This window comes from Rhodamnia argentea, chromosome 10, assembly GCF_020921035.1.
Source record: "Rhodamnia argentea isolate NSW1041297 chromosome 10, ASM2092103v1, whole genome shotgun sequence".
NCBI lineage: Eukaryota > Viridiplantae > Streptophyta > Magnoliopsida > Myrtales > Myrtaceae > Rhodamnia > Rhodamnia argentea.
Window position 1 is genome coordinate 2,487,936 of NC_063159.1, and position 71,833 is coordinate 2,559,768.

The 71,833-nt window shown below is 39.4% G+C and overlaps 4 protein-coding genes across 7 annotated transcripts; 2 read left to right on the top strand and 2 right to left on the bottom strand.

The window, feature by feature from the left end:
* Positions 1-2,924: 2,924 nt before the first annotated feature.
* Positions 2,925-3,927, top strand: LOC115739855 (metallothionein-like protein 2). 2 transcript variants are annotated; one of them, XM_030673143.2, is made up of 3 exons: positions 2,925-3,072; positions 3,207-3,291; positions 3,427-3,927. In XM_030673143.2, the coding sequence occupies exons 1-3, from the start codon at positions 3,008-3,010 to the stop codon at positions 3,511-3,513; spliced, it is 237 nt and encodes a 78-aa protein (XP_030529003.1). In that variant the 5' UTR covers positions 2,925-3,007; the 3' UTR covers positions 3,514-3,927. The 2 variants fall into 2 exon arrangements, with proteins under 2 accessions (XP_030529003.1, XP_030529002.1); XM_030673142.2 differs by having other exon boundaries at positions 2,926-3,072; positions 3,207-3,287; positions 3,423-3,927.
* Positions 3,928-4,508: 581 nt separating this feature from the next.
* On the bottom strand, positions 4,509-8,687 carry LOC115739853 (kinesin-like protein KIN-10C). The gene is made up of 13 exons (XM_030673140.2): positions 8,376-8,687; positions 8,061-8,229; positions 7,074-7,467; positions 6,785-6,990; positions 6,420-6,700; positions 6,280-6,343; positions 5,893-5,980; positions 5,421-5,800; positions 5,283-5,329; positions 5,175-5,196; positions 5,022-5,084; positions 4,874-4,912; positions 4,509-4,775 (listed from the first exon to the last, which is right to left on the bottom strand). Exons 1-13 carry the CDS (start codon positions 8,552-8,554, stop codon positions 4,731-4,733), a joined length of 1,977 nt encoding a protein of 658 aa, XP_030529000.1. The 5' UTR covers positions 8,555-8,687; the 3' UTR covers positions 4,509-4,730.
* Positions 8,688-10,451: 1,764 nt separating this feature from the next.
* On the top strand, positions 10,452-13,547 carry LOC115739854 (mitochondrial import inner membrane translocase subunit Tim9-like). The gene is made up of 2 exons (XM_030673141.2): positions 10,452-10,697; positions 13,069-13,547. The coding sequence occupies exons 1-2, from the start codon at positions 10,603-10,605 to the stop codon at positions 13,259-13,261; spliced, it is 288 nt and encodes a 95-aa protein (XP_030529001.1). The 5' UTR covers positions 10,452-10,602; the 3' UTR covers positions 13,262-13,547.
* Positions 13,548-15,623: 2,076 nt separating this feature from the next.
* On the bottom strand, positions 15,624-45,398 carry LOC115739840 (E3 ubiquitin-protein ligase PRT6). Of its 3 annotated transcripts, none has more exons than XM_048271696.1 (19): positions 45,207-45,398; positions 43,384-44,493; positions 38,859-40,063; positions 38,574-38,714; positions 35,111-35,354; positions 34,308-35,030; positions 33,693-33,878; positions 32,921-33,606; positions 30,914-30,965; positions 28,291-28,924; positions 24,164-24,372; positions 23,497-24,020; positions 23,290-23,394; positions 23,103-23,169; positions 22,898-22,975; positions 21,277-21,345; positions 20,967-21,063; positions 20,792-20,884; positions 15,624-15,845 (listed from the first exon to the last, which is right to left on the bottom strand). In XM_048271696.1, the coding sequence occupies exons 1-17, from the start codon at positions 45,270-45,272 to the stop codon at positions 20,992-20,994; spliced, it is 6,171 nt and encodes a 2,056-aa protein (XP_048127653.1). In that variant the 5' UTR covers positions 45,273-45,398; the 3' UTR covers positions 15,624-15,845; positions 20,792-20,884; positions 20,967-20,991. The 3 variants fall into 3 exon arrangements, with proteins under 3 accessions (XP_048127653.1, XP_030528980.2, XP_048127654.1); XM_030673120.2 differs by having other exon boundaries at positions 20,745-20,884; XM_048271697.1 differs by lacking the exon at positions 43,384-44,493 and having other exon boundaries at positions 20,745-20,884.
* Between the last annotated feature and the right edge of the window lie 26,435 nt (positions 45,399-71,833).

The window sequence follows — 71,833 nt, forward strand, 5'->3', positions numbered from 1 at the left end:
ATAAAAATAAAAATAAAAAAGAAGATAAGAAAAGGAATAACGGAAAAAGAAAATGATACCGATAAAATATTCACATAAACATTATAAAACTAGAATAAATTATATGTCCACGTCGGTGACTTTTCGTCGAATGGCCGAACGAACTTAATTGGCAAAAGGTTACTGATTCAATGTGTACAATAAAAAAAGTTTAAAATTGAATTGATAAAAATGTAATAATCTCATGATTTTATCTCTAATTTTCAAGGTCAGAACAACGATTTCTTTTTTTTTTTTTTACGAAACGTCGTAGTCGAAGCTACTAAGTCACCACCCTGTTTAAGTAAATCTTTTTTTCACCGGCCTCGTATATGGAGTCCGAGAGGTAAGAAGTCATTGTCAACCACCCCGAAGTCAATCGTACACATCGATGAACATAAGATGTCCATTTCATCACACCTTGCTTACTTTCATCTTCTTCCTTAAAGTCGGACGGGGTGAAGTTTCCAAAGGCCTGATCCAAAAAGGGCACCAAAAAAAAAGAAGAGGGGGGGATTCCAAAGGGACCACGGTTTCACAAATCACATTCTTAACCTTTTCTTTCATTTTCACCCCTCTTCCAAATCCATGTCTCCTGAGTTGACGTGCCCGTCGCATTTGTTTGTCCGGCTAATTGAAGGCAGGTATCGTTCCGGTCGAGTTTTTCATCTCAGGCGAAATTTTTTTTAAAAAAATTATCTTTACATTTAGACTCTTTTTATTTCTCGAAAAATAAATGAATTGAAAAATATTTTGCTAAAATCGATATGTTATGATGCCTATGAAAATGAATGCACGAAAAAGATTTTCATCATCCGAGAAAATGTCAAGATATAAATTTTTGTCGATGATTGAAATACTTTCCATTGACAAATTATCTCAAACGATCTAAACGAATATTTTTATGAAAATATTTTTCAAATCATTCATTTTTAATGAAATAAACAGAGCCCTAAAGTAAGTCAAATTTTTGTAGTAAGTCAAATTTTTGTACAAAGCTTTGCATGTTCCGCTTCCCACGCTACAAGCCTAGAGCTTAAACTACTTTTACTTTCACTAATTTGTTATTTTAATAGTTGAGGTTCTCGATATAGAATAATAGCCCTATCTTTAGTAAGGGGTGTAAAAACTAAACTGAAAATTCGAACCATCGCTAATCGAACTAAACCGAACCGAATCTAAAATTTAATGCATTTCAATTCGGTTAGATTTTTTTGTTCAGGTTATTAAAAAATTACCATTTTTTTTCTAGTTCAATTATTTCGGTTCGGTTCGGTTAATCAACCCGAAATCTCCAAAATAACCATTTTTTATTTTCTTTTTTTTTTCTTTTTTCCTTTTATGGTGAAAAGGGCCAGCGAGGGTCGCATCCCCTTGTTGGCCAGATCTGGCATCGTGATCCCTCGATGACACCGGATATGGCGAAGTAATCAAGGGCAGGCGAGGGCGACAATGCCCTCGTCGGCCTCGGGGAGGGACCGCAACCCCTTGCCCACGGCTGGTGGCCCTCCCCCAAGTGTTGGGGACCCCTGTTGGCCCTAGCCTAGGGGTTGGCGACCCCTACCGACCCTCAGCTAGTGGCCGGCAGTTTCACCAGCTCCGAACCAAAAAAATAAAAATGAAAAGAAAAGAAAAATCGAAAATCGAACCGAATCGAACAGGATTTTTAGTTTGGTTCAAGTTTATACCCTAATGGTTCGGTTCGTTTTAAAAAAAAAATTAAATTAAATCGAACCGAACCATCTACACCCCTAATTCTTTAGAGCCTCGTAGGCTGATAGATAATTTTTTTTATCCTAATGGAGTCATGCAATAATTTTCATAATTTTCTAAAGCGAAATTAATATTTTCCGTTTTAATTATTTATTTAGATGAAAAAGTCAGTAAGAGCATTTTCATTTTCGTAATTTTTGTTTTTTCGGATGTTGAAACCAACTGCGGCAGTTTATGGAATATATTCCAACGAACAACGACTAAAGTTTTCTGAAGAAGTTCAAAAAGTTTTCACCTTCTGTGGCCAACGTCGGAACGACCACACGAGGATTATCGGATCGAAGCGAAAGACGATAGAGAGACGCACATGCACGACCATTATTACCGGGGCCCTTACTAGCCCAGAGAATTCGTCGCTTGATACTCACTCGAAGGACCGAAGTACTCTCCTCATAGCGTAGAAATCGATCGGGAGATTAATTATGGAGAGAAATTCGCCGTAATAGCGAGAATTTCTTCTGCGATGGCGGGATCGACTGTTGCTGAGCTCTAAGTATTTTGAAAAGGTGCCTATCGAGCCGAGTATTGATGAATTCGATATCGCTTCCGATGAGCTTTGGGTCCGTCCCACACTAAAACATAAATGCGAGTCTGGCTTTTAAGTAAAGAAGAGATTGAATTGAATGTTCTGAGGGTCCGAAACCGTTCCCGCTTACTTCGGCCCGGGTGGGGGGCATATTGCTAACAAATCGAGACCGTCCAATTATCCGAACGTCTCATCCAACGGATGCCCCGTGGAAAATGTATTATTTACCCAACCGTGGGGACTAGGAGGGCCCACACGACGAAGGGCAATGCGCGGAAGTAAAAAATTTCAGCTGCGTAAAAGTCCCGGGTAAAATGCATCAAAGAGGGTTACGACCAAAAAAAAAAAAAAAAAAAGATGCATCAAAGAGGGTGGGTCCCACGCAATACTCATTGTTTGACGGCTGAGATGAGATGAGATCACGTGAGATCGGGCGTACGCTATGGTGGGAAGAGGGTGGGGTCCCGGCTGCACGGTTTCGTTTTTCGGAGCGACGCGCATGGAGGGGGCGGCATGAAGCGTCGGGACACGTGGACGGTGTATGCGCCCCCGAGATCCTCCCCTTCCGCGCTATAAATTCGGGCCGAGCATCGTCCCTTAAAACTCGTTCAACGCCGAGGAGAAAGTTCAGAACCAACTTCTAAATCATCTTCTTTACCAAGCTTTTACCTTTCGACCCCTAACCTGAGAATGTCGTGCTGCGGAGGAAACTGTGGCTGCGGGTCTGGCTGCAAGTGCGGCGACGGCTGCGGAGGGTACGTCTTGGTCCTCTCCCTTCGTTCGATTTCCTCCGTCGCAGAACGATCGATGAACGTCGTTTGGAATTATTGTTTCATTTTTCCGTAATTACTGTTCGCTTTGTGTGATGACGATGGCGATGGCGATGCAGATGCAAGATGCATGCGGACCTGAGCTACACCGAGAGCGCCGCCACCGAGACCCTCGTCATGGGCGTCGCCCCCGAGAAATCGTTCGTCTCTTCTTCTTCCCATAAAAATCGGAGCTTCATCGGAGACGTCTCGACGCGAAAAGAAGAAAAAAAATTTCTTCCCTTTTGCGTTTGTGGCTTTAGGATTTAATATATGCTGTGTTTTCGAACGTGCAGACACTTCGAGGGGTCGGAGATGGAGGCCGGAGCCGAGAACGGATGCAAGTGCGGCTCGAGCTGCACCTGCGACCCGTGCAACTGTAAATGAAGCGAGTCGCGACCTTGAATTCGACACCCGCCCGAGACCGAAAGAGATGGGTCGGAATCCTTTTAGTATATGGCAATGTTCGTGTCTTCTGTATGTCCTTCCGCCATGTGGGTGTCTTTTTGCCCTTTTGTGGGTCAGAATAAAGCCAGCCATGGCTGGATGTGGGCGACTGATCCTGAACTCTCTCTCTCTCTGGTTCAGAGTCCTTCCATGTGGTGGCCGGCTTGGTGTTTTCCGCTGTCTTTTTGTTTTTTTTCTCTTTCTGTCTTTGTATGAAGGTCGTGTCCGATCGGGGTGGCTGTCTCTGCTCTGGGTGGGGTTTGGATTCATGTTGGGCTCAGATCATGAAATGATATGGCGATTGAAAAGCTCTGTTCTTGCGGTCAAAAAGTTAGGCACTCTCTCTGTTTTTAACTCGTTGCCCATTTCTTGTCTGGTATCATGAAAACCTTCTCCTTTTTCTCAATTTAAAAAAAAATAAAAAGAAAAAAAAATCAATGTGGGGTATAGGAAGATGGGATTTGAGAAATGACGTGTTTCCTGTTGATTTGAGGGAAGAGGGAGGTGAATTATTTTGGGGGAAGAGAAGAGGAGGGCCACTTCCATCCATTCATTGGTGGATCGAAACGGGTGCCTAACTTTGTCCATGAAGAACAGTCATCTAAGTTGGACTTTGTGTCGTCTTTATGCAATTGCTGACCCCAAGATGACTCACGGTGCGTGCATCTTCAAATGGGGTGCGCTGCTGCTTACATCAAAATTCGTTGGTTCACTACATTAAAGTCCCGGAAAAAAACAAAAACACCAAATTGAAAGTTCAGTAGAAATTCATTTTCGCTCCGGCCATCGATCGGTCGCCGTTCAACTGTCGATGGCCGAATGGGGTAATCAAGCCCATCAATATGTAACACAACATCGAGGTTCTAGTATGAATATGATCGAGGTTCTAGTCAGCCGTAGCCATCTTTTAGAGCCGGTAGGATAAGGACGAGATATTAAAAAAAGAAGAAGAAGCTTATCAGCACACATGGTCTGCGTAATGGATGAGCGCAACAACGAGAGATCATATGTTAAAGAATAGGATTGAGTTTGTGATATTACATCCCTTCTATCTCATAATCCATAGGTTTCAACCAGGACAGGTACAAGACTATGAGACAACGTATGAGTACTTCAAACAGCAACGCTCAACAACAGGCTGTTGCCAGTCTTCCAAATCACTCGAAAACAATTGTTGCAACTCTACTAAACATGTTATGAACCTGCGGGGCGGCGACAAAAAAAAAAGAAAAAAACCAGGGTCAGGTGGAGTCAGATGAAATAGATTAGCTCCATGTATCTAGAAAAAAACCAAGTGTACCTGCTTAGAGGAGAGGCCGATCTTTTCCAAGTCATCCAACTGTATTATCAACACAATCGTAATGACAAAGTGAGCTAAGAAAGAATCTGACTTTCATTGCTATAATCTCCCGCTTTCATAAACCAAAAACCAAAGACAGCAACCGTACCGATTTCAGAGGACTAGAGTCTCTGAGTTCAAGGATATAGTCTGCTCTCTGCGGTCCAATGCCCTATACATCATGATCCAAGAGAAAACATCAAGCAGTGATCAAACACGAAATGTTCATTTTGAAAGCGCCTAATTCCCGCTACATGCGTACCTTAAGCTCAAGAAGCTCCTCTCTGCAATTGCAACAACCATGAGAAACGTTCAGTACTCACAGACAAGAAAAATGACAAGCTCCAAATGCTACATATGATCGCATTACCTGCTGGCGATATTCAAGACGTCGATGAATTCTTTAATAAGACAGGTCTGCAGATCAGATACCGAGCGTTAGTTCCACCTCGACAGTACTAACATGTTGGCAGTAAAAGCAAATTGTTTCCGGGTTGTTACTACTTGCCTTCAAGTGAGAGCTGCACTCATTAAATTTATCAAGAGGAGTGACGAAATTCTGGTGCTTGCTTGTGCAGCAGCTCTTGGAAGATGTTACTGGGGTCTGTGGCTCGAATGGCTCGGAGCATGTTACCATAGCCCTTTGTCCGGCATTTACATCTACCGGGGAAAGCGCGATTCTTAGCGGGTTCTGCCTTTCACTTTTCGTATCGGTAACTTGACATGACTCGGTGAAGTCGATTGATGTTTTGGCACTCTCTACTGGGGAGAGCACTTTCCTTTGTGGGCTCTGCCTTTCACTTTTCATATGGGGGACTCGGTATGACTCAGTGAAGTCGATTGATGTTTTGGCACTCGTGCGGTCGTCATCCTTTTCCAATGGCTCACCTACATATAGTTATAGCCACTTCAGATAGATGCAAGTTCAGTTTATCTAAATTGACTATGAATAGAAGAATCCTTGAAGACTAACAGAGTACCTCCGAGGTCCATTCCTGATTCCAAAGTAACAGCATCGAGAGCAGCTTTCACCTTATAGTCTGTGTGCTGAGGAATGAACTGCAGGTTCTGAAATGAACATTGTTAAACTGTTAGACAAGCGTGTGCATCTATTTGTAGAGAAGTCTAGGCATTGGTCATATGAGATGCTTCAGATCATGACACGGAACCAACTGTAACCATTGTATGATAACATTAAAAAGTACACAAAGATTAAGTGACAAGTAGAAGCCATGAACACATCAAAGTGCTAAAGAATAGCGGCATTTATAAGGAGGTCATGTAGTTTTAGGTTCTCATTGCTGGATGGAATTTCATTTTAAGGGACAAAATGTCGTGTACGAAAGAGCCTCTTAAACATGACATACCTCCGCATCCGTTTCCTCCAAATCCCCATTTTTGAATAAATTTCTGGAGGGAACTGGCAAGATCCTGCATTGATGTGACCATCAGATAAAATTGAAGGAATAGCATGTCGTACCACTTTCATCAGCCATCCTGACATTACCTTCGGGAGACAGAATTGCCCTGTCTAGAGCCGCCCTTCGTTTTAACAGAAGTATGACGCTCAGCAGTTTTCTTGACAGAAACTGGTGTCTTCAATGCTCCAACTCGGTTTGCGCTCTTCGTTTTGCCTCTTGATTCGAGCCAAGCACGCAGTTTTGCCTCCATGTCAACTTTCAACTTAGGAGTCTCTTGCTTTTGAGCTGAAGGAATGAAGTTAGTGATGTGGCGTGACCGAGCTGCCAAGCTCACAGTATGAACAGATTCTTGGTACTCTCCAGGATTCTATTAGTGGAACACCGAACAGAAATTATATTTTTCAAAGATAGATTCGCAACTTGTTAAGGAAGTTCAACACTTGAGTCTTACCAAACAAGCAACCATGACGGCACGGCTTGTTCCACCAAGAGAGTCCTGCAGTATTCTAGTCAGCTTGCTCTCTCGGTAGGGCACGCGAGGCTTGTTGTTGTTCAGAGCATAAATCACGTTGGACAATGCGAACAGCGATTGGTTTATCTTGCCACTCTCCTGCATACGGATTCCCTCATTGCAGGTCCTCCTGTTATCTTCATTCCCTGATGAGCAACAATTATATAAAAACCTGTGGGCAAAAATGAGCCTCAGCGAACAACTTAACGGCAAGAAAATTAGAAAGTACCGGCTAGATCTATGAGGTTCAACTTTCCGGTGACTACAGCATCAGAACCAGCACCACAAGGCGTGGTGACAGCGATAACGAGCGCGCCATGGCTCCTGCTGGAGATGTCATTTAGACCAGTGTGTGCCACTCTGCGCTTCTGGATTCCACTAGCAAACACCTCGCTAAACTCGGACATTGATCGCACATGGACCCACGAGAGTCCCTTCAGGTGGATTTGCCCATCCTTGTCGTCCAGAATCACGATTTCCTTCGGTTTCTCTTGCAAAAGGTCGTAGCATCTCTCCATGTAGACCTCGTAGTATGAGATCTCCGCAGTGCTTCCCGTGGTCTCGCACATGGACAGGATTGTGGACATGGCCAATGGCATCAGGCCCGGCAGTTCATCGGTACCCTAAATCATTCATCATTTGGTCATATTTCTTTCAGGCGAAGCGTAATTAGCACTATTCAAGCCCAGGAAACAAATTTAATCACCGCTAAAGTCCAAATCCTTTGACCAAAAAAAAAGAAGTCCAAATCCAACAAGAAGAAGAGATTTGAAAACGAAAAATCCACCCCCCAAAACATGCTTTTTCATGGCGACACTCTACTAGTATTTCAATCAACAGGCATTCATCGTGAGGAACATAGAATTCTCTAGCTCTCCGAATTCTGTTCACTGCAGAAAACTTTCCTCCTTCCTTCTTAAAAATTCTCCTGAAACCCGATCTGAGACTAATTACATACAAAGCCAAACAGAATCGAACAACCAAATGATGATCATCGGGACGGTTTCTTTTTTTTTCTCTTAAAACCTCAAAGCTGCATATAAATATGAGCCCAGTATTCAATTCAGCTTCCCCTAATCAGCTTCAAAAGCACCCAGACTAACTTGGGAACTCAATACTTCCTTCTGTTTTTCTGAAATAATAATATGATAAAGCCGTCTAAGTCAGCAATCAAAACTCAAAAGCTAAAATTTTTCTCAAGAATTACAGAACCAACCTGCATCGCGTAGGTTTTACCGCTGCCGGTGGCGCCGTAGGCGAATACCGTACCATTGCATCCATGAAAAACGCCAGCAATCAGGGGCTTCACTTCTCTGTCGAATATCTCTCTCACATTGTCGTCCTCCTGGCCGAAGAAAGAGTCCAACTTGTAGCACTCATTCCGACTGCGCACGCAGAAAACCAAAAAAAAAAAAATTTACCCAAAAAAAAAAAAAAAAAGAGAAACAAAAGCCAAATCAAAACCTACACCGAACAAATCAATCTCCAAGAAACAGAAATCGAACGATCGAAAAGGAACTTTTCCACTGACCTAGTGGCCTGGTCCTTGAGATGGACGGTGACTTCGTCCTCGGGCGCGCTCGCTCGATGGAGGACGGAAACGCACGGGACGGGCTCGCCCTGCCTCGCGGCCGCCTCGCGAGGGAGGAAAGGGCGGACCCGCGCGACCACCCGGACTCTGGAGGGTAAATCCGCAGACGACGCGTCCATTGGAAGGCGAATACTCTGGAAAATTTGAAGAAATCGCGAACCAAGAGAAGAAAGGAGATTTGGGGGCACAGGGGATGAAGCAGGGCAGTTGGTGTTCGACCGTTGGAGCACGAAAGAGATTCGAATTTAACACTGATACTGCTCCGGGGCTTGGGCCCTTTTGTCTGGGTCCAGCACTCTTGCATTTTGAACTGCGGCGCTAGACCAAGTGCCACGTGGACCCCAAACTATATTTTATTTTTTATTAAATTTTCTCAACTTATATTCATTGTGAACGTTAGTTTTCTTTCTAATTTTCAGTGTGATAAATATCTTTGGAAAATAGGTTTAAATATGTAGTCAACTATAATTGTGACCCCGTTCTTTTTTTAATAAATTGAGGTGATTTGAATGTACAAATTTTCACGGGACATCTAATAATCCGGATAAACGGCACTTTCGAATTCAATTTCCTAAATAACAATATTTCCGTACGCAATGTTGACAAGTCCTTAATTAATTTATTCACTTTTCAGGAGCAACTCCAATCCTTCTCCTATTGTCGCTTCGAAATTATTGCGCTGTATTCAATGAGCTTCAAAGTAGGGGTGTCAATGGTTCAGTTTTCAGCTTAGTTTTTCAAGAAAACTAAACTATTAGGTGTAAACTTGAATTGAACCGAATCCCGTTCTGAACCAAATGTGAATTGAAAAAAAAATCCAATTCGATTTGAATTTCGATTTTTATTTTCTTTTCTAGTTTTTATTTATTTTTTTCATTCTTTTTTGGTTGAAATCCGGTGGAGCCGCCGGCCACCGATTCGCGCGGCCCCTTGTTGAGGCGGGTGAGGGCGTCGTGGCCCTCACCCACCGTCACCAAGGCCCGATGATGCCGGATCCCAGATCGATGAGGGCCGGCAACGGTGAGGGCCGGCAACCCCCGCCAGTTGTGGGCGAGAGGCCACAAGTGACTAGGGACCACGGTAGCCCTTTGCCCCGAAAAATAAAAATAAAATAAGGATAAAAAAAAAAGAATGATTATTTGAAGATTTTTAGTGCGTTTTGGTTAACCGAACCAAAATAACCGAACCGAAAAAAAGAAGAATGGTTATTTTTCAATTGCCTAAACATAAAATCAAATCGAACCATAGTGCACGAAATTTTCAATTCGATTCGGTTTTCAATTCGGTTTTGATAGCCCTACCTCAAAGTACCAATCAAATTAAAAATTTCATAAATTTATCAAAAGAAAATTAAAAAAAAAAAAAGAGAATAAAATTAGTAAGTAAAACAAAGACGGAGAAGGGAAATTTGGAAATGTATGACTCTTTGCTCATTCGGCCTTTTAAAGAAAAGAATAACCATGTTATACTCACACGATCGTTCAATTATTGTCAAGTGCCACGCTTGCATTCCATGATTTACCTACGTGGCTATTAGTTATTAATATATTTAAAATCAAACAAAATCAAGTTAATAATTCCATAAATTTATCAAAAGAAAACTCGAAAAGAAGAAGAAGTGAAATTAGTAAGTAAAGCAAAGGCGGAGAAGGGAAGGGGGGAAGTCGTAAGGCCGATGCCGCCCAAGCACGACGATGGTGTGGCATCCCGCTCTTCGGCGGCCTGCGAACCCTAACTCTTAGACACGTAGACACGCATGCGGGGCCCACGACCGAGGGTAGAGAGAGAGAGAGAGTTTTCATCTTAACGCAAAGAATCACTCCACTTGTTATAGAACCCGTTATCACATTAAACACGCCTTTGTGCTCATGATTCATCGCTTAATAAGCATAAAATCGATATAACTCAAGACTCAAAATGAAAGGAAAAAAAAGCATTTTTGTGAGTAAATTTATTTTTATAAAATATATTTTTTTCAAATTAATCATTTTTTGGAGCAATTTCTAACACCCCAAAAGGCACGTGCGATGCTCGTGCTCCCACCACCTTTCTCTCTCTCATTTCAGGGTTTAAGGGAAACGCTCTCATGGCGTCGTTACCGCGCTCCTTAAACCCTAAGTCGTAGTCGCACTCAGGACTCCCCATTTTGAAGCTTGAAGCAGAAACGATGGACAAGACCATTCTCGGAGATCTGGATTCCCTCCCTGAAGAAGATAAGCTCCGGATGAGCGCCTTCGTCGATCGGCTCCAAGCGCGCGACAGGTCAGCCCGCAGTTCCCCGAGCTTACGAATCGAAAATCATTCTCGACTTTGTGCAGATGTATTACTCGCGTCGTCGAATGTGTGGGGCGTGCGGTGATTTGGAATTGCCGCACTGGGTTTTGCGTTATTGCCTGAGAAGAAAGAACGTTTGGACCAGTCTTCTTGTTTTATCTTCTTTCGTGGTTTCTGATGATCTGTGATGTCTGATGCGTGTGGGTGGATGGGTTTGTAGTCTGTCCGATGTCGAGAATTTCAGGAAAAGGAAGACTGGCTGTAAATGTAACAAGTCTTGTTATGCAGAGTCTCTAGTTCTTCGTTGCCAGAATTTTCTCCTGAAGTTTCCATTTCCCAATTTGTTGTTTTACCGTATTGATTCAGTTGCAGTAATGGCGTCTTCTTTTAATCCCAATTGTTAATCCTGTTCTACTCTGATTTTGCGTTTACGTTTGTTTGCGTTCACGTTGGATCAGTCATCTTCTTCTTCTACATTTTTTTTTATGAAGTTTTTGTAGTATGTCATGTCTGGTGTGTGTCAATGGGTAAGTTTCTAGTCTGTTGTCGAGAATTTCAGGTAAAGGAACACTGGCTCAGAATGTAAATGTAACGAGTCTCGCAGAATATTTCCGTTGTTCATGGCCGCAAATTTTCTCCCGAACTTCCAATTTCCTATTCTTTTTCTGCCACAAGAAAGTTAACATGATGCGGCTTCTTTCACAGATCTTAAAATTAAGGGGGAGTAACTCTGGCCTTTTCCCACTGGTTTATCTGCATATGTTGCTTCAAAAGACAGTTACCCGAAACAAGAAATTTTCTCACCATTTTATCTGGGGAAAGGGTCTTTCTCCTATTGTTGAGCAAAATCATGGAGTTGACTGTGCCCAAACTGAAAGTTTCTTGCTATTTCTCCTGTTCTATGCTTTGTTATTTTCTGTTCTTGTTTGAGAGTGGCAATCTGAATTAGTCTCTTAAGTTTTTCTCTCTCTTGCCATGCATGCTGTCAGTTTGGAGCATGTTACATGGTATGTGTGAGACCTCTTAACTGACTTTCTCCTTCACATGGCATTCGCATCTTCTTGCAACTTCTGATGTAACCATCATATTCCACCTTTTGATGTCTGGAGATGACTCACTGAGCTTGAATTGCTTTGATGCCTAGTAGTTTCAGTAAAAAGTTTGCACAAGGAGAGGGAAATTCTTTTTGCTTTTGTTAAGACTAAGAAGTTTATTCAATAAAGAATAAATACAATCCTGTATGGATAAAATAAATAGTACAAATAAAAGAAATCAAGACTCAAACATATGAAGAGGTTTTTGTGACTAAGATATACTGATGCAGCATTCAACTAATCTCTTTATCATGCTTATCAGCATAGATGGTTCCTTGGCCAGGTTGTTCTCCCTCAAATTTCTTCCGTGCCATTCATCCAAATTTTCTGTGTAATGTGTGATTGAGTAGCTCATTACAAATTCTGGTCAAATCTGACCCTCTGTTTTCATCTCCAGTGAGAAGAGACATTTTGTGGCATTACCAGGAGCATTCCATCTTTCCATTAAAAAAGTTCCTGATGTCATATATTGAACATGGATAATAATGTGATCCACGGATGGCTCTCTTCTTGCAAAGGAAGCATGGCTCAACATGGTAATAATACAAAGTTTAGTTTGTATTTTTGTAGAACTTGCTGTGCATTTGAGAAAAGTGGCTCGATGGGCTTTGACCTTCAAAATTTACTGTCTTGAGAAGCAGTTAGGTTTATCTCCACGTGAATTATCATGAGAACTAAGAAGATATCACACCGAACTTGTGTCCTGTTGATATTCCATCATTGCCTTTGTTCAGTTTGACAATTAACTTACTGGTAATAACTTGTCTGAGAACAATACCCAACCGCCCCTCATTGACACCTCTTGTGAACATGGCAATACTAACTAATCAGGATATTAGCTTATTCTAGTTATCCCATTATGGTCCAAAGATTATCAATTTGATATTTGACACTTTCTCTCTTTTCTGCATTCAATGCTTTTTCAACCGACATAACAGAAGATGAGATTTCATCTTCTAATGGAACAGCCTGATTCTTTTTGCCCATTCTTGTTCTTTTTCTTTTTCTGCCCATCCTTATTTATCTTAATCTACGGAAGTTTGCCTGTTCTTTCTCATCAATTATGGCATCACTCCATCCTTTCTTAGACCCCGGTAGACCTCCAGTTAACTCTTCACTCCACTGTGATTCTGTGAATCTTACTAGTTCATTCGGACTTAAATTGCATATGGGCACCTTGTGTATAAATTTCATTTGTGTGAGTGAGGGTTATGCCATGTGTGAGAATCTGATTCCTTTCTCTTGCTTCTGATATTTTATTGCAGTTTAAGGTTGTATAATTCTTTGGTGGAGAGATGCTTTATCGATTGTGTCGATTCTTTCTGGCGCAAGTCTCTTGGCAAACAAGAGGAGAGATGTGTGCTTCACTGTGCTGAAAAATTCCTCAAGGTATCAGCACTTGTTGGAATGAGACTGGCGGACCTCAACCAAGCAGAACAGCAAATAAATCCAAGATGACCCTCGCTGATAGGAACTGTGTTTATTGGTTTTTTTTCCTCCTCCAGAGAAGATCCCCGAGGAATAAGACAGGCAGTTTTCGTGTTGGGAGGTTGATGTACCGACAGATATTCTTGCATAAGAGTGTAAAAGAATAGAGGAACACAATAATCTGATTTCAGATGGAAATTCTTACTGTAAAATGAGGGACGAGAAATTAGATTGAAAGGGTCATGTTTTGATGACTCACCTTAACAGGTTGATCTTTTAAGTAACAGCATTTCTTCTACGCTTCTTTCCGGACGCATTTTAGTGATGTTTCTGTTAGTTTCTTGATACTTTGATGCTCGTTTGCATAGGTTGTTACTCTGAGCATGAGCATCAAGTTCAATGTTTTTCGAACACACACGAAGGAAATGCATTTTCAATTAGGAACTTCCATAATTTGAAATTCTTCCTTCCTGAGACGTGACATTCCTGGATTCACTTGTCATGTTCATGATTCAGAATAAGACAATAGCTACTCAGTTTGATTAAATTATACAGAGTGAAGAAACAAATTGAGGAGGCATAAAGAAGACAAGTTGTTTTAACGGTGTACCTCAACCACTTTTCCCTCCTCTCTCGTCTACAAGTTTAAGGATTCAATTAAACTACACGGGATGCCAACCAATCTATGTTATGTTTCCTTGCCAGTGCAAAATTCATTTCAGTCGAAAGCTTCCAAATAGTTCCTGCAATTAAAGCACTTGATGGGAAGATGTCAGATTCTCCTGGAGTTCCTATGAAACATTGGGGGCATATGGAGACCGTTCATTATGGGTGAGCATGGATTCAAAATAGAATCGGAATCCCGATCCAATTTCCGATTTTGGCAAATTAGAGTCCGGTTCTCGATTCAGCATTTATAGGAACCGTCGGTTCCGGTTCGTGGTATAAGCCCTAGTTGAGGCTTTCTAAATTTCTAATTGGCTGGGTCCTGCATTGAAACGGGATTTTCTTGCTCATTGGATCTTCAATCAATCTTTCTTCTAACTCCGCACTAGCGCTCCTCTTTCGTCGTCGAGCACTGGTTCCTCACAGCTCCTCTCTCTCTCTCTGTGCCGCATATGAGACCCCAAAACTAAATGAGGTTTACGATAAAAGTAAGTTCAACAAAACCTTCCACTGTAGTCAGCACACGCCAAATATTACTGGAAATAAAACTAACCTCCGTCAGTTCAGCTGAAGGAAGTGTAGTAAACTTTTAGAGTCATTTATCAGGAAAAGTACCAAAAAATTATAAACGTATTGCATTAATACCAATTCAATATTAAACCTTTCAATTGGAACAATTTAGTTCTAAACGTTTTTGCATCGGTACCAATTCAGTTCATCCAATCAATTTAGACTGAAAGCCACTGACCCGAACACCGACCGTCCTATGTCGCAGCACTCATGCTAACATGAAATTCTTTTATAAATTTTTAAAATATTTTTTTGAATTATTTTCCTTACTTTTTTTTTTCTCTCGCCTTTTCCTTTTGCCGGTGGCCAATCGACCAAGGCCATGGTCAGGCCATGGTCAGCGAAGCCGACCCTTGCCCAGGCAAGGCTTGCCAGGCCTCTCCATATCTGGCTGGGGGGAGAAGGGGGGAGGGGGGTGCGCCAACCCTAGCCTCCGAAAAAAAAAATAGAGAAAGAAAAAAAAGTAATAAAAAATTCAAAGAAATTATTTAAAGATTACAAAAAATTCATGTCAATGCCGACGTTACCACGTAAAATAGCGGGCATCCACATCACCAGTTTTTGACTTGCTCGGATGGACTTAATTTGTACTAATACAAAAAAAATTAATTAAATTGATCTCATTGAAATATTTAGAACTAAATTGGTACTAAAGCAATTTTTGGTACTTCTCCCGTCATTTACCAGCAAATTACTTTATTACTCTCCAAGTTCACAGATCTAGTCGAATTAACTAGATGCTCCCTTCATTGTTCAGTGCAAGGAAAATGTCATCCATGTCTTGGAAAATAGAACCCCATTGATCACCCTGCTTTGGCTTTTCATAATCCAAATATCTCAGCCAAAAGAATGAAAGGTCTGCTGCCTTCATAAGCAACCAATCATGCACATGGAACTAGGGATAATCGGGGAACCAGGGGTCGCCAAAGTCCTTCATAGGAAAGAGCTTACAAATGAACCAACCACCTTCGTTGGTGCGGCAACTCTCTAACAGCTATGGCTAGATTTTATATGCAACCAAAGTGGTTACCAATATATCATGACAATAACCTAACTGATTGCATACCGCCAGAAACACGAGCTGAACAATGCAGATTTCCCTAGAATTTCTGCTTGAAAGAGTGAATATAGTAATAAAAAGCACAAGAACATGAAGCAAGAGAGATCAAGAGCTTAATCCTATTGCAAGAGAATGAGCAAGCAATCTTGTAGTTAGGTCAAGATCATTCACATTAAGATCCTGGACTTTACACCCTACTCAGAAGACTGATAAAATGCATGTACAGAGAGGAGAGAATGTACAATAGAAGTATCAGCCGCAACGCAAAATTAATATGATGCAAACGAACTCCCATTGATGGCGGAAGAGAAAAATTACCTGTCACAATAAGTTCGACAAGATGAGAGTCAAGCACAAATAACAGCTATAAATAACCAAGTGAACAAAAATAGTCTAAATAGATAGATCACTTCAGACCAAAGAAAAAAAAAAGGATAGATAATTGCTTCATAAAAAGCCGCACTTTCAACCAATTTCATGAAAAGGCAGTTGATATTAATGGGATGTTCATTCTGACAAAGGATAGAGGAAAAGAAGAAACACAGGAAGAGATCTGTCAGGATATTGCTTGAACAAGTATTAGGGGATGTAACGCTAAAATTCGTAACCAAATAAGGAACATTGGAGATAAAAAAAAAAAATAGCTAAGGGCAAATGTTGCATGTTTGGGGAGGCTATGACTGTTGGCTTTGACTTTATAGTCCTAGCTATCATTTATTTAGTCAAATGAGAAAATTGAAACAACATAAAAGGACTTGAAATAAGCAATAATTAATTGAATGGTATATCATAACGCCTTTGAATTGGAATGAGATGTTTTTCAGGTTAAAGTGTGGAAGAAATTGATAATAGCATGCAAAATCACGTGAGTTTACTCAAAAACTCCCCAAGAACTAGTAAAAGAGGAGAGAGAGAGGCCATAATTTTAATTTAGTTGTTGTAACTCATAATTAATCATGAATCCGTGAAATTATCATTTCTTCTAAGTCATCCCCGACTTTTCCCGTGAATTTTCACCTCCCCTTTGCTGAAAAACATATTAACAGCCTCTTTGATTCCCTGTTTCCATTCACGTTCCTTTCTAAATCTAAATCCCCAAAGACCCTAAAAAGGGGGATGAAGAGCACATTCTCATCGCCAACGTTCAACCCAAGCATGAAAAACATATCCTAACATATGAAACGATGTTTTGATAGCTCCACCAGCGCACGTAACTTGACAACTTTTTCCTTGCACTTCTTATAAATCCGTCATTCCCAATTGTATGCTCCCGTCTCCTATCCTATTATCCAAAAGCCCTTATGTTCTTGCTACTTGAACTAATTGAATTAGATAATGCAAATTGCATCTGAACAAGGATCTAACCTACGGTGCGTTTGTACGAACGATTTGAAAATATTTTCCTAAAAGATAATCGCTCGTATCACTTCAAAAATAAATGTAAAAAAATATTTTCATCACACATGAAGATGTTAATATACAAAAAAAATTTTCATCATCCACGAAAACGTTTAAGACCCAAATTATTGCGGATAATAAAATCATTGACAAATTATTTCAAGCAATACAAGTGATCATTTTTAGGAAAATATTTTCGAATCATTCGTTTTCCGCGAAACAAAAGGAACATAAGAGAAACAAGCACAACTGAACACAAGTCAATATGATTTATTTACACAATAAATAAAGCGTAAAAATGGATATTGGAAAAGAGAATCAGCTAGCATGAAGGGAAAACAGACTCAGTAAAATTAAAAATCAATAACAATGGTGGACAAAAAAATATTGAAAGAGCAACAGCACAAGGAAAGTGAAAAGAACCGAAGGAAATCAAAGAAGAGAACCACTTCCGTCGGTCTTACAAAGCAGCTATAAGTTTGCCACATTCGCGAGTCGCTCGGGATAGAGCAGTCATTCTTAGCGACAAACGAGAAAAGATGAAGTTGACTGGAGATACAGAAAAACAAGAAAAAACTTCAGATAGTGTTGTTTAGAAGACTGAAGCTGAAGTTCAACTCTCCATGAACTCCGTCTTTTATATGGATCTTTTGAAGATAAAGTTCACAAGCAATTTTCCTTCCAATTCTGAGCAAAATGGGATCATATTCATGGGTGGTTTGCTATCCTGTGAAATAACATTGATTCTCAGAACGTGCTATCTTCAATTTGATCTGGATCATGGAGCAGTATTTACATCATAGGATAGTACAAACATAATATGGTATTTGATTTGCTTTTTCTGGGGAAAGCCAAAAGTTTTGTTTAAAGGGATGAGAGAAAACAAGCAATAAAATGGGATGATCAGTAAGAAGAGACGGACTTTGACCAAAGTGGTGTATTCATCATGCATGAATGCCTTAAAATTGCAATAGATCAGGAGGAGAATCATAAAAACGATCACTTGGTATGCAAGAGAGCAACATTAGTGTCTTCTTAACAAAAAATAATGGAGTCACGTAGCTTATCAATGTTCAACTAAGATTTGTCATAAAGATAAGGAAACAAAGATGGCGAAGAAGATGCAAAGGAAAACAAGAGCGAGATGATCAAGCAATATGATGTGTGAATGAATTTTCTGATACAGTGATACTAAATAATTCAAAAGAACTGCCATAGAACCTCGATTGACAAGTTTCACAAGGAAAGAAAGCATCAATAATCCTTGAGATCATGGCAAGTTGAAGATAGCGTGGCTGTGCGGTTATATTCCAAAACTCTTGAGTTTTCTCAAATCAAGGAAGACTGATGCTAAACCTGAGAGTACACAAGCTTAGGGTGCTTAGACAGTCAAAACTAACATAGGCATACAATTTGATCCTCTGAACATGTTATTTTCAATTTGATCTGGATCATGGAGCAATATTTACATCATAGGATGGTAAAAACATAATTAATTTGCTTTTTCAGGGGAAAGCCTAAAAGTTTTGTTTAAAGGGATGAGAGAGAACAAGCAATTAAATGGGACGATCAGGAAGAAGAGATGGACGTTGACCAAAGTGGTATATTCATCATGCAAGAATGCCTTAAAATTGCAATAGATGAGGAAGAGAATCATAAAAACGATCACTTAAGCAAGCAACAGATTAGCGTCCTTTTTGCAAAAAAATAATGCAGTCATGTAGCTTCTCAATAGCCAACTAAGATTTGAGATGAAGACAAGGAAACAAACATAGCGAAGAAGATGAAAAGGAAAAGAAGGGCGAGATGAACAAGCAATATGATGTGTGAATGGATTTTGTGATACAGTGATACCAAATAATTCAAAAGGTCTACCATAGAACCTTGATGGACAAGTTTTGCAAGGAAAGCATCAATAATCCTTGAGATCATGGAGAGTTAAAGACAGCGTGGCTGTGCAGTTATATTCCAAAACTTCAATACTCAAGTTTGAGTTAGTTCAAATCAAAGAAGACTGATGCTAACCATAAGAGTACACAAGCTTAGGGTGCTTAGATAGCCCAAACTAACATAGAAATACAAAGAAGTCAAATTTGAAGTTGAAGAAATCAATCGACAATATTATCTATGAGAGCAAAATCGGCAATTCAAAGAATACACTGAAGCTGATGAAATTTCCAATTAGGTTGACTACTTACCCAAGGATCAAATTGCTGTTGTTGAAGAAATTTTTCATTCTAACAGAGTTAGCATTGATTCTGAAAAAGGAGATGAAACAACTAATCAAATAATGTACGAAGAACAATGCTGAGATTTTCTTAATCGGGTCGTGTTAAAAAAGAATAAACAATCTAATCGGTGTCACTGTCGACTTCCACCCACTTAAATGTGCAGTAGCTCCACGACATAGGCTACTGTAGTCAAAGGGCAAAAGCACACTTGAGGCACCAGAACACAGAAAGACAGGAGGCAAGAGATGCAGAGCGCATTTGAGGCACTTTGCACTCATGCACAGTGCACACGTGGTCTCATGAGTTTAAATTAGCCACTAAGAGAGAGAGAGAGAGAGAGAAAGGAGACTAAGCCGGTACTCTGCAGACCTTTTTCTCTGGTGAACAGTGACCTATGTGCAGCTGTCAGCTGCTTTTTCTGCTTCTGATAGTCTAAAAAAGCCGTGCACAGTGGTCAAATATGTCATTTTGAAAGGATAAAACAGTACTTTTATAAGCACAGCAATTTGGGTTTTCCAAAACAACTCAGCGCAAGAGGCACGAAAGGCGTAGGCCTTGCTCATACACATCTCATCGCCCTGCCTCGTGTGAGTGCTTAGGCGCCAGGCGATTGCCTTTGACTACACTAACATAGGTAAATGGAACCTAAGGACCTTTGAACTAGCTGCTGGCACTTCAACAGTCTTGTTCCTCTTAACCAAATTGTTCCATTTTTACTAATCAAAAACACAATATGACATATATTAATCGGAGATAATCCCCTCAAAAGGGGAGGTCCACAGCATATTTTTCCAATGCAATAAAGTTACACTGTGTCTATTTTAGTTAAAAACAAGAGTCATGATTTGTCTGTAGAAACTCCTGGAGAGTGCTCTCATGCTAAAACTCATAAACAGTAAGCAGGACAGTAAAATTAAAGCACTTGAATTTCTAAGACAAGACATGATATATTTTTAACCCTAATGGAATTTCCCAGTCTCACAATCCATATTAAACAAAGAATTAGCAGCCAGCCTATTACAGGTTTGGTATGCCTGCCAAGCCTCTTTTTTTTTTTTTGGTTCCGGATGTCTATGCTCATAAGAAATTGAACTACATAAAATTCTCCATAACTTGATGACAAACAAGGGACAAAAGAGGGATTTGACTAGAAATACATGGATAAGGGCTTGGTAAAAACCAGAAAATAAATGCTGAAAATGTAAATCCTGGATTTTTAGCATCGATACCCTCAGAGTACTAAAAGCAAGCATAGAAATTGTTTGATGACAACTGGGAATGGATTACTAAATGATATAGATTACTTTCCAAGTATGGAGTTGCAATTATCATTGGGAAGTCTAATAATATAATTGGCATATTCTAATTATAATCAATTACTTCATCAAACAAAATAGGTGACCCTTCTTTACTTACTGGATTAAGTGAATTTTTTACTCAATTGAATCTTTTTAAGTTGAAACTAATTATGGTTATCAAACCAGCTTAATTTCTTTAATAACTGAATTTATTTTGTGCAAACACTTAATTAAGGTTATCAATTAGGCCCTAACAGTAGTCAAACAAAGCAAATAATTGAGCAACCTACCATTGTCCCGTACATAATTCATGACCAGTGGACCAGAGAAGCTTAACCGCCATAATTAGTTCATGTCCACATATCGACAACCTTGGGATATGCACAGCCATCTTGCCACCACTCAATATCACCTTCATAATGATAGTCCTCTGATATGATCAAAGATTAGGTGTCAACAGGCTGCCCCTCAAAAGATGGAACAACACCCAAGTGAAGCAAACATGGGCTGACCTGTGCCAAAGTCCTAGCATCCAATCTACCAGAATAAGGCACCAATACTTGTTTGACGAAGAACCTTGGTGCTTTGGTCTAGTCCATGTGAAGCCACCTGACAAAAGATGACATTTGATCAAGAAAGGTGGAACAGAAGTAGGATTCATGCCAACTGAAAAAATATCATGCATAAGATGTGCAGAACATGACCAAACTCAATGCTTTTCCTCATTTTACATCTGACTGTCACTGCGTTAAAGAGAATTATTTCTAAAATTAATGTTATATAGATCTCATTGGAAGAAGCATAACAAGGAAAAACCATCACCATATACGTAAGAGCAGCATAACGTTCTTCGTTTAAGAACAGAGGCTTTCCCCTATTCAAATCAATGTCCTGCAAAGAAATAGCACAAATGATTAACATGTTAATAACTTATAGCTGACATTGACAAGACTGCAAGAACTGAAGCTTTAGAGTCATTGTGCATTGATAAGTCAAGATCTAGACAATGCAAAAATCAAATAACTGCTGAAAGCTAAGACTTTTGCATAGTGGGGCATCGACACACACTGCATCATATAATGAGCAAATGAAGCTCAAACTAGTTGCTCCCTCTCACATTTAGTAAAATACTTCTGTCATCTTTTTTGTAGAATAGCGAGGTAAATTACCAAAAAAGCACCGAGGGAATGCCAAACCATAAGCGTACCAAGCATATTGAAGTTGATTGCCATCTTGACCGTGAGAAGCTTCAGGCTAGAGTTTTGTCTACTAGTTATGTTAGGACCGGTGAACAACTAACTAATGTTTCACCACATCTCTAGGGAGTAGTAGGGTTGAGTATATCTGTAACAAGCTGGGCATGCTTGATATCCATGCTCCAGCTTGAGAGTGAGTGTTAAAAAGTAAAAGGGTAGAATGGTCTTTGGTGGTTTGTGGGTTTTGGGTGTTTACCCTAGTATGTATGTATGTCGTTCTTTTCATCAAATAAAGTTATTGAGTTCCGTTTACATATATATACATATATATAGATATATGTCTATGTATTACATATGAGTCCTCAATGAGCATGCACTTCTCAAGTTGAAGAATTTGTGGCTCATGCACAATGCCATATCCAGAAAACCGAACAATGACTTATTCACCGTCCAGCAGCAATCTCTCAAAAATGAATATAGATCCAATCATTTGCAGAAAAAGAGCAATTGAAACTACATGTATACTATACACTTTACAAAGAGTATTGAAGCCAACAGAAACAGAAGACAGCGTGAGTAATTGCAATTATCAAGTCACTCCAAATCGTATGATATATTATTTTCTTGGCTGTAAGCTGTTTGACACATTTAAAGGACTGGAAACAGCAAAAAGAGAACAATACTCTCAAGCCAAGGTAACATGTTCTTTTGATGAACTGAAGATTGTAGTGTGTTTAAAAACTTCTAAAATTATTGCTTTTCCGCTGAAACAAAGAGAGATAATACCCTCAAGCCAAGGCAACAAATTTGCATGCTCTTTTGATGGAGTGAAAGGATGTAGTGTGATTAAAAGCTCTTAAAAGTTCTCGCTTTTCCACTGGAAACATAGCTTCCCCGCCAAATAAGAAAACGCTAAAATTTAAAAACAAAATGGGAAACACTCCAAAAAGATCCTACATGTCAATGTCCACATGTTTCAAATGGTACAAGAAAAGATTGAACCGAAAGAAGAAAGGCCAAAGCCTCTACAAACACACTGGAAATGATTCTCCGACTAAAAAAAAAAAAATCAACAGTAATATCCTCCCCCTATGATCTTGCAAAGCCACATGGTAGCAAATGACGCGTGATGAAAACTTGCAGATAATAAACCAGTCCCAAAGAAAATTAGCTTAAGTGAAAGCACAAGAAATAAGCTTCATCACAAGAATGAAAAATTCAAACCATATCCAGGTTAAAAATATAACCTCTTCCCCAAATGCGTCTAAGTACGGAGATGGCCAAAGCGCTTGACGTGCAGAGCTTTGGAACAAAATCATTGTCCTCTGCCGCAAGAAAAAGAAAGTCCACAAAGTTAATAAGAGAGAGAGAGAGAGAGAGAGAGAGAGGGAGGGAGGTAGGTAGGTCTTAAATGGGACTTCCTACAAATCCATAAATAGCAAGCAGTCATACCCTGATTAGCAAGAATATTGCAATACCAGCACCACAGGCAAATGCATGACTTTGGCATCCCCTTTTCCTTCAGGAAAAGAATAGACAAGTAAGGCCAATTAAATTCAAGATTAAAACTCATGATTCCATTCCAACAGCATATCTCCATCCAAACACACTACTGCTAACTGGAGTGAATTGGGAAAACCTGCAGCATGGTTTCCATTTTGGCGAGCATAGTCTACCACATAGCAGGCACAATGCGGGTTCCTCGACAACAGTATTGCAGTCGGGGCATTGCTGCTTAATATACCTGTTCATACATTTGAAACATGAATGACGTATACTAGCAGCCAGAAAAGGCGGGACAAAAAGTGTCAGAAAATCCTGAAAGTATTTCACCATCCAAACAAACCTCTGCAGAAGGTCCTGGTATAGGTAGGGTAGTTGCATCAGCTTAAAAGGAACCACAGGGACACAGCGTACAATGCAGGTGACCCTACTAAGCCGAGTCTCATTGCAAAGATGACGAATCCACCTTGAGACAAAAAGGCGGAGCTTTTCATCTTTATATATCTTATCAATCGAGGGGATCTTGAACATCTTCTCGAGCTTTTGAATCTCATTCAGCTCTACAGAACCGTCTGAGATATGGGCAGCATAAAAAAGCCCATCTGACTCGTTACCCCTATCAAAGAGTGGGCTATGGGTAGACGAGTTCAGAAGCTTCCACAGCAATGCACATCTCCGCAAATAAGGTAAGCTCAAATTACGAACCGCATTGTCCATGCCCCATGATGGATCGACATGGTCAGAAACACCATACTTGAAATCACAACCAGACTCATTCATAAATTTGTATATGTCACTGACCAGACCGTTATGAAAACCAAATTCATCCATTTCACCACTATGTTTCCCACAAAATGAAATTATAGCCTGCATATCCATAAAATTAAACCATAAGAAATCCAACCACGTGACAACAACTATATGCCACTGCACCCCCCCCAAAAAAAGGGGAGATCAAACAAATAGAGCTCCAAATGCCGATGTAAAAGAAAAAGGATGCAGTTACAAACCTGAGTGATGGAGACAACATAGAAAAGGTGCACGAGTGATAAAAGGGACTCCTCGCATTGCAGGAAGGGACAAGGGAGACAAAAGAGGACCCACATCAGTGATGAAAAAGGGTCATGTGCAAGGACAGGATCAGCAGCTCGTTTCCAGAAATGAAGATAAGGATGTGGTGATTGCTCCTTGAAATCTTCCGAGATGCACAACATACTGCCTATGAAGTCAAGACCCACGAATTTCAACAGGAAATCAAGTGACGAAATAAAAACTAACGACATGACCCAAGTACTTGTTTTAGCTGCTTGTTCAATGCTATATGAGCAAGATGACTATACAACCAATTCTTACCTCATTTCAAACAAATATAAAAATTATGTCATACAAAATCAACTAAAAAAGGAACAAACTAAAAAGCTCTCTCAAGTCATGGCATCTACCCTAATTCAGGGAATTAGGACAGTCAGCCACCATAATGCCAAAAAAAAAAAAAAAAAGGTGGAAGGCAAACTATCCTCTACCTCACCATCAGAACTTTCCTCATTTTTAAAAGCTCGCCAACTTCTTCCTTTCTAGATGACCCATAAAAAGGAAGCAGTGATGAAAAACAAAAAAGTTTTACAGCAATTCCCACCAAGCTAGGAGTTCCTCCCTAACAGGCCCTGCCACAACCTGACTATTGTGCAAGAGCAACGAACCCATACTCCATATTTTTTGAACCTCTGAGAGAGCTAACTTTACATTAAGCCATTGGTTCCTTACTTCTCCATGTATAAAAGGGTCTTTTGGTCATCTTGAATATGAAAAACACAATAGAATTTTCCCCTTTGGTAGTGCATATTCTACTACCTTGTAAAACTGATAAGTCAACTACTAAATTTCCTAAAGAATTACAGTAAAGCTTCTTAATATTTTCTTTGACTACTTTCTGACAATCGAAGTTCAATGAATTGCAATAGGTAAAGAGATCCAAGAACAGGAAGATGAATCATCGAAACCAACACTACAAGAGAAGGCACAAATAGCAACAACATGAAAAGACTTGCATCACATACAACAATATTAAAGTCATTTAAGAATCTTTTACAGGGAAAAAAAAAACATTTCTATAGGAAAAACGTTCTTTATTTAAATAATTTATTTGCATCCCATGAAAGGACAAACTTGGGAAGAAAAACCTTCCCACCCATGTGAGGGAGAAAAAAGTTGAACTGGATTCTTCTAATAACTTAAAGAAGACATTTCAAGCTAAAACTAATATATGCATATTCAACAATGGTTTAAAGAGACTTTGTTTGCGAGAAGAAGAAAAAAAAAGTCACAATATTAAGAAGTAAAAGCTCACAGTGAGCCTGAGAATGCTCCACCACAGAAGTAATAATATTAGTAAGAGGAACTCCCCCCAAGAAGGCAAGAAGAAAGAAAAAATATAAAAGAAGAGAAATCTGAGATTCTACCAGAGGAGTGCAAAGATTTAAAGCTCCATACAGAGCGAAGAAAGAAGGTGGGTCACTGAGCAGCACATAACGAAAGTAATAGGTAAGAGGAGATTAAAAGATGTTAAGATATATTATGTCCAGTTGTCAGCATACAGTACCTCATTTAGAGGGTAGACAAATATAGAATGAGAAAAGCAAGTCATTTGGTAGGATTAAAGCATAAGATGAGAGAGGATGAGAATGCTGCTACGAAACTGTGTCCAGTCATCCACCTACAAGATAGATAAGCTGCTAATGTGATCAAAATCTTTGCTGAGGATTTACAACAAAATGAACTAACACTAATCTGGATGGAGTGATTAGAACAGATTCAAGAGGAAGAGAAATGAAATAAAAAAAGTAGTTTTTCATTGGTAGGAGGGATGGACATCCAGAGATTTGGAGAGAGGGATTTAGAGAAATTACAATCCCCAATTTCCTTGCTTTTTCCTAGTCTTCTCAAATCACTCAAAATCTGAAGGAATTTAGAGGGATTGTACTCAAGGCACGAATATTTGTCTCTCTTCCATGTATGCCCTTATTGTGATATGGACAATTGTTCTCTTTTAACAGGTAAAACAACTTTTCCTTTTGATTTCCATTTTTTCGAGTATTTTCTTCTTTTAACTTGCCATGTCATAATCCAATAGTATTTCTTATGAACAATGCATCTCTGACATCTTTGTCAAAATTTTAAAGCACTTTCAGACAAGTCACAGCAAACTTCTTCTCCTTTTCATTTATTTGTTTGATCAAGTTTTTTTCCTACAATTATTTAGGTTGTAAACATGACATGCTTCTCCTGCTCTCATGACTTTAGAAGATCAAGGAAAGTAACACGTAATTTAATCATTCAAAGAGCACGATCTTTGTTGGTTTTCTGCTTTAATATTACTGACATTAACCCCTCACCTCATAGCCAAAAAAAATAAAAATAAATAAAGATATATGTGACACAAATGTATTGTTCATTATATTCATTACTTTGAAAAATTTCCATTAGAATTTTCTCAATAAACATGAGAAAAATTAAAAATATAGCATAGGGATGTTTACATAGGTTGATTATGTAATTGTAAATATTAACATAAATATGTGTCCTCCTTTGTTGTCCTTTTTCGTTGAATAATGTGAACTTTTGATGCTACTAATCTTCTTAAATGAGTGTTCTTATAGCATTAGTTACTTTGAGTTCATTTTCAACTATATTAACTATGGAGGAGCAAAACAAAGAATTATAAAAATATAACTAGACTCCCAAATTTTTTTTTCACTTCTTCAACCGAACATGAAATGGTCAAATCCCCTTAATGTCCTTTCTTTTGTTAAGTATCTACACAACAAGAAGTCAAATCCCCTTAAATAAGCAAAGCATATCATTTACTAGAATCAGGCATCAAATAAGGGAGAAGACGAACTAAAACTAGACGAGATTTCCATACTATAATAACATTTATAACTTTTATTCCTGTTATGAGAGAATCGGGTCCAATAAAACTATTGGTTCTTCATCTCCAATCCATTTTTGCATTGATGTATCTACTATCAGAGATGGTACATGTTGCAGTGTTAAAAGGTCACCAAGGAAATTAAGAAAAGATTTTTCCATCAACACTATACACGATATAGGAGCCTGCCTAATTTTCAACTTGAGATTGACTCTTACTTCAACTTATGTTAAGTTACTAATCTATTTTTACTAGGCTATGTCGGATTAAGTACTTTTAAGATTTAACAGCAAATAAATTGATGATTTTGGATTGACAGTTACATTTTTCCAAACAAAACAATAAGACAGATAACCCCAAAATGTCCGTATTTGAATATAAAAACAGCAGTTCACTTATAACCTTATGAGTTTGACTTTACATAACATGTACATTATATTATATAGACATTCCGTTGGATATAAAATATCTCCTAGTCATTGCATAATTAATAGAACATACAATTTTTTCCATGTAAGTTGAGAATGTCATGAATGATTACACTGGAAAAAAGCAAGTTGCTCAGTTTAATCTGATGCAATTAACTTTATTTAGATACACAGCAGTTAATTTAAAACTTAACCCCCTCAGCATAGAAAGATACAAATGACTAAAAAAGATAAAGAATTAGAAGTTAAGCAAATGATATTTCCCCGCATCCTTCAACATAATGAATATACCAAGTGAAAAATAGATTTGACAAACCTGTTGTCATATGGAGAAAAGAAAACAAGGTCGATCCTATAGATATACGACAAGTATCTCCATAAACAGTCAAGGGCCAGGATATAAACGGTTCAAGCTAACAAGACATATAAAGAGGATAAAAAGATCTAATTTGATTCTCTAAGACTTACTAAGTAATGACTAAATCAGCCAAATGTATTTTCTGGACTTCGCACCATTTCCATAGATACGTTCGGAATGTTCTTAAAGATGAGCAGGAAGATAAAACTGACATCTTAAAATAAAATCCATGCATGGTCTCTTTGGCTAGTGACTCAATGCAAACAATAAAGAAACAGAGGTGAAGCATCCCTTACAGAGGATGCATGCATGAATATGATACAGTAAAGGGGGACAGACAAAAAGAAAAAAACGCAACAAATATAACACTTTGATCGTATATAACAAGGTTTTGACCCATATATATATAACACATGGTATTACCTTCTTTGCCATCACAAGAAAATGTGCGATCCGTCGAAATGCCAAAGTAGATTGAATCTGCAAAGAGCCTAACACCTCTAAATCTTTGAAGAACATCTAGGGTATCCTTAGTCCTCATGCTCTGAATGACCCTCAAAAACAATGAGAAAACAAACTTCCCACCAGATGAAATTTCCTTGAACAAGGCACTAAGGCTAAGATTTGGAGTGAGGGATGTCCTTCCGCTACGAGCAGAAATTTCAGTTGATATAAGTGAGTATCGAAGAGTATCCCACATGATAACTGAGCAAGCTGCCTTTGCAGTCCTAGATGATCTCTTCTGTTGGCCCGGAAAATACATCTTAGATAGCAGATCACAGAACAATTGAAGTTTTGATCTTAAGCTTGAGTTACTTTGAAGAGGAAAGGCTTTAAAAAGTTCCCCCTTCTTTACTAAATCAGCTGCAGATTGCAAAAGGCACAAGGCTTCCGGTAAATGAAGGGAAGTTGTGTCACTGCTTGCACCAGGCGAAGGGCATTGCGAAGAATTGAGAAATGTACTCACTGACTGCTTCCACATCATCTGACCAACACCTGGTAGGGCAGGCAAGATGGAATTTGCCAGACGACGGCAAACAGGGCATAGAAATTCACCCTAACATTGGAACGTACATATATCAGTATAGAAGAGAAGCATAAATCAAGACGGACATGTTCAAGGCGTCCACAGTTAATGATATTGATTGTCATAATAAAAGACGGTCAACTGACAGAATAGGTTTAAGTAAGAATAAAATACAGACAAAGTATCAACCAAATTTGGGGAAATTGCCATACAAACTTAACCTATTCCCCCACAACAAAAAGAATATGTAAATAAAGAGTAACTCTTGTGCTCCTTAGACTTTGTAGAACATAACCATGAAAAATTTATATCATCATCAGTGTTTAGGAAAAAAACCAAGTTTTGTTCTAGTCCCGTTTTGCTCCAATTAATATTTTGCCCCATTCAACCTCACCCAAAAAACACCAAATAGAAACAGGAAAACATAACATCCAGACAAAGCTTCTTTACTTAATTTTCTACTAAAAGTATTGACACCACTCGCTTTTTGATCAGAATCATATCTTGCTCACCTGATTTTAAAGTTCTTGACTTCATTTAAATGACCAAGTATGGAATGCCAATTGCTGTCGAAAGATTTGTCAAATTTATCCAAGTTTCAATATGGAAGAGAGTGAACCACTGTAACTTGTAGCCAAAAAGTAGGACAAATGCAATTAAAACTATGTGAAGTTCAGAGAGATAAGGACGCCACAAGTGCCATAACTTTCACACGGCGCTCACTTTAGTGTCGTAACTATATTTTTAACCACTTTAGTGCCAGAACTAAAAAAAAAAAAAAAAAACATTTAAGTTCCATAACTTTCAATCCATCACTTGAGTGCCATAACTTTTTAAATGTTCACTCAAGTGCCGGAAATTCGAAGTGACATGGCACTTTAACATTTTTAAAAATTTATGGCACTCAAGTGATCAATTAAAAAGTTATATAGCACTTAAGCAATCGAAAAAAATAAATTATAGCACTTAAGTGAGTTCCATACATAAATGATGACACTCAAGTGATCGAGAAAAAAAAAAAAATAGCACTCAAGTGAGGGCCATGCAAAAATTATGGCACATGTGATGTCCTTTTCTTGAATTTCAGGGAATATATTCACATAAATAAATTTTACAAGGAATAAGAAGATCAAATTTCAAAGAGCATATGAAATGTGACCTATAATTAATATTTACAATCAGTTCCTACCATTGAGTTTCCTGTTGAAACTATTTCATCCTTATTAGCATTTCTACTAGTAGTCCCAGACCGCCCTGAAAATGCCTTCCTTGACTGTTTTTGCAGAAAATAAAAAGCAGCAAACTAGTTTTCCTGCATCATGTACTAAGCACCTATGATCTCTAAGGCCCAACACATGGTGGACCAGAGTAGAATCTACATTCACATCTCCTGAAGTTTGTATGGTTTCCCTTTAGGTAAAAAAACCATTGGTCCTGTCTAAACAACCCCCCCCAAACCCAAAAAAACCCCCACAAAAAAAAAAAAAAAAAGAAAAGGAAAGGACTCCTTGCAATTTAGATGAAGCTCGTCTATAATAGCATTAGTATCTTTCTCTTGCACAAAAAATTACTGGCAATATCGGCAGGAATACAGAGCTGCCCATGTTGGTTGTGCCGGGGTTAACTTTTTAGGGTTTATTAAACTGAAAATGGTTTCAAAGTCACAGTCTCATCTTAACGCCTACTGGCTGAAGGCAATAAGATTGACGGGAAAGCTTGAAGAAATAAAAATGGACCTCATCTCCTGGTCCAAGAAAAGTCACTCCGACTCTTTGGCTACAATCAAGGGGGTAAAATGCTGCCATGCGAAGACAAAATAAGAGAGGGACTCTCGGGCTATGATTATAGATGATTGACAATGTCCCTTATGATTTAACGAAGACAAAATCTACTACAAGCAACGCAAGCATCTAAAACCAATATGACCATTGACCAGCAGCACTAAGTTGGTAGTTAAGAGAAATGAGATGACCACCTATGCAGTCTAAGCATTAATAATAAGAGTTAAAGGGCATGCACCTTATCGAGATTTACTATGTGCCCTCCGTCAAAGATAATTCTTCTTGTATGTCTGCAACAAATGTTACGGGAACAAGTCATATTTGTCATGAAAGAACAGTGTGGATGAAAAAGGACATTGTTAATTGATTGGATAAGCACAACAAAGAAGTTGATAACAATTTGATTTGCTTAAGCAAAGGCCCACTGAGATTAAGTCATCAAGCTGACAATATCCAGAAAGTTCACCAAACACAGCAGACAAGGACAACAATTTGAACAATGTCTGAAGCTTCACAAGAGAAGAAACTTCATGTCACCTTTCAAGGCTGAAATTCTATCAAAAAGTTGCCTTTCATTTTTTTGGCAATTTAATTACTCAAAACTGATCCTTTTCCAACCAGATGCAAACAACTATCTAGGCACTGATTCAGCCTTTTCCTTTGGGCAACCTATTGTTACATTCTATGATCTTAGTGAAGACTCTTGCAGGATTTTTCAATTTGCACAAAACTAATCAATCACTCTTATATACAATGACCATAGGTAAATGCCAGAACTTCCATTGAAGTATGACAATTTCTCAGCCTGCAATTGAAGACACTTAAACTAGACCTAACTAAGACTTTGTGCATCAAATTCCTCAAAGCAGAAATGTGGTACATTTAATCTTCAAAGCAGATTCAAGATACATTCAAAATCTGTTACCCACAACCTGTTACCCACAACCCTATATAGCGTTCTAATACAGACAACTTCACAAGGCTTAAGCTGTGCTAACATACCCCAGATGCAAGAAAAACTCACATCACATCTATCTAAAAAGAAACTACCCTATTAAAATTAAGCAAGGTTCACAAAGCAGATACTCGTCGATGGAAGTATAGCAGCTGCCTAAAAGCAGATAGCTATCACCATAGGCGTTTAATTCTCAAAATGCCAGCACAATATGAAGAACAATCATAAATAAATATTGGGGATTAATGGTGTATTTATTGTGCCTATAGCCACTCTTGGCTTTGTTTTTTGGGGTTTTTTGGTCAGAACTTCGATGACAATTTTTTTTAGTTTAAAGTACTGTGAAAAATGATATGCAAATCTACCAGCCAAAATCTATAAATTCTGAATTGCAAGGTGTTTCATGTAAAATAGTCAAAGGAATGAACCGAAAGATTTAGAAAAAGGCAAACAAGTAAAAAGTAAAAGCCCCTCCAAACAAACCTTAGCCAGACTAGAAAACTTCTATGCAAGTTATATGGTCTGTCTGGAATTACTTTCTTTTTACAATTTTCTAGTTAAAATATTGCAGCTGATGCATTTCGACATTTTAAACCCAAATCAAAATACCTGAAACTTTCGCACTATGATAATATTGACACATAATTCACTTATATTATCTTTTGCATTTGAGTAATAAATTAATATTGGTGGCAGAGCAATAAAGTAATTTTTGCTTTATTTATCCAAAACAAACAAACAAGCTTAAAATGTTTTTGGCATAAGTTACGGAAGTGTCACCACATAGCCACTCATCCCTAGAGGTCAAGTATGTTCTCATTCTTAATTTCTATTTCCTTTTTTGATGTTGTGACAACAGTGATGACACTCGTCAGGTGATGGGTGTTATCACTGCATAGTGCCAACAGCGTGTCCACTATTGAGCCAAAACATACCTAACGGGTGTTATCACTGCATAGTGCCAATAGCGTGTCCACTATTGAGCCAAAACATTTTTCTCACCATCATAGCAACGAGTATTATCGGCAGCCACCACTTCCACTACATAGGGACCACTACTGGCCAGTACATAAACTTCCCATCAAGGCATCCCATAGCTAACATCTGATGCAGCAGAATTTTGAACTCATGCATAATAGGACATTTATTAAACCTCAAACATAAATAACATGATGGACCAGTTCATCCTTTTCTATCCTCCAGTTGCCATCAATGACTATGAAACCTAACCACCATCAAAGTCATATCACCAAACAAAGGACAAGAAAAGAAATTTCCAGAAGAACTAACCTTTCCTTCAATGAAGATAGATAGAGTTCCAGGCATCCCTGATGCACGGCGTGACCACAGGAAGAAAGAAATATTCCATCACAATCAACTGGACCAAAACCATCATATGCTGACCCTTGTTTAGCACTTTCTTCTGAGGTCTCATCACTGTGCAAGTGTTCAGAAGCTGACGCATCTTTTGCTCTATCTCCTGAAAGGCAAGCTATATACTTTGCAAGCAGAACAGTTTCAGCATCTCCAAAATCCCCTGCAACCTCTTGAGATGAAATAGTTATATCTCCCTTGACTGACTCTAGAAGATTTGTATTGTTATGAACTTCCCTTCGAACAATTTTGTACATATCTTCCTCCAGTGTCTCAAACATATATACAGTGCATTCATTTTTATCATCAGACATCTGTGGCACCTCAAGGTTTCTCAACGAAGGGAAGCAAGCCCTGATAAACTCCATGAAAGCATTGACTTCAGCAGGCTGGGCATTATGCATGAATTTATCTATAGTATTGCGAACCAACCGAACTAACTTAGAAGGTGGATCTACTTCTGAACGACTGGCCGCCCTAACTTCAACTCCACATTGTTCAAATTCCTTGTTCTTCTCGATCTGCACTCTTTCCTTCTCTAGCTGTTGAACCCTATCCCATGATGGGGGTCCTCTGTCAACAAGACTTAGCAGCCTAGATTTCTTATATCAGGAACAAAAACAAACATTAATTTTGAGAAGATATGAACTGGTGGAAAGAGAAACAAAAGAAAAGTATAACTTGTTACCTGGAGAAAAATTAAGAAAGAGAGAGGATTCTCTGGATTAGAATCATGGCAAAGAGAGCAAACATCTTGAACACATTCTCTGGTCTCATTAATAGCAGCTGAACGAGTTGCCTCTTCCGCAGAGGATAAGCCCTCATCAGTTGAAATGCTTGCTAGAAACTTGGACTGCTCAGCTCTCATTCTTGCCTGCAAAACAAACTTCAATAAGCCAAATAGGTTGAAGCAAATTTGTGCTGGTAATACAGCAACCCATGTAGCATACTTTTAGTCTCATATGCAACAAATTCAGTCTGGATGCAAACATGCTCCACCAAATTTGGAGTATCTATTTTCCAACCACCAATCTTTTTCCTTCTTGTAACATCATTTTCACTCTATTAAATGCTTCCATTTATTGGATCAAGCCATAGGCTCTTTCTATTAAAATATCAATCATCTAAAATACTTTTCAAGATGAAGTTCGAACATGACGAAATCAACTATTAGGATAAAGACAACAGCCAACTTTAACTAACTTAGACCAAGTCTCTATTAAAATGCACGGCTCTATATTTTACTTACTACACCAAGCAAGAGAAAAAGATCATCTGTATGGACAATGCCTCACATCCCTACCATTACAGCAGCCTGCCTTTCGCGAGCTTTGGCTCGGTGTTTCCCTTCATTAGAAGAAGGTCCTGAACTTCCGTTATCACTGTCTAGGATGGACTGTGGTACTTGATTAAATACTTCTGGGGCTAGCTGTTGCAACTCACTCATACAGTAAGGATCGATTTCAGCAATTCTTTTCAATAAGCTTTCAATCAAATGTGAAAGATCAGACCCATATGCATCCGTCTGATTCCCAACCCTTTCTCTCTTATGTAACTTCATCAGCAAAACAAGAAGCGATAATAAGCTGATTTTGCCAACACCATAAGATGACCCCTCATTAATTTCCTCAGCAACAAAAGATAGAATGGAATCTTGATCTCCATTGAGCAATGTTCTATCTCCGGACTCTGTCTGCTGAAAACAAATATCTACTGCTAGAGAGAGCAAATGCAATGCAACAATCAGGACACCGTCAGGTGCACGTGAGTGAGGTGCCTTATCACTGAAAACAGCATAAAACAGCACCGAGCGGATTAATTGAAGGGTCACACTACAAGTAGCTATTCCAGCTATTCCTCGTAAAGGTGCGTATATGTAGGTCCACCTAGGCAACTGAGCAGTTAATGCCGAAACACTGCAAAAGCGTGCATATCTTTCTTCTGCAAGTTGCAATTCTCTTGAGTTCCAACGCGGGTGATACAAATCCAATTCTTTCCAGCATGGCCATCGCAATGAATATGTACCCTACAAAAAGAGCGACATATTAGGACTATATCCATTAAAGGGTGGTAGAGAGAGAGTGTGTGTGCAAGCGTAAAAAGTACCTGATTAAGGCCAGAAGGATTGGAATATGAAGCAATAGTATCCAAAACTTCCTGCAGACCCTCAAACCTAGCCAAATCACGGGGCAGTGACTTCACAAGCTGACTCCGAGTGGCATCTCCAGTGGCTAACTTGTAAACTAACTCTCTTCTCAAACTTTCAGCTGTAGTCTGTCCACAAAACCGCCTTTCTTTAACTATTTGGATTATAAGAGTAAGCATTTCCTCTACTAGAACCGGTTCATACCTGAAAATACATATCATTCAGGCTTAACAAAATCATTCAGGCTTAACACAAGAAGACACATTCCTACGTAGGATGAACAATCAGAATAGATAACAACACGCATGTAGTATGTATGAGCCTAAGACAACCCATCCAAAGATGATGCTTTAGAACTCCCCTGCTCCCCACCCCCCCACCCCAAAACACAAAAAAAAATATATAGATAGATAGATAGATAGATAGACAGATAGATAGATAGATACATCTCGCTTCTCCTACATCTGAAATCTCACTCAAAATTGCGTGCACGTACACGTGAACATAGAGTATGCTAAAAAAAAGTGTAAAATTAATATGTAATTTTGCAGTATCAAAAACAAGGCAACTAGATAAATTACAATGGTTGACACGTGTCTACAAATGTATTATATTTGGCGCCTAACAAGACTTTCTTGTTTGTAGGATCTGTTGAGGATTATAGAACCACTACCTACTCACTTCCAATTATCTGAAAGCTCAAACTGTCAAAAAGACATGATAGCTGTAAAACCTGACTACTTATTAATAGGAGATTACAAAAGATTCTAAACTTTGGACTTGAGGCTTCAACACCAACTTAAAGTTTAGTGCATAAATGATTCTTCTACAAAGCTTAAACGTTTAAATAAGTGAAAAATGGTCCCATAATTGTAAACATGGCATGAGAAAGAAGCCAGACCATAGAAAAAGGGGAAGTAGATGGTTCAATTTTTGGTATGATTTTAAAAACTAGGGGCAAGCAGCTTAGAATGAGGTCCCACTCTACACAAGCCTAACCGCACCCCAGCCCTAACTAGAGATGGCAATGGGTTGGGCCTAATAGGGTACCCCACACGGCTCAATTTCCAATAGGGCTTAAACAGGTTGCAGGACAGGTGGGGATTTTATTTACAAAACCCAATATTTTGTGACAGGTTTGATATTTGTCACGCAAGTAACCCGAACCCAAGTCATTTTACTGCAATAGTTTTACTTCTATAAAGAATAGAAGGTCCCCTATGCAAGTATATACAAAGATAAAAAATTATTTATGCCCATTTACATTATGTACTATGATTCCTGGAATTCATTCAAGAATTTGAAATTGAATTGGCTTCATAATCTGGAATTTCATGACGGTGGTTGTGTATTTGCCATGGTTTATAATTCATTGTGTTAACAAATTTTTTCATTAAAAATTTATATAAGAGAAAATAACAATTGTCGTGATATCAGACCCGTTGAGAACCCACCATGTAGTTTAAGTGGATACAGGGTGGGGTTTCCATCACAAAACCATATAGGGTTTGAGAAGAGTTTGGGAAATACTCAAAAATTAGTGGGACGGGCTTGGGACAAGAACAATCATCCCAAATCCCATCCCATTACCATCCCTATCCTTACCTCATCCCCAATCCCATCCCTACCTTTAAACGATTCAATTTTTGCACCAAGGTCAAATCCCCATGTCAGAGGAAGTGCTAGAACTTCTTGATATGAAACATCTTCATTTACGTCCTTAAGCATTTGGAACAAACGGTTGTGCACACTGATTTCAAGGAACCATCAATGATAAGTAGAGAACTATTTACTTTGGCTAGTAGCAATTCATCCACCCGTCAGGAGCATTCACAATTTTCTCACTACAATCTCCTTTGGAACACCCAAACCGACTACACAAGAATGGGATAAATACTAAACATATATTCAAGCAACAAACAAAGTCTCTCAAACAATTTTTGGAACAATTTTTTGACAAAACAAGGATGAACTAAAAAGAAAAAGGAATAGAATTAAGAATTCAGTATTCTCATTCTCACAGGGTGGACTAATAAAAACCTGACTACTTCCAATTTCCAATAGATTTCTATGGCATAGAACTCAAACAAGAGGAGCACTATCAAAAACCATTCCCTTTCTTTAACAAGCATGGCGATTCATTGACAAGTAGGTGAGGAGACTAAGTCCCAACTTATAATTACTGGCTATGGACAAGGAAAAGCTGGCAATATGCAAGTATACCTATCAAAGGTTTGGTAAGAAGCCCCCCTCTCTTTCACTAACTTAAGCATCCTGATACTTATAACCACCCTTAAAGCAGCATATCTTCTTCGGCCCATCAGTTCCAACAAGATCGCCAATAATACAACTCACACCAGAATGTATGACCAATAGTTGGGGTCAAAGTATTCATCATTTAGTTTTTCCTCATCCTCCATTTGCATTCTCCTTCTATTCATCTTTTAGATGAATAGTCATTTGGCTGCAAACCCCCAAAACCCTCGGGGCCTTTTTTGATGTAGCTCCAGCATGTGGCATTCGACTTTGCTTGCAAGTATTATTGGATATAATAGTACGTGGAAGCTGCAAATTTGAAACAACTATTTTGTGTCTTTTACTCACAAAAAAAAAAAAAAATTGTTTTTAAGACATTTCATGGTTTAAGATGTAAAACTTATTTTTATCTATATTTCTGCTCAAAAGTCGAATTAACAAGCCAGAAGGGGAATTAAGCTTCCAGCCCATACAGAATAGTTCTTAACTGGCTTCTTAAACCCAGATGACTTGTCATTATAGAAGCTAGCGGCCAGGATTTGGTTGAAGCATGTTCAGAGTGAGGAATCATTTTGACAAGTTGAATTACTCAAACAAATTGAAGATGACAACAATGATAAATGACTACTTTATGCACTATCTAAAAGGAATATTATTAAAATGGACAGAGCACAAAGTCCCTGAAGAACAGATAGCATAATGCTCGATAAGCATAACTGAACATGCAAGGGAAGTTCTTCTGAAACAGCCATCCACTGGCCAAATATTCTAATATGCATCACCTTTATCAGTGATTGAAATTTTGGAAGAATTCAGAAAAGGAATACGACACAATGAAAGCTCGAATTCCTAAGACAGCCAATTCCTACTCACTTCTATGGTAATATGTTACAGGCCCAAGAATCCCTCTGCTGCTTTTTCTGAGAGAATACACCGAGGGTGGATGGGCAGCTTAACAATAGACCCAAAAAGAGGGACCACAAAGCAACTTCGGTCCATTCATTCCACCAGAAGATAAATCTAGACTCACAGCAAAATTCAATATCCAAATAAAGCTATCCTACTTGTTTATATAAATGCAAATCTTACGATTCTCCGATCTAAAACAAGTTGAGATGTTATTTAACTAAAGGCATGTATGTGCAATACAAGAAAGTATGTACATACTCGCTATCCCATCCAAGATTAAGAGAGAGGTAACTCAACAGCCCAAAACGTTCTATTATTCTGCCGATGAAAAGATCAGCAGGGGCTACAGCCGCACAGAACTGCATCAGGAAAAGGTCAAGCTCCAAGCCTTGCTCAGACCTGCAGAAGAGCATAATTAGGAATCGCCATGACCAATAGGAATCTGTAAGAATAGTAGTAGAAAAAGAATAATAGGTAAATCCACATTCAGTGAGGAGTGTCTGTCACTCTGGTGTGTAAATTACACAAGATGAAATCACATACCACCGAGCTGACCGATACCATTCACAAGATAATAGGGCTGCATCTCCATTCTTCTTCCACATTCCAGCATGAACCTCAGCACAGAAAACCCTAATACGTAGCGGATGCTCCATGACAAAAGCAGAAAAACCCAGTGGACTACAAAGACCCAAAAGGCACTTAAAAAAGTTGGAGTAGGGCATTGATGGCTGATAAGCAAAAGCAGTAGCTTTTTCATTGGATGCAGTGGTATCCCCATCCCATATTTTAAGGGCTTTAAGCAGAAGTAATGAGAGTAAGCGATGTAACGGAATGTGAACAGATATATCTTGCGAACTAACATCATAGACGACATTTGGCCAATCCTGCAAACTAAGAACACGCAAAGCACCCACTTCTGAAGCATAATCACCTTCCACTGCACAATTATCGGAGGCCACAAAAGCATTTGCAACATCACTTTCACCAACTGGTACGGACTTACTTTCGGGATCAGCGTCCTCCCCATTATCCACACTGGCATTGGGCAAATCACCATGATTAAGTCGACCTTGCTGGTCACTAGTACTACCAAGTCTACCAAATATATATTTACCTTTTCTGATCCTCCATATTGTCTTCTTCAATGCAGAGAAATGGCTAGTGGCAATACTGCTGTTACTCTGAGATAAATCAATTACAGGGCCCCCTGAAGTCTTATCAACTAATAACCAATTCTCAATAGCCTTCAAACATTCATTAATTAACCATGAGACAGACAGCGGAATTGACGGATGACTACTATTTATAGTATAGACTTCAGCAGCCTTAGATCCAGATGCTGATGCCTTGCTCCTCCCTGAAGTGCTACATGCGGAGCTTTCCCGAGATAACCGTACTACTTTTGCATGTCTCAGACCTTCTCCATCGTCCACGTCCATTTCATCAATCCCATCAGCGGGTGCATCAGAAGATGCTCCATCAACCAGTAGGGAGTGTGTATTTGCTATTGAATAGCATAGACCAAAAGGAAAGTGTGCGTTATCAATTTCTTCTTCTATAAGTATACCTGTTTCTCTCCTTAGAGGGTTCATTCCTTGCACAAAGTTCAAAAGCCTCATCCAAGTCCTTAAGATATCCCGCTTTTCGTTAGCTAAATACTTCTGTACAACCACATGGCTCACAACAAATCGTATATCTTCAGCCACACGAATGGTTGTGTCATACAAATTTTGCCACTTGGTGACCTATCAACAGAATTTCTCAGCTATTTAGTACACGGCACAACAAAGGAAAAGATGTTAAAGAAAAAATCAAACTATCATGGATTTGCTTCAACAGGTAAAATGGAAGAACCATTAAAACCAACTTTTTAAGGAAGCTCATCTTCCATTGACACTTGGAAGCTAAATCGAGATAAAACTTCATGAGACACACAGAACATCATCAGCTAACTTGTATATTGCCTAGCCGAGCAATCTATTAGTGCAGTGTGGACACCGATTAGATGGCTATCCTCGATACATAGAATACAAAGGGCTTTATGATATAAAAAACTCACTCAATAATTAACAGCTGCTGATACTACGAAAAGAAATGGAGGAGGACACGCGTTGTGAAAATACACCAACTTATACACTGGATGATCGACTACCTAATAGAAAGCTAGTTGGTTCAGAAGTAGCATAAAATCAATAGTCAGAAGCAGCAGACTGAGGTTTGATGATAACACAAGTCAGTCATCCATAGCTTTCTCAATATTCCCTCAGGGCAATGTAAGGAATTCAAATACTAACTGAAAAATGTATGTAATGCAAGCGCTGAATTTATATATAGATCGGATTCTCACTAAAAGATGCTTCCTTGCAGTAAGGATTCACTTAAAGAGCACTGATTTTGCCATGAACTAAATATTCTGTTATTTCTCAATATCATTCACCACTTCCAGTTGGTCAATGCATTTCATTCATCAGTTTTCTATAAGACTCTCAAACAGTACCATTGACATGGAAAGCAAATGATAAATTCGAAAGTTTATTCCAGTATATAATACTATATATATGTCATAATTGGAAGTACATTTAAGTGGTCATTCGACATCTGTACACTCGTTTAAAGTATCATCTTTACAAAACAACATCAACACCCCAACAGTAAGAAAGAAATAGTATCCTTCAAATGGAATTCCAGAGAATACTTTCAAGTATTCTGAAAGCAGAGAACAACTATCTACTTCATTGAAGTTCCAAAAACAGCATCCTGCTATGAAATCATTCGCTAACGATATCTATAGCTGTCTATCGTACAAAACTTATGATTTATGATACCCGTAAATAATATAGGATCTTCAAGAGAAAGGGAGACAGAAAATAATCGAAGGCATACATAAGATGGCCTGACCCCCAAGATATTGGCCAAATGCTTAAGCAATTGGTTTGGCTAGCAGATCCTGTGTCCACAGCGCCACCACTCATATTAATCTTAGCTGTCACGCCCACCACCCTATGGGAGAAGCCATATCCAATGTAGGTGAATGGGGCGGTTTGCGTGGGATTCGCCGAGCCACAAGGTTCGAATACCCCGCATTGGCTCTATTTATAGAACATCCATGATTACATCATTTGAGACTCGCCTAGTAACCAATTCCTAACACCACTAAGTATACATCAGCACTCACCCTCAAGCTAAAGTATGCAAATTGCATCTAACAAGTGCAACTTTCTCTTAAAGCATGTGATCAAAGCGCTATGTCAACCGGACCTTACAAAAGATAATGGACGTGGCTACATCCAACCAACTTCAAGGCTATTTTGCAAAAGCCTGACCTTACATGACAAACTAAATACATTCGTCATCAATGCTAGAGTTGACAGAGAAGCGCTGAAGAAAGAAATGATCAGAAAGTTGACACCTCTTTCTCACGTAATGTTATGAGTTTGGTTTGCCACAATGATGTAAGAACCCAACTTGCATCGTGGCAAACCAAACTGCATAACCCCATGGTGCTCGATTCTAGCTGCTCAATAAATGTGTGCTCGACTCCAGCGCTCACAACTACCTAGAACTTGATGGTGACTTTGCTCACCAATGACATTCACAATGTATGAGGAGTCCCAACTAATAACATCCCCATAGGCTTTGTTGAGATTTTAGAGGACCAAAATTGGAGAAGTTGCCCAAGATGAGCAGCTGATATCGGAGCATTTATGTGTGTCTATAGAAAACCCTTTTTTAACCTTTTGTCCAAGATTAGAAAGAGAGACAAAACAAGCATAAACCAATGCATAAGAGAGACGACAAAATCTAGATGGAAACTAGTGCTGGAAAAAAAAAAAAGATGAACTAGCAAGTGAGTCACAGAGAAGGAAGACTAGCAAACGATGAAAAAGGACAGCTCTCAACAAAGGATGACTGCAGCAAAACTTGCTAACAGAGAGTCGTCCCCCTGATGATCAGTAGAGACCAACGGGATCTGGGCTGGAGAGATGAGGAACTCGACGGCCAAGAGAGGGGCAAAGGAGACGACTTCGGTCGAGCAACTGAATATGGCAAGCGAAAGGTTGCTCGAGACAGAGGAAGAGGCTGTGAAGATGAGGACAACAGAGGCTGCGAGGGGATCATACTAGAGAACCAACAGAGATCACAAACAACCCTACAGAGCTTGAATGGACACATGACTAGGACTCACGAGGTTGCCGGAGAGGACACGGGTGACGACGACACCACTGAGCTCAAAGGGACAGTGTGACTGAAGTTGACAATTTAGAGATAGAGCTATTCTCGAAGACGACAAGACCTGGTTTGAGATGGACAAGTGGCGGACAATGCTCATGCTGCTCTCAAGGACAACGACATGAGCAAAGAGTTGTTGACAACAGATGACAAACAGCAGGCAATGGCGGCAGTGCATGGCAAGAGATGACAGTGTGATTGGATATTACTGTCCTTATGAGAAAACTGGAACAGGGATCAATGGGGCTGATCAATGAGTCTTTGGGATTCATTTCTCTAAATCGATGGCAATGAGCAAGAAGAAATGTTAGGGTTTAGATTTGGGTCCCTCTCTCGCGTGGCTCTAATACCATGTAAATATTCTAGGATCAAGAAAGGAGGAGAGAGAAAATACTTATCGGCTCCATCTATACTCAATTAATTAACAAAAAGGGTACATTAGATGGCTCTATTCATACAGCATGAGGTACACAAAACCCTAACTACCTTGTTTAAGACTCACCTACTAACTAATTTCTAATACAACTATATACATTTCCAAAATATCATAAGACGAGGTATCTGTAAGGAAAAGATTAAGGTTTTAATCAAATTATTTAATCAAGTGCCAATTGTTCAACCGTTGAATATTTTTTATTCCATGGAAAAGCTTTAAGTCTCAATGCACAGTGATTAAATAAATACCCTTGATGCTCAGGAATATATTAATCATAATGTTCTACTAGAGTAGATCAGACATCCTATCCACTGAATCACTAAAGAATGCACAAATGTCAGTACTTATCCAGTGGAGCAAAGGCATGTATGAGAATACAATAACCAAATAGGATGTTACCTGTAAACGACCGTCTTCACCAGCACATGAAGTAAATATGTCTCCTAAGCATCCAAATAGCATTTCAAGCAAGTTCATTTCCTTCACAAGACGTGGAGTCAGAGTGGGCACTGTAAAGATCTGCACTGAAAATGTTGATACAGCATGCTTCTTAGAAACATCGTCATTGCACTCTTTTATAGCTTCCTTTACAACAACTGGGTAGTAACTTAAAAATGCCTTGGCAAACTCATACTTGAACAAGGGCTCTGCAAGCAGTTTAAGAAGCAGTTCATAAAGTTTCTTCACAACCTTGTCACTCAAGAAACTCTCACCCCTCACCAGAATCTCCAACAGACCAGCGGATGAAAATATCCTAATTGAAGAGAAACTCAGCAAGCTCTCACTACGCTTGCAGAATTCTAGTAGCATCTCAGCTATCACAAGAGTAAGCTCATCTGCAACTTGACTACACTCTGCAGCATGGTCGTTTGCTCTTCTGTCTTCTTGAGTGGAAGACTCAGCAGACAGCAGCTTGTTTTTCCAAAACACAAAAAGGGAATCAAGGACTGGTCCAGAAGAGTGTGCTATTGCCTGAGGAAGGGGTTGGATCTGTTCTGCACCTTTATGCTTTGAACAGAAGCCCTCTCGTCTCCATGCAGTCGCATCTCCACAATCGCAGCAACCCCCTCCAGTATATATCATTGAGTAATCATGGTCCTCATGATTCCCATTTTCAAAACAAGGAACACATATTGCACATGTGGGGTCATGTTCGCATGTTCGACATCTATAGGCAATATCATCAGTCCCCCATACAGCACCACAAACTCCCCTCTGGCCCACATCAATGTCCGAAAGATACTTAAGTACATAGGCAGGTTCATTCTTAAACATCAACCACTGCAACCAAACCATACTTTCTCTAAAACTCTTTCTCATGTCATTTTCTTCCAGGACATCCTCAGATCCCATTTGCAGTTTCTGATGGATCTCTGCCAACTCCTCATCTGGGGGTAAAATTGCAGATACAAGCCATGGGGTCCAGGACTCGTTATCCTTGAGGAAAGAAACTATACCAGATTCAGAGTTGCAAAGACACTCCGGTGGAACTTCAATTTGTGCAAGCCTCTAGCATAAAGAACCAAGGAGCATAAGATAGCATCCAATTTAGCGAATTATTTCCTACTTATATTCCGCTGTTAGCAAATTATCTCTCACTTCATATCACTGATGGACACATATTACCCAACAGCAAAGGAAAGTTCATCAGAGAAAGACTGGGCAAACATTGAAATTATCACAGGAAAAGTAGCAGAACCCTTTTTCTGTCTCCATCCATTCAGCAGACTAAAAGTGGAAAAAAAAAGAAAAGAAAATAGCAATACTCACTTTCAAAATGCCCGTGGAGGCTACAACCAAAGGACTCACATCACATTCATTTCCTGTATACACAAAGCTCACTTCACACTGCCATACAACTAAGTCCTATTATGAAGCAACGACAAATTTGTGGAAAAACAAAGAAGCTCAAAACAAAACAGAAAAAAGGCAGTGATGATTCCAACTTCAATTCACCCGCACATCACCTGTCAAAAATCAATTCCTAGCCTCTTTGAAGTAAAGCCTACACATTTCGCTTCCAAAGACCAAACAGAAGCTCTCAAAACCCCATCCACAGCACACCACATTGAAAGTGATAGCAAAACATTCTCAATTCCTAAATTTGGAAGAGGGAAAAAAAGAAAGCAAACAACAGCCAACGATTTCAAGAAAAACGACGAAATGGGAACCGAAAAAAATACGGAAAAGCAAAATGATCGGAAGAAAAAAAACCGCCGCACCTCAAGGATTCGATCTCGAGGGCTGAGATTGCTAGCCTCGGGAGGATGATCAGTGTCCATGTCCATTCCGCGGCTCCGAACGAAAGGCAAGATGAACTCCGCGCAACGCAGACAGCGCCAGAGCCCCGACCACCTCTCACCCCCCAGATTCGCTCCTCAACCCTGCCGACTGCAAAACCGCTGGTCCAACTTACGCACACATCTCACAGGCCCCCCGGGCAAAGCTCCTGAGAAAGACGCCCAATCCGCAGACACCGTGCTCCCTCGACGGCGGTCCCGCGGCCTCGACCAATCCGGGGACGAGAAAAGGCGGTGAAGGAGTGCGATCGGCGACGGAAGGTGATTCGGAGTGGGGTTGCCGATTCTCGAGTGGCTATCCGATGATGGTCGAATCGGGAAAGCAGAAGAAAGCTGCGTGCTGAGTTGCTCTGTCGCCTTATGTACTCGCTCTTCGCTTCGGCCTGAGAGAGTCGGACCAGTCGGTGGCCAGAACAAGTGCCGAACGTGGCTTTGCTTTCACGGGATTTTTTGGGGCTGGGCTTGGGCTTGGGCTTGGGCTTGGGCCTGGGCCTGATAAGACTGGTCTATCTCTATCGGTTTGGGACATTCTTATTATTGGTTAGTTGGTTTAATATGATTTAGGGACTTGGAAAACGGACAACTTTAATAAACAAATCTAATTTCTTTTCGATTGATAAAATCTTGCAGATTAACCTAGCTCCATAAATCTTTCTTATCTGAAATCGCTCCACACTATCAAATCAAATATTTCAATTTCTCAAGTCCGCAATTATTGATTGATTCTCATCTACTATTTATGAAAGAATGTGCTATGATGTTTGGTCTTCTCATAGGTAAATGACTTTTTTAATGTTATCAATAATTAATTTGATGTAATCTATGTTATAACCCTCTTTTTCGATAGGCGTGTAGAAATAGCAGCATTTTTGTTGTTGATTTTCAATGCATTTCGAAGGTAGATAGTCTAATTTTGCGTTAAAATTGTTACTTGTAAATTTACATCATGGTAGAGGTTTGAAACAAATCTTATTCAATGACAACTAGAGATGATTGGTTCAATTTAAGTTGTAATTTTTATTGGTTTGGTTTTCTCTGTGTATGGGTTGAGATTTTTTGTAAACTAGTAAATTTTTGTTTGGACCGAAAATACCTATAAATTGAATTGAATAAAACCAAATCATGAACATTAGGAGTGTTTGGTTCTAGGGTGGGTCGATCCCACCCTAGAAATAGGAATCGGATTGGGTAGAGTCAATACCAAATTTGTGGAACTGAGAACTTACCCTATCTAGCCTAGAATTAGATCAAACAGTCCCAATCTAGCCGATCCGAGTCTCGGGACTAATGATGATGTTGTTTTTTTTTTTTTAAGTATTTTCATTTTCTTTCTCAAAATTCTTAAATATATTGAAAGTTATTTTAGTGTAGCATGAAATTACTAATCACAGAAAAATTATTAGTCCCACAATCAATCTTTACTTCTTTCCCTTGCTGGGTAAAGTAAATAAAAAAATAAATTACTGTGGGCAAGTATGGTCGGTTTAGTTCGATTGGTCCAGCTCTACCCCAAGAATCGAGAAATTGATCGATTATTTCTAGTTCCAAAACTATTGAGGCAGAAACCGATTCCCATAGAAATCCTTCAAAACTAGCCGATTCAATTTAATCCGACCTGATTCCCAAATCGATCCGTGATTAAACACATCCCTCATGGACACCATTATCCAAGATGGCTTCACATGCGCTTTTTTCACTAATGAGACTGAAATGCCGATCATTGCAGTGGTAAGATCCATTAGCGGATGATTTTTTGGTGAGGAAACCGTCCTTGAGCAGAACCTTTTTTTCAACTCTTGTCCATGAGAGGATTCCAAGTGCCTTTAATCAAGGAATGGACTAGAGATAACAACACAATATATCCCTTAATTTTAGTTTTTATGCAATATTATCTCTGAACTTTTAATTTGTGCTATGTGATCCCTCGCTTTTGGCCCATTGTCTAATATCTTCAATAGACTTTTAATGTTTTCAATGTGATCCATGAATTATTAGTAAATAATTTTATGGAAATGTTCAAAAATTCAAGGACCACATTGAATATTGAACCAAAGTTCTGGGATTACATCAAACAAATTAAAATTTAGGAATGACATTGCATGTTGAACAAAGTTCATGGACTGTTTATGTCATTCTACCTTGTTCTTTTCTTCTTTTGTGTCTATTTTTTTTTTTTTCCTTTTTTGGATATAGGTACTACAATTTTGTGCATACTTGTGAAATTTGAAACACTTCGACTATTTTTTATTTTCAAAAAGGCCCATTTTTTCAAAAAGTGACACCATTCTTCCTTATGTATTACTTGCCGGATCGTTATAAGTTGGATGCTAGTGTCACGGGTCAATCAATTCAATGTTCAATTCTCTGTGCAACCTTAGAAATTCCTTCCCAAATCAGTCTTTCCTCGCTCACACTCACAAGGATCAGAGAGATTCTAAAGAGAGAAGCTCTTGCTTTTGTATTTACTTGTGAATGAGATGATACGATGAGGGGGGGAGACCCCTTTATATACAAAGATTCTCCCGATAGTAGCCATAGATCTCTCCTTGATCTAATGATGGAGATTACATCTTCCCAACCCTTATCTTCCCGTATTAATCACGAGGATGCATAACTCACATATTGCCCGCCCTAAGATCATTTTAGAATACTCAAGAAAACCCTAGGAGATTCATCCATTCTCCCTTGGAAGATCATGGTCAGTCATACATAGGAAACCTTGGGATCAATACATTCTCAAGGACCATTTCATTCTCCCCCACTCAATATGGGGACGCCTTCGTCGTGCCCTTCAACCCGAAAAGCTTTAATTTGCTTCTGGAGCTGCCAAGGGGCTTTGGCGGGTTCCCAACCGGCTTCGCTCTCCGAAAGACCATTCCATTGGATCAAATATTCCTTCTTTAGCACACAATACCACTTCCGTAAGACTTGATCTGCCATGATGAAATCAACATCTCGATCATATGAGGTTTTTACCCTAAGTGGGAACCGGTTGTGACTTGTCGCGATCCAGGTTGTCTTCATCAACACGGAGAGATTTAAGCATACTTAACGTGGAATATAGGATGTACCTTCAATTTAGGCGAAAATTTCAACTTTTATGCAACCTTCCCGTCTCGTTAAAAACTCGGAATGTGTGTTCATAACGACGGGTCAATCCTTTATACATGTCCCAATATCGAAGAATCTGGTGTAACTTGGCTAACAACAAGTCTTCGACTTGGAATTCCACGTGTCGGTGCTTCTTATCGGCCCACTTCTTCATGCGTTTCGAGACTATGTGTAAACAACTATGCGCTAAGTCCGCTTGCTCATGCCAGTCTTTCACAAACTTATAGGTGGATGGGTTACTTCCCCGATAGCCCGTAGCCACCGTACTCGGGGTAAGTAGTTGTTGCCCCATCACGATCTCGAACAGGACTTTTATTCGTGGATTCACTATGCTACAAATTGTAGGAGAATTGAGCTACGTCGAGCAACTTCGCCTAATCCTTTTGCGTGGTGCTCACATAATGTCGGAGGTACAACTCCAAGAGTGCAATTTTCCCTCTCGGTTTGACCATCAATTTGGGGATGTAGACTCGTAGAGAAATTAAGATCCAACCCAAGCAGCTTAAAGAGCTCAATCCGTAACTTACTGGTGGATGGATAATCGCGATAGCAATTGCTCACAATCGTTTGTGGAAATTCCTAGAACTTGACAACGTGCTTCATGAATAGTCCGGCTGCCTCTTCAACTAGACAATCCTTTGTAGTAGGCACGAAAGTCGCATACTTTGAAAAGTAGTCCACCATGACCATGAGAGTCTAACACCTTTCGGACTTAGGCAAATTTACAATGAAGCCCATGGAGATGCTCTCCCATGGATGCTCTTGGACATGAAGTGGCTCAAAAAGTATTGCCAGTAATTGCCATTCAAGCTTGTCATGTTGGCATACGAGAAACGTTCAAACATATCCACTTCAACATCACAAAGGAGGCTAGAAATACCTCTCTTCCACAAGTGCTAAAGTGCGGTGGATCCCTGGATGACCCACTCACTTTGAATCATAGCAATGTCGAAGCACTTCATTCCTCGGGTTCCCATAAAGTGGCACCTACACTCATCCACCCTTGGTATAGAGCAAGTTGCCCTCACACCAAATTACCAAGTTTTGCGTTCTCATGCATGCTCAACAAGGGCTTTGGGGGTAGGATCATGCTTCAACCCCTCTTTTATCCGCTCGTCCCATGGGGCACTCATGTTGACTTATGACCGCCATCTTTCGACTCAAGGCATCGGCCACGAAGTTAGCCTTTTTGGGCTTGTACTCCAATGTGTACTTGAATTCCGCCCGTAAGTTTTGCCATCGAGCTTGTTTGGGACTCGGTTTCCTTTGAGTTCGGCAATAGCTTGTGGCCACATTGTATGTCCTCACGATGAATTGCGACCTAAGAGGTGGTGACGCTAGGTGCGAAGACAATGCATCGGGGCCGTTATTTCTGTCTCTTGAACCGTATACCTTCATTCGGTCTCGTTCAATTTTTGTGACTCAAAAGTCACGGGATATCCATCCTACCTTAGTACACCCCCAACAGCAAAATCGGAGGCATCGAACGCTACCACATAGGTCTTGGCATGGTCGCCCAACGCCAACACTAGTTCTTCAATCATTGCCCGCTTTAGCCAATCAAAAGCCACTTGGCATCGACCCATCCACTCCCACGGCTTCCAATTCTTTAGCATGTCCGTGAGTGTGATGGTGATGCTTGAGTAATTCTGAATGAATCGCCGATAATAATTAGTGAGGCCGAGGAATGATCGCCACTCCGTCACCTTCATTGGCGGCTCCCACTCGATAATAGCTTGAATATTGGCCAAGCTCATGTATACTTGTCCACCCCCAACAATGTGTCCCAGGAATGACACTTCCTTTTGTGGGGAAAAGGACATTTTTGGTGTCAAAAATTATGTATGGTGATCACTTTGGTATTAAAAGTTCATTCGGATTACTTAAGTGCCAAGTTTTTGAAAAATGATATAGTCCTTCGGAATTCTCATGTGGCATTATTTTATTGATTTCCAGGCTAATGTGGCTTCAACGAGGTCCAATCAGCAATTAAAAAAAGGTAAATTTTTAAAAAATAAAATAAAAAATAAAAACACAAACTTAATTAGTTGACAAAAATAAATAAAAATCTAAAATTTGGAAAAAAAATCAAAAAACTACAAATTTTATTTAAAATAAACTGAAAAATTATGTTAAAAATTTAACAAAATAAAGTAAAAACTCAACCATAAAAAGAAGTTGCAAAATAGGTGATGAGGGCTGTGCAAGCCCTCGCCACCTAATAACTAGACATGGTTTTTTAAAAAAAATTAAGATTTTTGTTAATTTTTAAACTTATTTTTAATTTTATGTTACGAATTTATTTTTAGCTAATTTTTGAATTTGATTTTGATTTATTTAAATTTATTCTAAAATGTAGGAGTCTACGTGGAATTATTATTATTTTTAAATGTCGTTTTACATTAACAAATTAATTATTAATGATAAGTGGCGGTTTTAACTCGAAAATTTTCGACGGAGGCACCAAAGTGATCATTTTATCTCCGACTTGATACTGAAGTGATCCGGCGGAAACTTTAGTACAAAAGTGATTTTTGTACACAACTTTTAATACTAAAAGTGTCATTTTCCCTATTTGTACGAAGGTACGCTTCTTGAGCTTCACATATAAGTTATTCTCCCCATAGTGCTTGGAAGACCGCTTGAGATGCTCAATGTGTCGCTATACATAGCAATATCATCCAAGTAAACCACAATGAATTTATCAAAGTATGGGTGGAGTGCCTTTTTTATTTGAGTGCAGAATGTAGCCGGGGCATTTGTCGAGCCGAATGGCATGATGAGGAACTCATATGAGCCATATCACATTACACAAGCAGTTTTTGGCTCATCTCCTTCAACTATCCGTACCTAGTAGTACCCGGATCGAATATAAAGCTTGGTGAACCACTGCGCTCCACCAAACCGATCAAATAAGTCAGCAATGAGAGGGATTGGATATTCTCTATCGTCGCCTTGTGGGGTGCCTAGTAGTCAATACACATTTGAAGAGAATGATCGTGCTTCCTTTGAAATAGAATCGGGGCACTAAACGGAGCCTTTGATGGATGGATGAAGCCAGTATCAAGCAAATCTTTAAGCTGCTTTCGTTACTCCTCCGAGCCCGAGGGTGCCATGCACGTGGTCGAGCATCGCACACAGCTCAATTTGATGATCCACCTCTCTTTGCGACAGTGGCTTCTTTGGCGGTTTGGGAGACATCACATTCTCAAAAGAGTCGAGGACTTGAGCCACCTCCATCGGGCCATCACTATCTTCGCCTTTAGGATCCTCGGCCTTCAAGGCGGCAAAGAAAGTCGCATCGCTTTTCTTCGCTCCCTTATTAACTTACATAACCGAGAGCATCGTTCAATCCCTTCCCAATTCACATTGGACCGAGACTACACATTGACCCCGATTGTCCGGGATGCATATGCAATCGGCGAATGGAATAACAAGAGCATCTATCTTGTCTAAGAACCCCAAACCAATGATAAAGGCATAGTTGTCTATAGGAATTACCTCGATAATCTCTTTGCTCTTCCATTGTCCAATATGAAGCCCCACATGTCGAGCTACTCCGCTAGTTGGGACCATCTTAGAGTTCACGGTCTTGAGCCACCCGACTCCTTTCTCAACCCGAAGATTGAGCTTCTTCGCAGCCTCTTTAGAGATGAATAGATCGGATGCTCTAGTGTCCATGAGGGCGCTCATCATGGTGCTTCGATTTCATGTCCCGTGAACATAAGTTCTTTGGACTTTGTTGTCTTCTTAGATTTGATCGTACTTAGGATCCGCAACGAAACGAGTCATATCTCCTCTTTTTCTCTTCCTCCTATGCCTTGACGAGGGCTACAAGTTTTCCTTTCGCCGCACAATCACGAGCAAAGTGCGAACGATCACACTTCTCAAAATGCGTAAAGGTCTAATGAGAAATATTATCCTCCACTATCACTTCTCAAAACCTTGATTTTTACATCCCTTTGATTTTCAACAACAGCCTTATATATCTTGAACATATCAAAAGCTTGACCTTTTGATTTCATTTGGTAAACATGAGTATATCTAGAGTAATCATCAATAAATGTAATGAAATAACGATTTTCACCTCTAGTTACTACACCATTTAATTCACAGATATCGGAATGCACGAGTTCAAGTACTTTAGTAGATCTTTCTACTTTTGAGAATGATTTATTAATCATCTTTGCTTGTAAACATATTTCACAATCTTTCTTATCCAAATTATCACAAGATATCATACCACTTTTATTCATAAATTTCAAAGTACTATACTCAACATGTGATAGTCTATTATGCTACAAAGAAGATGACTCAATCATATAAATAGAAACAAATTTCTCATTAATACTTAATTTGAACATTCCGTTACAAGAGTACCCTTTCCCAATAAACGTTCCGTGCTTAGATAGGATAAGTTTATCGGCTTCTAACACAACCTTAATTCCATTCTTGCACAATAAATTTGCTGATACAAGATTCTTACGAACATCGGGAACATGCAGCACATTGATCAAAGTCAATTTCTTTCCATAAATGAATTGCAATTCAACAGTGCATGTCCCTAGAACAATTGCAGTATTGTGGTTTCCCATCAACACTTGTTGTTCCTTCTCCACAGGAGTATAAGATTTGAATTAGCTTTTATCATTGCGTAAATACATAGTTGCACCGAAATCAAACCACCAACCCCTTGAATCATTCATAATTGCCATGTTTAATTGAGTCACCATCCCATCATGCAATTCAAAAACCATAGCTACTAATCTGTTCATGTTTTGATCCACCATATTTACTCTTGCGCCAACCTTTTGCTTTTTTCGATTGCGACACTCCTTCTTGTAATGGCCCTTTTTACCAAAGTATAAGCAAGACTTATCATTCTTGAATGTGTTGCTATTGCCAGGTTTGTCGTTGTTAGTGGTGTTAGTGAACTCCTCTTGTTTCCCTTCGTATTTTATTTGTCTCTATTCATATTGCCATTCTTAACAACATGTACCTTGTTTGCAACTTCTTTCACCTAATTAACCTCACATTCCCGAGAACCTTCCTCAATTCGAATGTGTTTTATTAAATTGTCTACAATCAAATTCTCAGTTGTATGGAGAAATTTCTTTCAATAGTCATTCCAAGTTGAAGGCAATCATGAAATAATTGCAGTAACTTAAAGAGGTTGAGAGACTTTAATCAGAAGATCCTTGAGTTTAGCACCATATATTTGACGTTCTTCCACTTGCTTAGAGACAGAATTTCCATTAACCATGGTAAATTTAAAATATTTCAAAGCAGAAAATCTATCAATACCTTGTTTGTCAAGATTGTATTTGGTCTCTAAGACATTCCAAATGTCTCTGGGACTTGTGTAAGATCGAAAAGTTTCGTAGAATCGATCTGACAGAGTATTGAGAATCCTTCATCGGCGCCTCCTTTTATCATCCTCAAGTCTCTTCTTTGCAGTCTTGATTACATCGGAATCATCGTCTTTAGGATTAGGGATAGCAGGCAAATTAGGATCCAAGATGTAAAAGATACATAATTCGAATAAAAGAAGGATCGTGTTGTCCTTCCAACGGATGGAATTAGTTCCATCATAAGGATTGATTCGCAATATGTCGAGATTACGAGCATTTGATGCAGCCGGTATCTCCATCTTCATGAAAATAATACCTTAAGATTGTTGGGGGTGAACTTGAAAAATCGATGAAGATAGAGAAGTAGAAACAGATCTTGATGCTTTGATGCGTGATAACGATCACTATCCTTAAGGTATTATTTGCCTCCACTATTGTTGTTACGGGTTTAGAACAAATATACCTCCACGATATACACCAAAGCCCCAAAGAAACGAGTTCAACAATTACTCAATTTCTCTCTTGAAAATTTCATATTGAATGCATTGTGTATACATTAAAGAGAAAAGACAAAAAGGGTTATATATTTGTGAAGTCATGAATAGTTGTGATCAATATCAACAATGTACGATTTGGTGTCCATTCAAAGATACCAAATCAATACAACTCTTAGGTATAGGTACGTTATCCCCAACCATCACCACTCTTCACATTTAAAATAAGTTCCTTTCAAAATTGCCAAGAATCGCTCTTTCGAAATGAAGAATCATCTCCTTTTAAAGTCACATCTTTATGATAACAAACTATTTCAACAGATATAAGTCTTTTAAATTCATCAATACAACACAATAAACCCACTATAAATCAAGATTGATAATTTTCTTTAAAGGATTTATCGCTCATAAGCCATAAGTCATCCGTTCAAATTCCACAAATAGGGCCACTTGCATTGCTCAAATGGTATGGATTTAATCAACTTGTGAATTTGCAAGGTATTTCATGAATCTTCAAGTGATTGAGTCCCACGTTCATATGGTTTACAATTAAAAGAAAAGAAGATTAAGCACGGTACGCCCCGTAAAATATATGTATTTCACTGTCAACGGACCATGTGAAGCAGTGCCATGAAGATGAGTTGATGGTTCCGTACGACCCTAGTTGAGGCAGTTGTGGTCACGCCGCAACACCGCCCATCCTAGCAAAGCCCGCAACCTTAACCATTCCTTTTCTCTGCATTTCTCTTCCCTTTTTTTCCTTTTGGGAAAGTGTGTAACTATCCTGTATGTTTTCTTGAAATTCAAAATTATCTTTATTAATTTTAGATTTCGTTCACTTCGTAAAAAATGACCGACTTGAAAAGGAATTCTGAAAAATGATTACTTATGGCGCTCGACATAACTAGCGAACGAGAAACGTTTCCACATCCACATAAATATATGTCGCTTACAAAATGAATTAATGAAAGTTATTTTTATAGACAATGAAAATGTTAAGACATAAATCCCTGTCGATGAAGGAACCATTTCCATTGGCTAATTATGTCGAATGACGTAAGAGACCAATTTTTAAAAATACTTTTTAAATTATTTATTTTTGACGAAACAAACGGGGCTTTAATTCAAAATAATCCTTCTACTTCCTAAAGTGATCCACATTGATCTTCCAGTGTATTTCTCTCTCTCTCTCTCTCTCTACGGGGTCAATTTTTGCTGACATGGGCAGTTTGAATGCTCACATGGATGGACGGATTGCTTACCCTGTAATGGTTCCCTCAAAATGAGTACACTTTGGATGAAAAATATATTAAAAAAAAATTGTAAATATTAGGATTGGTTTTTCAAAAAGAGGATGAAGGGTTTTTGGAAATGACAATTTAGAAAATCGATTAGAGTTTTGAAATTGGTACGACTCCACAATCAGAGACAATGGCAAAGTTTGACGGGCGCGATAGTCAGGACTTGCAACGTGAGGTCGTGATTCACAACACGAAGGCTCGCGAGGTGGTCCTTTTCAAAATCTCGAATAGGGAAGAGAGAGGTATTGGTTCTTCTTCCTCTTGGATGATGTTCTCCTTCTACAAGTGGAATGAGCAACCCTACCGGTAGTTGGGTAAATAACCTTATATTGGGTTTGCTTAGTTAGCCTTTTTTTTGAATTCTTTTTTGCTAAAGCTTATTGGCTGATAAAAGATTCAAACTAATTGCAAAATAATTTACATCTTCGCCATTGAATTATTGACTTACGAAAGAACTCGGTGGCAAAACTAACACACGTGTCACTCATTCAATGACAAATATATGCCGAGCCTGAACCTTGCCATGGCTGGGCGAGGCTGTACTTTTTTCCCTTGGCGATGAACTTAACAATAGCCCTCCATCTAAAGCTATTTTACAATAGTGTTTGAAGCAATCGATTATCAAACACTACTTATGATCAATCGATGGGCTTTAGATCAAAGCCTCCTTTTTATTAAGGTGTAGTCTTAAGGTCAAAACATTCCCAAACTCGCCCTTTGTGGTCGCCAATGTGGGACAATGACTCCACCTAATTTCAAACCGAAACCTATCAAGAACACTAACATGGTACAATTAAAAAAAAAAAAAGCCTTGAGTGTCCACCCCCAATACGCCACGTGTCATTTTATGGTTGGTCTATCTTGTACTACTTATTTGAACATACATTAAGCTTGCAATATAGGTAAATAAATTCGACAAAAAAAAAATAAGAGAAAAGATAGATATAGAAAGGAAGAATTGCCCCAATTTTCCTATCTTGAAGGTGGCAGGTTCAAATCCCCACGTCACCAGGTCAAATTTCTTCCTTTTAAATATTTTGCCGCATTCTGACCCCAAAAATATATGTATATATTTTGCTGCCTCGTCATTTTTCTTTCCTTTTTGTTATTTTTAGTTTGTTCCTCTTTTACTTGTTCCTTTTCTTTTTTTTTTTTTCCAAACCTGTTCCTTTTCTTTTTTCTCCAAAAACATAATATTCTCCACTATTTCTTTTTTACTCATTTTTTAGTTTCCTAGTTGTTTTATTCTTTTCTTCAATCTGATGAAAGACTAAATTTCCTTGTTGGATTATTTTGTTTCCCAATTTATCCTGTGTACATAGAATTGTAATTTTGTTTCTATGCTATGATTTCAATTTGATGATAGACCTTGGCAAATATTTTACGGTCAAATCCGCGTACGGAATATTCCTTTCAATTTTTCTTGAATTTATTTGTTATGTGTGAATTCAATGTAGGATAAATAAAAAGAAATTATTTTTATTTAAGATAATATAACTAATCTCAATAGTCTTGATCATATTTAATATGAATTTCACAACAGGTGTTTCTAAAAGGGGTAACCACTTGTGCCACGAATCAATCTATCGTTTGTCCTAGCACTGCTATCTATAGCGAAGATAAGGCTCGTGTTGCGCGAAGTTTAGCCTGCAAGGAATGGGGTTTTTCATATCATACTAGCTTATTTTATTAGACTAAAGTGAAAAGAAGAAATAGCTTGTGAAGTGGGCATCCCCAAAACAAAATTACTTTTTATTCATAAAGATGTCTTTCTATTCAAGTATACCTTTTTAACTTAATTTCGTTTATATCCACTAATATTTCATTTCAATCAAATGAAACCATAATTACACCTTTATATTTTGTTATTGCATCTACCATTACATGGAAAATAAATATTTATTTTTAACAGAAGTACTACGGTTTGATCATCAAGCAACTAGAAAAAGGTAAGTTTTATTAAGTTGAGAGAAAATATTTTTCTTTCATTCATCCCAGGAAATACCCTCGAACTTGAAAACTCAACGAAAGCCTTGATCGATAGCAGAAGTGCTCAAGCACCCAACCTATACAAGGGGCAAGTCCTGGTTCTGGGCAAACGGTTGTTTATCTTGTTTGAAGTTCTATTGTTATTCTCAAAGTTGCTCTGCTATGTCACCCATCCGGTGTTGATTGTTAGTGCCTTTCCTTCACGGAGCAGCTAATTCCCATGCTTTCCATTGGTCAACAACCAAACCGAAAACCATCTTTACATTGGATGGTTTGGTGTTTTGATGATCCCTACCTTATTGGCCGCTGATTTCCTAACTTGACTAAAAAAGAATGGACGTACTCTCTACCCCCAAGAAAAGCAAAGGACTTCGTTGGAAGAATAAAAACCTCAACTCGATCAAATTTTACGTCCCGCAGTTCAAACGAAACAGTTTAAGGATTTTACTCATGTCCAATTGAAAAATTTTAGTGTGAGTTATTGATTTACAATCTAACAAGAACGAAAAGATGAAATGACACGTGCTCTTTTTATTTTTATTGTTATTTTTTGTCTTTCATCATACAAGATTTCAACAAACACATTCACTCTTTTGATAATATTGAAATGATCCTTCTCCGAAATGAATACTAACAATCCGTTTGTTTCCAAAAAAATAAATTGAAAAATGAAGATCCAGAGAATGTTTTCGTTGTTCATGAAATAAAAATTTTTAGTCGTAAATTGTCATCAATAACGAAAATATTTTTATCATTTCACTATCATTTTTAGAATTAATTTTTTAACGAAATTTAAATAAAATAAAATATAAATTCACGGCAGCCCACAGGCCTTTTCGGTCGGCTCGAGAATCGGACCGATCATGCCGGTTTCCACCCATTCCAATGTTCACGGGATGGAGAGATGCAAATTAGGGAGACGTCATCTTGTCAATCACAGTACACGCAAGCACATGGTAACCCACGTGAGCTCTCCCTTCCACACCGTTGAATGAACATAATCAAGCCATCTGCATTGACCTTGACTTTACCGTACATTGTTACTCGGATGAGGCGTCCATCTTCATGGCCTGATCCAACCACAGACGCCAGGAAAAAATACTAATGACAGGGCTCGGCATGTTCCCTTGAAAATGAAATTTTTTTTAAATAAATAAAAATTTATATTTCTTAAAAAATGAATAAAAAATTATTATTTACGTAATTATTATAGACAAACAATTTATTGTCGATAATGAAAGTATTTTTTTGTTAATTAATTATTTTAAGTGATACACACCATCATTTTTAGGAAGCCGTTTCCCTAATATCTCATTTTACAAACCCAGCACAAGGCTAGACCTTGACAAATATTTTACAGTCAAATCCACGTACGGAAAATTCCATCCAATTCTTCTTGAATTTATTTTTTATGCAAAAAATTAAATGTAGGATAAATAAAACGAAATATGTGAAAAAATTATTTCAAACAACATAACTAAAATCAATAATCTTCCTCCTATTTAATGTGTATTTCACAGCAGGTGTTTCTGAGAGGTTCAAGCACTTATTGTGTTTCCATATCATATTAGTTTATTTTATCAGACTGAAGTGAAAGAAGAAACAGCTTGTTAAAGGGTAATCGCCAAAACAAATTGTTAAAACAGTTAGTTTATCCGCATTAGTTTATTTTCTTTCTCGTCTATTCATAAAACTGGCTTGCTATTCAAGTATACCTTTTTTAACTTTTTTTTTTTTAAAATCCACTTATGTTTTATTTCAATTGAATCAAACCATAACTACATCTCTATATTTTTGCTAGTTTGTCTAACGCTACATAGAAAATAAATAGTTATTTTTTAACAACAGATCTGTTGTTCGATCGTCGGGCGACTAGAAAAAGATAAGACCTACTTTTGTGATGAACAAATTAAAAATTTTAATGTGATTCATTGATTTGCAATCTAACAAAAGTGATAAGATGATGTGACACGTGTTTCTTTTTTTTTCATTATATTTTCGCTGAAAATAAGTACTAAGGATCCAATTTAAACTTCGTTTGTTTTGTGAAAAGTAAATAATTAAAAAATATTTTTCTAAAATTGATCGCACGTATCGCTTAAAATAGTGAAAAATATTTTCACTATCGATAATAATTTACGACTAAAAAATTTCGTTTCATGGATGATGAAAATATTTTTTGATCCTTCCCTTTTTTAAACGATATAAACTATCGATTTTAAGAAAATATTCTCAAAATCATTTATTTTTTGCAAAACAAATGAATCTTTTTCCACAGCGATCCACATGCATTTTTGGTTAGCTTGAAAATTGGACCGATCTTGCTGGTTCTTTGCAATTGTGCTGATTTTCTCTATACTTTTTGCATTTGTGCTAATTTAGTCTATTCGATCAATTTTGATTGGAAATCGTTAAACTAGACACCGACCGTCCTACATGGCGCATCGGCACTAACTTGGACTATTTTAATAACATTGTAATACTTCTATGATTTTTTTAGTTTTTAAAGTATTTTTTTTTTCTTTTGATTCTCTTTCTCTTTTTTTTTTCTTCCCTTCCTCTACGACCGACCGGTGGTGAGGAGTTCACTAGCCTTTGGTGAGCTCGCCTTTTCGATTCTAATGTTATATCTCACCGACCTTTGTCGAGCTTGCTCCGTTAATTGTAATGTTCATGGGTTAGAGTTATAATTTCCAGAAATAACTGAAACGGAAAAGTACTTGGATATACCATCGGACTAGGAAGCTTCAAAAAAAGAGATATTTGCATGGATACTGATTAGGGTAAACATCAAATTAGAAGGTTGGAAGGAAAAATTGTTATCAAAGACAGGGAAGGAGATTCTTTTGAAAGCGGTAGTTCAAGTGTTACCACAATAAGCAACGTCAATTTTTTGAATACTTTTATTCATTTGTTGAGCTATTGAAAAGAAAATTGCCTCCTTTTGTGGAAGAAAAATGAAAAAAAAAACTAGGGTACACCGGAAAAGTTGGCATGACATACAAATGAGGAAGGACGATGGATGAATGGGCTTCAAAGATCTTATCACTTTCATTAAGCAATACTAGGAAAGCAAGTGTTGGAGTACATGAGTTCTTATGGTGGTCCAGTCATGCGGGCAATCACACCCTACCAATTGTAGATAACTGCTCGGGCAGCTATCAGCAGTTGTTTTTGAAATGTGAAGTATATCACGTCTTTTGAAAAGACGTCATTTCTCTCCCCTTCAGTCCGTTGATCATTCTACAGAACACTAAGAAATAGAGAAAACAAAAATACTCCACTCCGCTCTCCAAACGGGTGATCAAAGCGAGGAAACTCTCTAAATTGCAAAGGCGACATATAATCTGTGGCTTATGTCCCTTGTGTGATATATACGTAAACGATCAATGATTCAAGTATTTTTTGGGCTTGTTTTTCCGCGCGTTTTTGGATCATAAAATGTACTATGCATACGTGTTCGTGTTGGACTTGCAGCATTACTAGTAACACTTAAATGATCCAAAAATTTCCTATGCCAGACAGCCTCCCGCACCGTCGCTTACAAAGCCACGAACTCGACTTCCATATCAAGAGAATCCCGATGAATCTGAAAGCTACTACCGATTATGCGCTGAGTTATTAACGAAAACACATCCAGGAATAGTGACATACATTAAGTATAACTATTTTAAGGGTGTGGTTGCACGAAAGGATGTAAACATATAATATATACCTACGCATGGAATATTAGTAGATATAATGACTAAGTCGATTCCTAAAAATGTTTTTCATAGTCATGTAAGATCTCTAGAAGTGCATAGAATGTAGTATCTTTGGATATTGTAATTTCCCGAATGTCCACTATTAATGAAGTTTGAGATTATTGTCTAAGAGTTTTTGTAATATTTATGGATATTAAAGCTTGGTGGTTTATATTGAGAAGGTATGTCGGACAAATCGGAGATTAGCCACTCACACGGGTAATCGCTTCTATTTACTGCGTGATGAATAATAATGAGATAAAATCTAAGTTCATTATCTAGATGATAATTGAAAGCTCGAGCTTAAATATAGGTGTCACCTTAATAGAATGTTAAAATGAGGACTTAATATTCATTATGTCCGAAAGTGAAATGACCTACATATTTCACTTTATCTGTCTTTATTGCCAAATGTGAGTTCTGATTGATACTTTTGAGCAGAGTAGTTATGTTAACTCAAGTTAAACATTGGGTATATCTGAACTATCATATGTATAGTATTAAATGAGAAAACATACGCTTCGTGGGGAAGAACGAATCATCGTAATATGCATTTCATACTACGTATGCATGAATTGACTAATGAGAGCGGGCAAAAGTTTTTATCTCAACTTTTTAAGCCGTGTGAGACTCTCGAGGATAAGTATTTCTCATTAAGTACCTGTCGCGACCTCGCCTTCGACCTCCCTCGGAGGGTCCGGCGGGGTTTAGAGGTATTGCCATCGGTCAATGGCTTGGACTCTCTCAAGTCCTACCTCGCGTGACATTGGATTTCTTTTTATTGATTAGCAAATTAAAATGCTATTAAGAGTCGCCACTAGCCTATTAGGGTCGGTTAGAAACCAATCGAGACATGGAAGGGTTATCTCGATTCCTACGCAACCTGAGCTTCTAGGTTCGGGGACTTGTTTACGCTAACTAGATAATTAGCGCCCTTTCGGTACCTAACCAGTTGACATTCCCTAAGGTGACCACACATTCTGCATATCATTTTAAGCTTATCGGGTATCTAACCGGATACTAAATGATCATGCATAATGTTTTTCTATCATTTCGTGTAATTACCTATTTATCCTTAACCTAACGGATAGGAAAAGCGATTAACAGGCAATTTTTCAAAAGACAGTGTATGTAAACACTCAATTAGGTAAATATGCCAAATAAAGATCGGGATAAGCACATGCAGACCAAATCTATGATGGCGATATTTAAACAAACAACTTCGACGCGAAGGTCGAATTACAACGATTATCAGACCGGATTGGACATCGATCTTCAATCAACGCCAATTTAAAACTTAAAATTCACGTTAGGGGTAAAAGGGTCAAAGAAACCATTTTTCTAATTTTCTGAAATTTTTCTGATTTTTTTGAATTTTTATTTATTTTCTGATTTTTTTATTATTAATTTTAATTTTAATATTATTATTATTTATTAAAGGGAACCGGGGCCGGGTCGGGTCCTCGGACCCGAACTTGGGTCAGGTCGCCGGGCCCGATCCGGTTCAAGGGAGAGAACCAAACTCGGGCTCGGAAGACACAAAAGGGTTGGGGCCCAATACTCTTTGTTTTAACCGAACTGGGCTCCCAATTTTCTGGCCCACTTTACTTTTATTCTAAAACGAACCGGGCTTCAGCCTTACTTCTGTCCCAGCTCCCCTTTTCTTTTCGTTCGACCCATTCCCAAAAGCCAAACTTCTCTCTTAAGCCTTCAACTCGTCTTGGGCCCGATTCTAACACAAGCCCATCTTTCCCCTTTTCTTTTCTTTTTCCACGCCAGCCCATCCTCTTCTTCTTATTCTCATTTTTTATCTTTCCCAACCCACTACGAATAGCCCACGACCTTAGCTTCCTAAAATAAAATAGCCCCAGCCCAAATTCCTTTCTTTCCGCCACGCTAGCCCATTCTAGCGGACCAAACGCATGCCTTCATCCCTGTTCACCATCTTCTTCATGCGTCGCGACGTCCTTCTTTTCTTTGCAACACCGACTTCGCTTACGACCATTACTAAACCGACGCCGCCGGGTGCAGTCGCCACCCGCGTTGTCACTTGGTTCGAACTTGCAGTCGTCTCCGGACCTCGCGTCGCCCGGGCTCAGATCGCCATTGTTCGGACTCGCGTCGCCTAAGTTCGGACTCGCGTCGCCTTCGTTCGGACTCGCGTCACCATTGTTCGGACTCGCGTCGCCTAAGTTCGGATTCGCGTCGCCTTCATTCGGACTCGCGTCGCCTAAGTTCAGACTCGCTTCGCCATTGTTCGGACTCGCGTCGCCTAAGTTCGCCTAAGCTCGAACTCGCGTCGCCTTCGTTCGGACTTGCGTCGCCTAAGCCCGAGCTCGAGTCGCTTCTGTTCGCCTTGCGTCGCCTAAGTTCGGACTCGCGTCACCATTGGACCTCAAGCGTCGGGATTCGTTCTCCGTACCTCTGCAGGGATTTACATCTCGGGTGTCCCCTTTGCCCTAGCTCGAATCGCTTCCTTTAACCGGGCACCATCGAAGCCAACGCGCGACGGCCGACCATCTAACAAGTGGCGGCGAGAGCTAGACTAATTGTCACCAATGCGAAGGAAACGCAATCGCTACGGGACCGAACCCTCGGTTAACACAAATAAGACAAAAACGGGCATAGCGCACGCATGCTATCCACTAAACAATTTGCACTAAACAAGTGGGGCTGCAGATTTTTATGGGCAGGAAACATATTTTGGTTTAAAAGAAACTAATCCACTCATCATACGAGGGCAAGGGATCATATATGGACAAAAAAATACTAATATTGTCCGGAGCGGAACAAAACAAAGAAGAGGTGAACTTACTTGGTTGGTGAGCTGAGAAGAAAAGTGTTTCACGGGACTTCTTGGATCTTTCTTTTTATAACCCCCTTGAACACCCTCAAGCTCTCTCTCTCATTTGCCTTTTTTGTTTTAGAAATCCCCCGCTCCGCTCAACTCTCCCACACGCCTTTTCTTTCTTCCGAACTTCACTCTCCGAACTACCCTCTCTTTTCTTTCTTCTTTTTGGAACCCCTCCCTTCTTCCTGGAGTCCCCGAACGAACCAACCCTTATGCTCCCACTTTCTCTCCCTTTTCTCTATTTTCTCTCCATTTTTTTTGGTTGCCAAACGGAACCTCGTGCATGCCCTTCTCTCTTTCTTTTATCTTCTTCTTGACTCCTTCCCCAAGCTTGCTTGCGTGGACGAGCGCAAAATCCGGTTGATGGAGACGTAGGTTGGTGAAAAACCACATGAGATGTGCGGTGAAAATGAAAGTGACGTGAGTGTGTGCGGGTGAGTGATGTGAAGAGTGAATGAGGGTGGGGTGAATCATGGGCCGTAGAGAAAAGGAAAAGAAAAGAAGATGGGGCCCGTCTGAAAATAAAAGGGAGAGAAGATGGACTGGGGAGGGGGAAAAAAGAAATGGGCTGAAGGAAAATAAAAAGGAAGGTGGGATGCGGACGGGGCCCGGGTAAGAAAGAAAAGAAAAGGAGATAGTTGGGTTGAAAAAGACCCAAATGGGGCAAATGGACAGGCCGCCGACGTAGGCCTATCCGCGGGGGGAGGGAAAAAGGGACGGGCCAGCATCGTGCGGGCCCGCTCCGCGGGCCGGGTCTATCCCACATGGCTAGGGTGGTCTGGCCCGATGAAAATTTTATTTTATTTATTATTTATTATTTTATTTTTTTGTTTTCTTATAAAAAATTTTAGATTTATGTATTTTTATTTTCTTTTCTATTTGCAAAATGAAAACAATAAAACATGCATATTTAATAGATGAGACATTCTATTTTACAGAGAAAAATAAAATAAAATAAAGTACGAGACCGCCAAAATTAGGTGTCAACATTTGCCCCTCTTGGAATAGGAGCTCGAAGGGATTCCATTCCAAGACGAAAGGACACCTAATTTTGTCGATAAACTAACCCGACAAGGCTTGGGGAGAATCGCCAAAGCAACTATCGAGACAAAAAACAAGGAGACTCACTCGGAGAATATGCTCCGGGGCTCCACGCCTCTCGGCACCTGCGCATGCAAGGTTAATCGAAACAAACAAAACTCCGGGACAATCGTATAAACGATATGGGCTTGGTCCTCATATGAAAATGGCACAACCGTATAAAAAATACGGGCTTGGTCTTCATTTGGTAATGCGTTTGTTCTAGGCTTTAAGGCTCACCAAACTTGAGGGGACTTGCTCGGGGAACTGGCTCCGGGGCTCTTGCCTCTCTGCACTGTTCGAGGCAAGGTTAGCTCAAACAAACACATCTCCGGGACGACCGTATAAATGATATGGGCTTGGCCCCAAAGGGAACGACACGGTTCACGGTATTCTGACCCATGAAAAGGCGATTTTGAAAAAGTCTCAATTCGGGGTCTTTGACCCGTGAAAAGTCTATTGGAAAGTCACGATTCGGGATCTTTGACCCGTGAAAAGGCTATTGGAAAGTCACATTTCGTAGTCTTTGACCCGTGAAAATGCTATTTTGAAAAAGTCACGGTTCGTAGTCTTTGACTCGTGAAAAGGATTGAAAAAGTCACGATTCAGGGTATTCTGACCCGCAAAAAGGCTATTGAAAAAGTCACGGTTCATGGTATTCTGACCCGCAAAAAGGCTATTGAAAAAGTCACGGTTCGGGGTATTCTGACCTGCGAAAAGGCTATTAAAAAAGTCACGGTTCGTAGTCTTTGACTCGTGAAAATGCTATTTTGAAAATCTCACGGTTCAGAGTCTTTGACTCGTGAAAAGGCTATTGGAAAGTCTCGGTTCGTAGTCTTTGACTCCCGAAAAGGCTATTTTGAAAAAGTCACGGTTCAGAGTCTTTAACTCGTGAAAAGGCTATTTTGAAAAAGTCACATAGTGGGCTTAGCATTGTATCATGCTCACCGGAATGAGGAAACCCGCTTATAGAATAGGCATCAGGGAGCTAAAGTTCACATTACCTGTCCAAGAAAGGTTAGCTCTAACAAATAATATGCCAATGGGGAGAGAGTCTTGCTCGGGGCTGAACTTACACTTCGGCCTCTAGAGTACATTCTCTAGAATGCACGGGCAAGCTCTTGACCTTAGCGCTTGCATGTTGATCGGAACTTCGCCAATGAACATCCGTGATATGTTCGCTTCATAGCTTGGAACTTGTCGCCAATAATTGAATTGCTCAAGCCGGATCCCTATGCAACTTAGGAGTTTCGAAACAATTTTAGAATGATGCACAAATGACATTAAATGCATGGGCAGATAGAGCTACATCTACTTGCTGGGGAAGCTACTTGGCACAACGTGATACCGAAAGCTTCTCACTCAATTAGATGACATCGCCGACTATTAGACTCCATGGGGAAAATTGATTGAAGGGAGAACTGTCATTCCCGAAAATGATAATTAATTTTTTTTTATTGATTTTTTTTTTTTTTTGAAAACTTTGGTTCATGAAAAACAACAATTTTGCTTCATGAAAAGGGTTTATTGAGCATGCCAGGCTAAAATCCTTAGCCCGAAAGGGTTTCTCACACACTCGCGCTCGGGGCTATTCTGTTGATCCCAATCGCTCGCTCGAGAGTTTTAGGACAAATACTCTCAAGACCTCGCACTCTTTTTGTGTCTAAGGTTTCGGACATATTCGCAATGCATACATTTTTTGTCAATCTGAAAGGTCTTTTAGGGACCGTAATGTTGGCTTGGTCATGGGCTTACACAAGGGGTTTTTCCCGCTTTGAGGCCACACTCGGGAAATATTTGAAATTACTACCTTCACCGGGTTTATAAGTCAAGAACCTGGAAGATAAGACAAGAAATGATTGACTCCACTCCTTCGAGCGATAGCTTCTTTGTAAAGTCTTCATGTCAATCGGAAACATCCCAATCGAAAGAGTCTTCGGATGGGTTGTAATGTCGATTTTGGAAGGCTTATAGGCTTTGATGCTTTTTTTTTTTAATTTATTTATGGGATTTATGAGTTGGTGACCATCTTGGTGTTTTTACCAATCTTGCTCCATCCGGGGAAAGCATTCGACTCTAGGGATTACGACCTGCCTCGAGAGTCCAATGAGTCATCTGTTTTTGCTAGGCAAGAAAAGAGTTTTTCTCTATTTTACGCATTTGTTTCTGTTCGAGGTAAGCTCAATGCTTTTCTGCATTTGGCCTTTTCATCTTTGGGCTTTGGCCTTGCTTTTTACTAGGCACTTTGCTTTTTTAGTCCTTTGATTTTCATTTTCATTTTCTTCTCTTCTTTGCTATTTTCGTGAGCTCCCTGGACTCTTGAGACACTTGACATCGATACCGATTTTCCGGCAAAACACATGTCTTGCCCCAATTTGGGGAAATGATCACCACTCTGGTTTATAAATGAATGATTTCGGGCTCAACTTGGCTAGCAAAGGATATATTGTGTATGGGTAGAGAAAGAAATGCTCTTCTTCATTTTGGGACGCTTCGAGCCTCCATAAAAATTCACCTGAAGTTACCACACAAAGGTTAACGCAAGTGAAGATAATTAAATCTTTCTTACCTTTTTCTCCGTTGATTTTTAACTCTAATCTCCTGCATTTGCCCCGGTGTGGGGTGGTTTTTGATAGGGGTATTTTGAATTTCTCCTTTCTCGGGCTCAAAATGGCTAGCAAGGGATATATTGTGTATGGGGAGAAAAAAGAACCGCCTTTCGTCACTTCGACCCATGTACACATTGCGAATGGATCTTCTATCCCAAGCCACGAATTTTGTTCTCACTTCACTCAATCTCAGAGTGTATTAGGAATGTGTTTATGTGGGGCTTGTTTTTCATCCTAAGCACTCTCACTTGACATACTCAATATCTCCACTTCATTTGGTAAAATTATTTCATCAAATGAACTCATAGGAAATTTCAATGCAAGATGCATGTATGGATGAACGAACGCACCGGTTCGGTGAACGTGGATTTATTTATTTATTTATTGAATGAGCTGAAGCATAAACTCCAACTGTAATAAGATGAGAGATTTTTTTTTTTTTTTATGCTTTACCGATTGAACATTTAATATAATCCACATGGGGATGAAACATTTGAACAGTCATGCTTCTTGCAAAATTTTTAGGAGAGGGATACTTACCTGGGCAGTAAAGACCAGTTGACCCTTTGTGTTCACTCTTCTAAGGATCTGTGCTAATAGAGCATCTTGGGATTTTACAAACTGTCTCATTCTTGCAAGTTATCAAAAGAGTTTGGCGCATCAGAGTAGTAACCGATGTGGCAAGGGCACTTCTCAATAAGGATAGCGACACGGTTCCTCGGTGCTCCGGTCATCCCGATTTCATTCTGGGAGAAATGCTCCCCTCTTTTTGCAAAAAATAAAAGAGGTGCAAAAAGTTTTTATTATCGCAAAAAACAAAGCGAGTGCAAAAAAAAATTTCTTTCTTTTTTTTTTTTTTTTTTTTATTTTATTTACAAGGGAGCCCCCCCATTTTTACAATGGGGCTCAATGGGATGCCATCTCCGGGGTTCGAACCCCGAGCGCTCCGGACCGCCTTCATTCCCCAACCACCAGGCTACGGTGCCGTTGGCGTCGTGTTGGGGGTTTCGCTTTTATTTAAGCGATCCCACCGAGGCGGGGCATGGCTTTCCATGCGGTCTCGGGTGTCGATCACTTGCCGGTTTCCTTTACAGAAGGCACTCTAGATTAAGTTAATCCAGTCGTTTGGCTCGGGTTCGTTGAGTATCACACCTAAACCCGCAACACAAATATGATATGCATGTATGCATGGTATGCATGATGTTTATAATTAGAGTGACTCGGATCCGCACGAGAAAAGGGCATCGAGCCTCTGATTTTATTCATGGAAAATACTTCTTCACCATATCGGCATTTACGGGGCTCGACCGGACCCGGCCGTCCATCTCGCCTAAAATCAATGCGCCACCGGGGAGGACTTTTTTAATCGGATACGGCCCTTCATAGTTTGGCGTGAACTTGCCTCCAAGGTGCGGTATAAATGCCAATCTCTTCTTCGGCACCAAGTCACCGATCTCGAAAAGTCGGGGACGAACTTTATGGTTGAATGACTTTGCCACACGCCTCTGGTAACACTGACCATGACAGACGGCCCTGAGTCTTTTCTCGTCGATCATATTCAACTGTTCATATCTCTGTTGAATCCACTCTGCTTCTGATAGTTTCAATCGTGACTGAATCCTGAGTGATGGAATCTCTGTTTCCACTGGTAGCACCGCTTCCATACCATATACCAACGAGAAAGGAGTTGCCCCGGTTGAAGTGTGGATCGACGTCCGGTATGCCATCGGTGCATAGGGGAGCCTCTCATGCCAATCCCGATAATTCTCTGCTGTCTTGGACAAAATCTTCTTGATATTCTTGTTCGCCGCTTCTACCGCACCATTCATCTGCGGGCGGTAAGGCGAAGAATTCAAATGCCGAACGCGGAACTCACCAAGAACCTCATCAACCACCTTGTTGTTGAGGTTTGAGCCGTTGTTAGTGATTATAGCCTCCGGCGCTCCATATCGGGCAAATATATCTCAACGTAAAGACCTGGCCACGTTCTTAGTTGTGACATTGGCCTATGAACTCGCTTCAATCCACTTTGAGAAGTAGTCAATTGTCACAAGTATAAAACGATGTCCGTTTGAAGCTTTGGGATTAATTGACCCTATGACGTCGATTCCCCACATTGAGAAAGGCCACGCCTCGGACATCGGGTGCAACTCATTGGGAGAAGCAACGATTCTATCTCCATAGACCCGACATTGATGGCAGGAACGAACATGATGAATACAATCGGCTTCCAAGGTGAGCCAGTAATATCTCAATCTCATGATCTTCTTACTCAGTGGGTAGCCATTCATATGGAGGCCACATTCACCCTCATGGATTTCACTCATCAAGCGATTGGCTTCCTTAGCGTCAACGCACCTCGGGAGAACGGAGTCGTATGACCTCTTGTACAATGTATCGTCACCGAGGAAAAACTTTGAAGACAGTTTCATCGGATATTTCCTGTCAGCCGCTTCGGTGCTCTCGGGAAATTTTCTAGTCTGTGAGTAGACCTTAATATCTTGATACCATGGTTCTCCATCCGCCTCTTCTTCTATTAGCATGGAGTAAGCAGAATGCTTCAAGATTTCGATTCTCAATGGCTCGATGTCCGAACCTGCGGTCACTTGGAACATTGAGGTTTGGGTGGCCAACGCGTGCGCAAACCGGTTGTGGGCTCTAGGAAGATACTCGAACGCTATCTCATCGAACTCTTCGATTATATCTTCTAGAAACTCGTGATACGGGATCAACTTCGGGTCACGAGTTTTTCACTTGCCTTCGTCTCGAAGGATAATGAGGGCAAAGTCGCCATAAACTTGCGATCTCCGAATTTTCATCTCTACGGCAGACTGTAGCCCGAGAATGCAGGCCTCGTATTCAGCGATGTTATTGGTGCACGGAAACAATAACTTGGCGGCTCTTGGATAGTATTGGCCATCTAGGGAGATAAGGACCGCCCGCGTGCCGGATCCGGATAAGTTAACAGCTTCATCGAAGTACATGACCCACTTTTCTACAGTAACCGGTAAAACACGATCATCAAGAGGGTCTATTTCATCTCCGGTCTGCGGTCCTGCAGCATTCTCTACTAACATGTCTGCTATTGCTCGACCTTTCACCGACTTCCGTGTCATGGTTTGCACATCGAACTCAGAAATGAGAATCTGCCACATAGCCAATTTGCCGACCAATGCTGGCTTTTCCAGTAAATATTTGATGGGATCACATTCGGTGGTTAACATGATCTGATGGTGAAGAGTATACTGCCGCATGCAGTGTAATACCCAAACTAAAGCTACGCAAGTCTTCTCGACCTCCGAGTAATTAGCTTGAGAATCGGAGAATTTCTTGCTGAGATAGTATATCGCTCATTCCTTTCCATCTGATGGTCTTTTCTGTACCAATACAGCTCCCAAGGACTCCTTACGGATGGTCGGATAAAGGATCAGAGGTACCCCGGGAACAGGTGGAACCAGAACGGGGGAATGAGTCGGATAATGCTGGATCTTCAAGAAAGCGGTCTGACATTCAATATCCCACACAATCTTTGCATTCTTCTTGAGAAGCTTGAAAAATGGCTTGGCAGTCTCCGACAACCGAGATATAAATCTTGCCATATAGTTTAATCTCCCTAGCAAACCGCGAACTTCTTTCACGTAAGACGGGGGTCGCAGCTCGCATATGGCTTTCACCTTGGACGGATCAATCTCGATGCCCCTACTACCGACCATGAAGCCCAATAATTTCCCGGACCTTGCCCCAAATACGCACTTTACGGGATTGAGACGTAACCGGTATTTACGTAGGTGCTCGAATAGCTTGCGAAGAATTGCAACACGGTCCTCGCCTGATCTTGACTTCGCAATCATGTCATCGACGTATACTTCGATTTCATTGTGCATCATATCATGGAACAATGCCACCATGGCTCTTTGATACGTGGCACCCGCATTTTTCGGGCCGAAAGGCATGACTCTGTAACAAAAAGTTCCCCATGGGGTTATAAAAGAAGTTTTACTTCTGTCTTCTTCTTTCATC

Coding starts and splice junctions, on each gene's coding strand:
- LOC115739855 (XM_030673143.2), top strand. CDS start 3,008: ATGTCGTGCTGCGGAGGAAACTGTGGCTGCGGGTCTGGCTGCAAGTGC. Junction 3,073..3,206: donor TGCGGCGACGGCTGCGGAGG/GTACGTCTTGGT, acceptor ATGGCGATGCAG/ATGCAAGATGCATGCGGACC. Junction 3,292..3,426: donor TCGCCCCCGAGAAATCGTTC/GTCTCTTCTTCT, acceptor ACGTGCAGACAC/TTCGAGGGGTCGGAGATGGA.
- LOC115739853 (XM_030673140.2), bottom strand. CDS start 8,554: ATGGACGCGTCGTCTGCGGATTTACCCTCCAGAGTCCGGGTGGTCGCG. Junction 5,330..5,420: donor AGTGCAGCTCTCACTTGAAG/GCAAGTAGTAAC, acceptor TCTGATCTGCAG/ACCTGTCTTATTAAAGAATT. Junction 4,776..4,873: donor TCGGCCTCTCCTCTAAGCAG/GTACACTTGGTT, acceptor GCCGCCCCGCAG/GTTCATAACATGTTTAGTAG.
- LOC115739854 (XM_030673141.2), top strand. CDS start 10,603: ATGGACAAGACCATTCTCGGAGATCTGGATTCCCTCCCTGAAGAAGAT. Junction 10,698..13,068: donor CGGCTCCAAGCGCGCGACAG/GTCAGCCCGCAG, acceptor ATTTTATTGCAG/TTTAAGGTTGTATAATTCTT.
- LOC115739840 (XM_048271696.1), bottom strand. CDS start 45,272: ATGGACATGGACACTGATCATCCTCCCGAGGCTAGCAATCTCAGCCCT. Junction 33,607..33,692: donor CTTTCTTAATTTTTCTCCAG/GTAACAAGTTAT, acceptor TCCTGATATAAG/AAATCTAGGCTGCTAAGTCT. Junction 30,966..32,920: donor CTATCTTCATTGAAGGAAAG/GTTAGTTCTTCT, acceptor CATTTGTTGCAG/ACATACAAGAAGAATTATCT.